This window comes from Haemaphysalis longicornis, unplaced genomic scaffold, assembly GCF_048455015.1.
Source record: "Haemaphysalis longicornis isolate Haplotype H1 unplaced genomic scaffold, Haemaphysalis longicornis Haplotype H1 scaffold_13, whole genome shotgun sequence".
NCBI lineage: Eukaryota > Metazoa > Arthropoda > Arachnida > Ixodida > Ixodidae > Haemaphysalis > Haemaphysalis longicornis.
Window position 1 is genome coordinate 70,259,345 of NW_027526233.1, and position 72,089 is coordinate 70,331,433.

The window sequence follows — 72,089 nt, forward strand, 5'->3', positions numbered from 1 at the left end:
ATTGAATAGATTAAAAAAATAGAACAGTCTTATAAATAAAAAAAACGCCATTACCGGACCCCCAATCAAAGCAATACCTCAGTAGCGTAATAAAAGTGCCTCTTGTGTATCAAAAAATATATTAAGAAACTACAAAACGCTAGACATAAATACTTTTCGGGCGACCTGCTACAAATCCTTCACTCAAACCCGAGTAAATTCTGGCGTATGCTCTCTCACAAATGTGAAAATGACAACATAGCACTTTTACACCCAGTTTGTGAAACAATACACACAATACCGGTTGCAACAGCCCCAAATTATTACTTTCTTCTGTTTTCTGTGTCTGCAACACCACCCACCCAGGCAACACTATTACTTACCCGTTTTCCCTCGGCTGTACCCTCCCAAATAAATTTTCTACCTGAAGGAACCGCAAAACCAATCCATGCTCTTAAAATACCTTCAGTGTCAGGATGGGATCACATAACCCTCAAACCGTTAAAAAACCTTACATCCGTGAGTGAGGCTCGTTGCCTCATTACAGCGCAATCCAGTGAAAGGGGGGAAGTGTCAGAGGACTGGAACATTGCTCGGATAGTTTCAATATTCAGAACAGGAAAACGAGAAAATCGAATAAAATACCACCCAATATTCTTGCCTAGCATTCCATCTAAATCACTGCAACACATTATTCCTTCCCATACTGTGACTCTCCTTGAATCAGTAGGGGTCTTTTATAACCTCCAGCACAGCTTCCTAGAGAATTTTAAGTGCGATACCCAAATAACCGAATTCACCAACGACCGACTATAAAAAATGGCTGACAGCCATCAGATAGATGCCATATTCCTACATTTTTTAAGGCTTTTCGTCGCGTACACCGTAACCATCTGACGTAATTCAGAGCGCATGCATATCACCTCTGATATTTTTATTAGTCTGAAAAGACCTGCCAACCAACACACAACAAAGCAGACTATTCGGAGATGACTGTGTCATATACCCCACCACTCAAAATTCTGAAAACAGTACTAACCTACAGCAAGGTTTCCACACAGTTGCACTATGGTGTAAAGAATCCTACCCAATGCAAATCGGTGTCATTTCACTCTGAACGCTCCGGTGTTTACAACTTTTGCTTATCTCTTCACTTTCTCTCGACACGGCTATGTCATAAGTATATCGTAATTTAAATGCACCCATTTGTTATTTGCGCCACACGTGCAGTCCATCTGCATGAACCCTCCGCGCACACTTAGATGCGTCTGTCGTAATCCAAAATCTTCCTCTTTCGACATTAAATCCTAGCATACCTAACACATGTACACCAAAATCTAGAATATGCACAGTTCCTCAGGAATCCGTCCCGCGCATATCAGTACAAAACGTTACAGCATGGTTTATAACCTCACATTTGTCTAGAGAAATCAACGCCGCAGCCCTAAAACAGCCGTCCAACAGCCATCTCTCGCGTCAGGCTACGCCATGTCGCGCCTATGCCTCCTGCAGCGTTTATTTTCTCGCCACAATAAAGTCGCAATATTTTAGAGCGTCGAAACAGAACTTTTCCGCAATAAGCATTCCTTTCCGCATTAACCATTCTCCATTGCACAAATCAATGGCTGCACATGCGTAATGAACGACTCGTTTCCACCCAAGCAGTCAAACTTGGAACTACCTTACTCACCACATTGCTGTTATACCTGACCGAACACCATCCCGGAAAAAGCAGGGAAACTACTTCCATTCCATTCAATTACACGATAACAGAAAGGTTCTATAACAACGTATATTATTTTCAGGAAATACTTCCTGTTCTACAATTACAATTCTCAGTTTACAAGTTCTTTCTATTTTTGTTGTTGATGAAACTACTACCGTGCGCGGTTTTATTACAGTACAATGTGTATCATTTGTCTAAATCGAGTTGTACATGGTCACAGGGTATTTGCTGCCTTCCTTATATAAGGGTCTCCTACCTTTAAGGACGGAATAAATGAAATAAATCTACCGTATCAGCGCGCACCTGATATCAATGAATGCCTTCACTCTCCGTCTTGGTTAGATTGTGAAGGTCCAATAACGCCCCACCCGCCGCGGTGGCTCAGTGGCTAAGGTGTTGCGCTGCTGAGCACGAGGTCGCGGGTTCGATTCCCTGCCGCGGCGGCCGCTTTTGTGATGGCGGCGAAAAGCAAAAACACCCGTGTGTACGAGATTCCCCAGGTGGTCAAAATTAATCCGGAGCCTTCCACTACGGCGCGCCTCATCGCCTGCATTGCGTCGGCGCGTTAAACCCTACAATCAATCAATCAACCAATAACGCCCCAATTCGTTTAAAAAAACAAATCAGTCCTTTCTCGCTTTCGCTAATGTTCTATGATTTCCACACTTAAGCCTGTTTGTTTTTCTGCAGTTCATATGAAATGCTTCCAATGTTTCAATTTTTGGATCAAACTTAGCTTCCTCTTTTGTTTTTATTTGTCCGACAAGGTTGCTTTGTGGTGAGTGATGAAGTACAGTCGCGGGCGATTTGAATGTCGCGCGCGTCGCCGTATCACCACGATAACCCCCCCCCCTTCCCCCGGTTTGTTTTACTACGCCTGGTTCCTAATTTGCACATAATTCTCTCCCTCGCTCGCGATTAATTCACTCTCACCATCCCTCTCGCGGCAAAACAAGTAACCCTTTCGTCTATTTTTGCCGCGTACGCAGCGACGACGTTCCACTGGTCATATCTGGTTGACTAGCCGGAGGAGGATTGACTGCTTGAAGGAACAGCGACCGCGGGAGAGAAGAATGCGCGAACTAGGCCCCAGGTGCACCGGAATTGCCGCGCGGGGGCGTTATCGTCTTTATTGGTGGAGGCTCTCGCGATTACCTTTAAATCGTGCGCGATTGTACCAGCTAATAAAACTCATCATGCTTCCTCGAAAGCATTTGAACTTTGTTTTCGATTGATTTTACACCTGCCTGCACTACGATGGAGGCAACAGCTTTTGCGTCGAGGCAAATCGCACTGCAATTTTTTCACTTACGTTATACCCCTGATGCAAGGGCATTTCAACTGACATTCCAGACGAATAAGCCATTGCATACTGTATTCACACTGGGTGATTCGCTAATCTACACGGCCATTCTCAAAGTCAGCTGAAAGCTTCCGCATTCAGCCGCCATGTTTTGGTGTCGGTACTGCTGTACTTTCGCTCTAGTAACTTGACACAAATAATTCCATAGTAAACTGAGACAGAAACATCACAGTGAGTGAAAAAAAAGAAGCTGGTTAGTACTCTGAATATAGGCGAGTATGTTTACCAAATGTTATTTAGCAAACATAATGTGCATTAATGATTGGTTCCTTATTGCTGATTTTCGCTTGTTCACGACGTTAGTGTCGAGACTACAAAGTTAGTTTCCAAACGTAGACTGAGCCATCAAAAAATAGGGAGCGAAAAGAAACAATTAAGCTTTGCTCTTTGAAGTGTAAGGTTATTTGTAATAATTATTTTTTCTAATTGCGAGATGCAGAAAACGCGCTCGAGGGACGAAGTTCTGCATTTCAAAGACCTCTGATAACTTCAGGGGTCGGTCATGCCCCATGACTTTGAAATTAAACTCGTGTAGCAGCTCAATAGTGGCATTTGAGTGGAAAGGCATTCTGTTCAAAGCCCTTCGATACGCCTGTTTATCTGGGATATTAGGCAATTTTGCCATTGTATGGCACCCCTTACTCTCGCTGTTTAAACCCGTGTTTCGCTTCTTTCCGAACTCACGCAGGCCGCTCACATTCACGAGTTCTTTCATCGCGAAATGTTTGCTTGAAGACCTTGACAGTCGCAGTCAACTGCTCCCGTCATAGCAAGAGTTAGGATCCGTAGTGTAGAAAGAACTGCTTTTTGTATGACAGGGGTTTCCTCTATACAGGCAAACTTTCATTATCCAACACCATTTTCAGTAGCAGACAAGAATAAAATAACTCACAATAATAAATAGATGCTAAAGGTATAATTCCTTCTTACAAAAATTTACGAAACGAAAACAGACCAAGCACCGACCTGCGATTAAGAGGACGCTGCTTGAAGGTGGGAGGCCGTTCAAGGTGGCAGCGTCCGCTTCCCAATTCGCAAGAGACTGGCCACCGTCCGCGCATTCCAGCTAGCCGGGATGCGCCGCACGCGACATGTAGAGCGAAGTTCGGCTGACAGTTTTCATGATGACTGAATTTTGGTAGATAAAATTAACGTGGCCGCAAAGACTCGAGCAGAGGGAATGGGTAAAATACTTTGGGGCGCGTGGGCCTTAGGTGTCAATAACTATTAAAATGTGCTGAAAAAGCCACAGTATCAACCTGTGAAAATCAAGGATGCTTTTCGTACAAAAATCATTCAAGCTGCTCAAACGTGCTGCCTAATTGCAGAACCAGGGGAAGCTTCCGTCTTCTGTGGTTATAATTGCGGAACCCCAACCACATCATTTCTGACACCCGACGGAAAGAAAAGACCAAATTTGATCTCGGACGAGTGAAACAAACAGCTTTGTAAAGCGATATAAACTAAAAATCTGCTATGTAATGTCCCCAATAGTGACACTCGTTGCAAAAAAAAAAAACAGATGCCTGCCCTGACTGTTCACCGGAGGCAGCGCGATAGCCACGTCAAGTACAAAGAAACTAAGAGGCACTCCTAGGACGTTCCCTGGCTTTCTATTCGTCAGGTAGATTGCTTTCATTCCTTAGTCTTTTGTGTTCACGTTTTTTTGAACTATTTCCCCTTCATAAGATGATCAGCGAGTTCTGCAACCCTATGAAGCTCAATTAATTTGCCTCTCAAGCACAATACCCAGCTTGGCTTCCGCTTCATGCTTCATGTGACGGCAACAGAGACATGTCACAGAGCTGTCATCCCGCTCGTGCTTTATGTGACGGAAACAGAGCTGTCACATACAGCTTCATGACTTCTCAAGTCATGAAGTGGCATGTTGCGACTACATAGCACTTCTCGGTTTTTGACATATACTACCAGCGTCGAAATATTCCATGAGAGGTGATACGAACTCTCTCACGGCTTCTGAATATTACAGTTTACCCCGCCAAACGTTTCCCGAAAGTACCCAACTGACCGCCTGGGTCGCCGACAACGCAGGTGGCATCCTAGCAACAAGAAAGCGTATCCCGAAGAAGTAGATTCAATGCAGGTGTCTATTCGCCGCGATAAAAACCGCAATCTGTGGGCAATGCAAATATGTAAAGGCGATGTAAATATACTTCCAAAGAGTCTCTCTTTAGGTCAAAAGCCGTCATGAGTTTTCACTGGGAAGTTTACAATAAGTATGATGGTTAACTTCCCCTAGTGGACGAGTCGCGCTCTCCAACATCACTTTGCTCACCAATATCTGGTAAGCCCAGATTACGTTCCAGGAAACTTTCTACACTACACCAATTATTTTGTGTAGCTCCTCCGGACGTTTCTCCTTCTTGCTTCCATGCGCCAACTCCCGTAACCTCTGATTTCAACCCTCGTAAAATCCACAAGTTGCCTCCATTCTCTTCATAAGCACTGCCTATTCTGTGGTCCAGACGACAAAATAACGCTCGGCTTTATTCTTAGGTCACGACCACAGGGTTATGTTCTGTTTTGAAATATATACTGATCAAAGGGGCCCCGCTCGTCGGGTGCGTATTGCGTTTTGTAGCTAAAACCCCGGGTTCGAGTCCCAGCAGTTACGTAGTTTTTTTTATGCTGTAACCTTTTCTCCTAAGTCAATCCTACGTATTATTTATGTAAATAAGTGTGGATTGGAATCCATTAGGTTGCTTCAGACGGATAAAGATCAACTACCCCATGGTATGGTCCAAATAATAAACCTGAACATTACCCTGTGGCGTGGTCCACAGAACAATGCTGAACATTATCCAGTATTCATGATCATCATCATCCACTGGTCCACAGAATAGGCACTGCCGTCTTTATACCTAGCGCGTTAACCAACGTAAGCACCTTTTGCAGCGTGAGCTACACTGGCCAAAGTTGAGCAGTTTCGCGTGGCTCCTGGAGAGCCGTGCTGCGCATGCGCGAGGAGATGTGACGTCACACGGCGCACAGAAAGTTGCTCGCTGCCCAGCGTCTCTAACACACCCCACGTGCCCAACGTCTTCGCTGACGTCCGTTCCGCACGTGGCGGCCCGGTCCACTTGATGATCATGCGAGGCGTGGCCGGGTGTGAAACCGATGCCTCGTGCGTCGTAGCAACACCGCCGCGCGCCTGTGGAACCAGCTTTGCCAGAGCCGCTGGATAAATACGCATGTATCACATAATGCGTATACCGTGTGTGGGTCATTGAAGCAGCAGTAAGCATGATAATCAAGCTAATCCTAGACAATGAGTAAAGCTAAGAATAACCAGCTGAACCTTATCTCACCCTACGTATATCCTGGCGTAGCCGATCTAAGCCACTGCTAATATTTTTTTCAAAGCCTTTGGGCTCAGCTGGACGGCACCCGCGAGAAGTACTAAATATTATCGCGAATCATAGCAGGATGGGCGCATACTGTTAGAAGTCATGTCATAGCATTGCTACACGTCGGCGAAAGGATGGAGGCGCATGCCGACACATCAGCTAACTGACTGAGGAAGACACGGCGCGTCTACGCTTGGGTGACACGATACGTGAGCGCTAGAGCACGTGGCTAAGGGGAATGCTGAATTAGTGCGACAATGCGGCAGTATCAGTTTTGCGTAGCGCCACGTGACGAAGTGCTGCTCTTGGCCACATGGCGCTATCTATGGTGGACACATGGAGCTGGTGGTGGCGACGGTGCCGGAGGTGATTGAAGAATTCGTGGTATGGGAAGGTATTTCCTGTGGATAATTTCTCGTAAAACAGTTTATTTTGTTTCTCTCCATATTCTGGTGCTTTGATGAGCTTGTGAGAGCATACTTTGAGCCACTTTTAAATGCAGAGCATTTCAGTAACTCACGATGTCACCCGCGTTGTCCCGTCGTTGTCCGCACCGTCGTTGTCCGCACCCCTCCCCCTACACTATATAAAAGAAAATACTATCCGGCGCCAGGTTTCGATCCCTCGACACTGCAGGCGGAACGCAATGTACATGGTGCTCTACCCACTGCGCCACAAAGCCGACACAGAATGGGACGCTAGGAACGCGCCTTATATTGTTGACTCATTCAAATTACTGCTGATGAGCGCTCTCTCGTCAGCAGTCGCCACAAGTGCAACAACATTAACGTAACGCAAACTACTTAACGTCGTGCGCCCCCGAAAATGCTCTGCATTTGATGGTGCCCCTCGCGAGGGGGATGTTTCACTGCGTCTTCTCTCGGTCGCGGGACCCATGGCGCCATCTGGCGGAGGCGCGGCAAAACTCGTAGCACTTTCTTTGAAAAAGCGCCTCGAAAGCGCGGCAAATATGAAATAGGGATGACGCGCTTTTTGTACATAACTTGTAGCACAGCGTTGGCGCCGGCGTCAATTCCGGTGGGCGCAGAGCATTGGTGTGATTACGTCAGTTGCGGGCGCGTATGGCAGACATGTCTGCCGAGGACAGTACTACCCTCGACTCGAGGGGGAAAGGACGCGCTTGCTCAAATTGGCGTATTCTTTCACTTCGGCCGTCGTGTCCTTGTCCCTCTTCACTGCTTTCCTGTGCGGCTGATAGCAGCCCCAGGCGAGAGCGCGCGGCTGCTGCCGGTGTCGTAATTCACGGTTGGCGGCGATGTCGCCTTTCCGTGAACGGTTGATGAGCACGGCTGATAGCGGTCGGCTAGCCTCAAGGTAAACTTGCCGCAGGAGCGTAGTAACGCTGTCGCATATAGCATTTAAAATTTATGCAGCGCAATTGAGCGTACGCTCTAAATAATCGCCGCAGGTAGGCTTCACCACAACGCTACACAGTGACCAATCACCGTCACCAAACGTGTGAATTTGCCGAATAACGAGGTCGAATACGGGATATCAGTGATAAAATAAAATCTGCGCTGGGACAACATCGCTGAACAGCCTTGCACTATTGTGCCAGCGCAGATTCTAGAGGGGCCTCCAAGGCACCTATCCAGGGGGCTGGGGACTGGTCCCGGGGGCGGCTGCAAACTCCAACCGGTGGTTAACCAGCAGATCAACGGAAGCACCAAAAATTATATACCCTTCGCATGCTAAGAACGCTCTAAGTATCCCCCGTAATTTTGTTGGCATAGTGGCCGGTGATCATTGGAGTTGGCATTGGAGAGTGGCCGGTGATCGTTCTACAAGTAGATATGACAAAGTAAGCTAACAGAAGACATAAACCCTTTTTAAGATCCACTTTAAATTCGGCCATTTTTGCGTAGTAAGAGAAAAACATTTTTGGGAACGCTGTAAAAACGCAAATAAGTGTAAAGCATTCATAAACAATTTTTTATGACATGGGTACGAAAGCATTCCTTTTGGCTTGGTGTGTCGAAAAGTCTTCCACTGATATACAGTTAGGTACTAGAACATTTTATTGGACTTACAATGCATAGGTATTGCAAGCAATAAGCATAGTCACGAAATTTTCTCTCCTGAGCTGCCTAGCCTAAGGACGCGGCACGGTATTGCCACAGTGGCCGCTTTTCTGATGGAGACGAAAAGCGAAAACGCACAAGTGTTCGAGAGTTCGGCGCATGTAAACGATTACTACAGTCAAAACCGGCTATAACCAACCCGGATAAAGCGAATTATGCTATATATCGAACAAAAATATTTCAGTTACGCAGTTACGCCTCCTTATAACGAAGTTCACATCCGATATATTGCCGCGAACCATACATTGGGTTTGTTTATTTGTGTTTCGCTTTTACCGCCGGGCTGCGCCGGTCTGTGTTATCTCTGCGCCAAGGGAAGCGCGTGTTCCATTCTTTCTTTCTGTGCCGCATGTGTTATCTGTTGTGATAGGGAGAGCATTCCAATCTAACGTGAACAGCCCAGAATAATCTTCTTGGATCTACTATGTTCTCGATGCGAATCGACGTTTCGAGAACCACGCGCGCCAAAAGATAAAAAGCCTGCAGTGCGGACGCCGGGGCATTCGATTCGACGACACTCGCCTGTGCAAGTCACTTTGTTGACCGCTGCTTCGCCGCCTCTGTATTCTTTTCAGTTGTTAGGGGAGCACAAGTTCGCTCCAATAAACGTGTTTCTCATTCAACACAACTGCATCGTCCTTGTCTTCGTGACATCTGGTGAAGGTGCTGGGTACGCACCCTTCATGCCCACTACAACCTCGAAAAGCCGCCAAGCCAGTCCAACAAGAGCCAGCCCCCGCCAGCAAGATTTACCGCCCGAGTTCGGTTTGATGCCAGAAGGGCCCAAGAAAAGGAACGCTGCAACCAACACCATGGTGCAAGAAACAACGTCGCCAATCGTCCTGCAGCAGCCCCGGGAACCGCCATCGTTCCAAGGAGCCCCCGCAGAAGACCCAGAAGAATGGTTGGAGAAACTGGAGCGCGTCCGGAAATTCAACAGGTGGGACGACGCAGAAACGTTCCGGCACGTTTTCTTTTACTTGGAAGATTCGGCTCGCACTTGGTTCGAGAACCACGAGAGCTCCTTGACAAACTGGGCTCAGTTCAAAAGCGAGTTTACTAAGACCTTCACTACCGTCGTGCGGAAAGAAAGAGCCGCCCTTTTGTTGGAAACGCGCACGCAACACCCCAACGAAGGTGTCGTGATCTTCGTTGAGGAGATGAAGCAGCTATTTCGCCGCGCGGACCCCGAAATGACGGAAGAAAAGAAGTTGCGCTTCTTAATGCGCGGAGTGAAGGAGGAACTGTTTGCTGGACTTGTCCGAAATCCGCCCAAAACCGTCGCCGAATTCGTGACCGAAGCCAGCACCATTGAGAAAGCCCTCGAAATGCGTGCTGAGCAGTATGACCGCAACTTTGTTGGCGCGGCCAATGCGAACGACTTTGGCAGCACGCGGATCCCGGCCGACAGCCTACGCGAGACTATCCGCGCAATAGTGAGAGAGGAGCTGCGGAAACTTCTCCCAACGCCGCCGCAGCCCCAAGTCGCTTCCCTCACCGACGTGATTAGAGAAGAAGTGCAACAAGCGTTGGGAACTTCTACGCCATCCGAGGTACCCCGAGAGCCACAAGCTATGACATACTCCGCGGCTGTTCGTCGACCCCGCCCTGCTCCAACACGCCGTCAAAAGGCCCCGCCGTACCGCCGCCCACTGTCACCCGCCCGACCCCCGGTAGCCCGAAACCAGACGCCGAGGAAGACGGACGTATGGCGAACTCCCGATAACCGTCCTCTGTGCTACCACTGCGGAAAGGCCGATCACATTTACCGTCGCTGCCCATACCAGAGACTCGGACTGCGTGGTTTCTCCGTCGACGCACCTCGCCCTCTCCCTGGCCAACGACCACGTGAGATCGACGAGTATCTATCTGAAACCAGCCGTGGCCCAGCGCGTTTCAACCATTCGCCGTCGTCCTACCCCTACCAAACGCCGAACCGCCGTAGCAACGCTGACTTCGCCCGTGGAAGGGCGAAGTCAGCGGGCGAAGCCTACGCGGGGGAAACTAAAGGCGGTAACTTCTGGAGGTGAAGTTGCTCTACGGCGAAAAACTAGAAACCCTCCAACGACGCAAGGACGCGCTGAAGACAGTGATTCACGACATGCCCTCATCCCGACGACCCGACCTAACCCTGACGAGACTCCCGAACACGACGACAGCTACACGGCGCGACGCGTACCCGACCTGACCGAGACGTCCGTTGAGAAGACGACGACAACGACGATGCACAGTGCCCGACCATCAACACGTACAAGCAGAGATACGACGCCCCGACGAACCCGGAACTCGAGGACGACTGCATCTGACGTAAAGGTGTCCATCGACGGCTTTGACGTAGTCGCCCTCGTAGACACGGGAGCTGACTATTCGGTAATGAGCGGACCATTTGCGTCTAAACTGAAGAACGTTATGACCAGATGGGACGGTCCGCACATACGAACAGCAGGAGGCCACCTCGTGACGCCAAGTGGAACGTGCACATCGCGCGTCACCATAGACGGCACAACGTACCCTGCGGCGTTCGTCGTTCTGCCTAACTGCTCCCGCGACGTGATTCTCGGAATGGACTTTTTGACGGACAACGGCGCAATAATTGATCTGCAGACCAAGTCGATAACATTTTCCTCCAATCACTCCACGACGCCGCAGCCGAACCCCGATCACCGTGCTGCTGTCAGGATCGCCGACGATCATATCACCCTGCCACCCCGCGCAAGCTTGATGATCGCCGTCTACTGTGAGGATGCTGCTTCTGACATCGACGCTATCGTAGAGAGTGATCGAAGGTTGCTTCTCGACCGCGGTGTCTCCGTCGCAAGAGGCATTGCGTACTTTAAGCAACGCCAATCTCACGTTTTGGTCACTAATTTCACCGAAGAGTACCAGCATTTAAACAAGGGAGCTGCAATTGCGTTCCTCGAAGAAACGCAAGAAGAAAGTGATGTGATCGCAGTCGCCGACTTTGAACGCACACCCGTAGAAACATTCAAGCTCCCGCAGCCATTCGACGTGAATCCGGCGCTACCGCAAGAACAACGGAAAAAATTATTGGCTTTGCTGCGTCGCTATAGCGAATGTTTTTCGTCGAGCGCAAAACTACGTCAGACCCCTCTAGCGAAGCACCGAATAATAACCGAAGATGGAACCCGACCTACCCGACAGTCACCGTACCGCGTCTCTTCACCCGAACGGGAAGCCATCCGGACTCAAGTCGACGACATGCTGAGCGATGACATTATACAGCCATCGAAAAGCCCCTGGGCTGCCCCCGTCGTACTCGTAAAGAAAAAAGACGGCACATTAAGGTTTTGCGTTGACTACCGGCGACTGAACAAAATCACGAAAAAGGACGTGTACCCCCTCCCCCGAATCGACGACGCCCTCGACCACCTCTGCCACGCGAAGTACTTCTCATCGATGGACCTGAAGACCGGCTACTGGCAAATTGAAGTGGACGAGAGAGACCGAGAGAAGTCTCCATTTATAACCCCAGACGGCCTATACGAGTTCAAGGTGATGCCGTTTGGGCTGTGCACAGCAACAGCGACGTTTCAAAGAGTCATGGACACTGTGCTAGCTGGCCTTAAGTGGCACACCTGCCTCGTATACCTCGACGACGTAGTGGTATTCGCCTGGACTTTCGACGAACACCTTGCAAGGTTGGAGTCTGTACTCGAGGCCATTCGTACGTCGGGGTTGATGCTGAAGCCTGAAAAGTGCCGTTTCGCATACGGGGAACTCAAGTTCTTGGGCCACGTCGTCAACGCCGCGGGAGTCCTAACTGACCCCGCAAAAACTTCAGCCATTGCGAACTTCCCAAGGCCGAAAGACAAGAAGGGCGTGCGGAGATTTCTCGGGCTGTGCGCATACTACCGGCGCTTCGTCGCAAACTTCGCACGCATTGCAGAGCCACTCACGCGCTTTACAAAAGATAGCACCCCTTTCAGCTGGGAAAACGACCAAGAAAAAGCATTCGGCGAGCTGCAAAAACGCCTGCAAAGCCCGCCCGTGCTCGCTCATTTCGACGGAAATGCCGAAACGGAAATGCATACGGACGCCAGTGATATATAGGCTTGGGTGCCGTCCTTGTCTAAAAGCAAAGCGGCTGCGAAAGGGTAATCGCCTATGCTAGCCGTGGTCTGTCGAAGGAGGAGAAAAACTATTCTGCCTCTGAGAAAGAGTGCCTGGCTATTATATGGGCGATTTCAAAATTTCGCCCATACGTGTATGGAAGGCCATTCAAGGTTGTAACAGACCACCATGCGCTGTGTTGGCTCGCCAATTTGAAGGACCCCTCTGGCCGTCTTGGGCGGTGGAGCTTGCGCCTGCAGGAGTTCGACGTTACAGTCGTTTATAAATCCGGCGGGAAACACTCTGACGCCGACTGCCTGTCCCGCGCCCCCGTCGACCCACCACCACAAGACTCTGATGAAGACAGCGCGTTCTTCGGGATCGTGACGGAGAGCGACCTAGCCGCCCAGCAGCGTGCCGACCCCGACTTACGCGTCATAATCGACTACCTAGAGGGATGCAACGTTGCCGTTCCTAGGACCTTCAAACGCAGCTTACCAGCATTCAGCCTGAGAAACTCCGTCCTTGTGAAGAAGAATTTCAGCCCCGGAACAAGAGCGAAATACCTTCTCGTCATCCCCGCGGACCTTCGTGACGAAATTTTGGAAGCGTGCCACGACGACCCGTCTTCCGGACATCTGGGCACAGCCCGCACTATTGGAAAAATCAAGGCGAGGTACTACTGGCCCGGCCTTACCTCTGACGTCACCCACTACGTCCGGAGCTGCCGTGACTGCCAGCGACGAAAAACGCCGCCGACAAGACCCGCCGGACTTCTGCAAGCGATCGCCGTCCCATCGAGACCATTTGAACAGATTGGAATGGACCTTTTAGGCCCGTTCCCTACGTCACGATCACAGAACAAGTGGATTGTCGTAGCGACAGACTACATGACGCGCTACGCAGAGACCGCCGCTCTTCCGAGGGGGACTGCACAGGAAGTGGCGAAGTTCTTTATAAGCCAAGTTGTGCTGCGACATGGAGCCCCGGAAGTCCTAATCACAGACCGCGGAACGGCATTTACTGCGGAGCTGATGCAAGGAGTATTACGCTACAGCAACACGGATCACCGAAGAATGACGGCGTACCACCCCCAAACGAACGGACTAACAGAACGTCTGAACAAGGCAATCGCAGATATGCTGTCAATGTACGTTGACGTTGAACATAAGACTTGGGACGAAGTGCTCCCGTATGTCACGTTTGCGTACAACACGGCTATCCAGGAGACGACACAGCTGACGCCGTTCGAGCTTGTCTACGGTAGAAGGCCGACTACGATGCTCGACGCCATGCTTTCGCACGTAGAAGACGACGACCTCAACGCCGACGTCCACGGATATCTTCAACGTGCGGAGGAGGCCCGCCAGCTCGCTCGAGTTCGTATAACGGACCAGCAGCTGCTGGACGCGGGCCGCTACAACCTCCGACGCCGAGACGCCGAGTACCAACCAGGGGATCGTGTGTGGGTTTGGACTCCCATCCGACGACGCGGACTCAGTGAGAAGCTCCTGCGACGGTATTTCGGACCCTACCAGATTCTACGACGTGTTGGCCAACTTACCTACGAAGTGATCCCCGATGGTGACTCCGGCACATCACGACGACGCACGCGGCCTGAAGTCGTCCACGTGGTTCGCTTAAAACCTTTCTACGGACGATGACGAACTTTTATTTTCATTTGTTCGGACTGTCGCTTATGTTAGCATCGGGTCGAGGAGGAGGAGGATAAACTTTATTGGGAGCATCGCAATGTGGTGTGGGGCCCTCATTCCAGGTGCACTCTTAGAGGGGGGGGGGTAATGCCGCGAACCATACATTGGGTTTGTTTATTTGTGTTTTGCTTTTACCGCCCGGCTGCGCCGGTCTGTGTTATCTCTGCGCCAAGGGAAGCGCGTGTTCCATTCTTTCTTTCTGTGCCGCATGTGTTATCTGTTGTGATAGGGAGAGCATTCCGATCTAACGTGAACAGCCCAGAATAATCTTCTTGGATCTACTATGTTCTCGATGCGAATCGACGTTTCGAGAACCACGCGCGCCAAAAGATAAAAAGCCTGCAGTGCGGACGCCGGGGCATTCGATTCGACGACACTCGCCTGTGCAAGTCACTTTGTTGACCGCTGCTTCGCCGCCTCTGTATTCTTTTCAGTTGTTAGGGGAGCACAAGTTCGCTCCAATAAACGTGTTTCTCATTCAACACAACTGCATCGTCCTTGTCTTCGTGACAATATCGACCTCCGCGCGCCTAGAATGGCCGCCGAAGTGCATGGTCTCGGAGCGTCGATTGAGATATGGATTGGCCGCGACCATGGAGCTGTGACAGGGACCTTGCGCCTTTCACAGGGCGACGTGACGGCCGACACTCTCCGTAACTATCTCCGACGCGTGGGACTTACGACGGGACCCGCCCAGTCAGCGAGTCCGGACTAAGACAGCAGCATCGGTGAACTGTGGGAAGAGCTCGCCAATGTTGCCGATGATGTCGCGAGTAAAAGCCGTCGGATGGTTATAGTGAAGCGCTTTCGGCTTCGATTTTGGAGAACGCAGACTCGCAAACAATGTTTCGTGTAGAGAATGCTATGCTAGTTGTAGCCGCCAAAACGAAAGTGAAAACAAAAATCACCGCTTTTTTTTTTTTGCAAAGTAGGCAGTTTAGGCGGAAAGAAGCTTTATTAATGGCAATAAATGGATTCTTTTTGGTATGGTTAATGCCTACTTTAGTGTGTTCGTTTCGGCGTGCGGGGATGGTGGAATTGAGGAGGGGGGGGGGGGCTACCGCGCAAAGCGTACTCGCAACAATAAGCTCGTTATAGGCGGGTTCGGCTATATCGAACTATTGGATATATCGAACAATTCGCGGTGCATATTGGAGGTCGCTATAAACGGGTTTGACTGTAGGTGGTCAAAATTAATCCGGACCTCTATACTACTGCGCGCCTCATCGCCTGTGTAGCGTCGGCGCATTAAATCTGCTGTCCATCAGACTTTCACTCCACAGAATCCGAATGCTACAGGTGTTGCGGGCAGGATTGCTGATGCACTCGTGTTTTAACAGCAAAACTCTTTAGAAAGTCGTTATTTTGCGTGTCCGCAGTAAGAAATACCAAGAAAATGCCGAGCGCACGTGAGCGCGTGCCTCCAGGCAACCGCCCGGCAGGAAAAAAAACCAAAAAGATGCTGAGCGATCGTGTGTGCGTGCCTCGCGGGGAACGCCCAGCGTCAATCCAAACATACCCTCTTAGGGCGATTGGCCTAGATGGATCAAAATGAAATCTTAAGCGTTTGCGGTAATCGTGGCCACTCCTTCTCGGAACGAGGAAGACACATCGTGACGTAAGCTTCTTTAAGGTGATGTAACCCACCTCGGTGGCTCAGTGGCTCTGGCTTTGGGCTGCTGAGCCAAAGGACGCGGGTTCGATTCCCGACCGTGGCGGCCGATTTTCTGATGGCGGCAAAAATTAAAAAAAAACGTCCATGTGTTCGACATTTCAGTGCAAGATAAAGTTCAAGAGGGGTAAACATTGATCCGGAGCGCTCCTCTACGGCGCGCCTCATCGCCTATGTATCGTCGACGCAATAAAACCCCACAGTCAGATCATAGCTAGGATAATGTCCCATAAATATCAATTCGAAATACTGAAGGAAGCTAAGAGTTGTAGCAGCAATGATGAAGTAAAGGTCGTTGCTTCAGCGAAGAAGCAGCAAATCGGCTGCAGTCATGGACTTCAACCATCGTGATGGTTGTGAAGGTTTTGTACAGCTTTGCTACCTTCATGTCTTACACGTTAGTGTGAGCGTCCTTCATCGTTTTTTTTTTATGCCGGATGATGATCATGATGGGTGTGCTATGATATCGTTCCAGTCAGTGGAAATTAAGAACGTGTCGTCTTTCGGATTTACTTTCTGCTTTACGGTTTGTCTTCGTGCTTTATTTTCTTTCTAGTACTTTTAACTACCTTTTACTACTCTCAGAAGCTTGTCACAAGACGCTTGACGTAGGTTATTACATTCTTTTGTATCTTGTCTTTTGGGCAGTGCGACCCCATGAACCCGTACCAACTTTCCCAAGAAGCCACTTTACTGGACTTCGAAAGTCGTAGAAAAAAAAAAGGTATTTGAATTACCTTGCAATACGTGTGACCTTTCTTTTCTATTGTGCCGTGGGCGTGTGCCGAAGTAAAGCGATGCCTCGCAGGCACTTTGGCGGAGCCATTGACCTCATCATAAGCTGGGTCCGAGTTTGTAATAGTGCATATTACAAACTCTTACTGTTGTGGGGTCACCTGACACGGATGAAGCACGCAGAAACGGTCTTTTAAACACAGGGCAAACCAACTCACCAAGCCGACAGAGAAAACAGAAATAAATGGTAAGAATGAAATGACCCTGCCCACATATAAAAAAATGACGTCTTTCGATTACAAGGGTGCCCTGTTCAGAACGAAAATAATTAGAAATCAAAATTTTTACGTTCGTTAACACGTGACGTGAACTTTGTACAGATAAAGATGGGAGGGTTCCGTCAGTGCGAAATAGTTTTTGCCAAGGGGTTAGGAATAACAACTACTCAAGATGCCATCTCGACGGCGGATTCTCATGCTCTTGAAGAAATAACGAAGACGTCAACCGCAACAGAAAAATAATCTACTGATGTTTCAAATATTGCAAGTGTGATAAGGCTCCCGTTCCCGCTAGGGACATAAATGTCATTACATCACTCTTCTCGTGAGGTCGGCGTCTTTGTTATTTGTTCGATGATCATTGCCGACCTAACGGACATCCGTCGAAGCCTTGATTTTCAGTTCCTATGCATTTCAGGGGTGCATGATCCGCCTCAGTCAATGTCATGTGCCGTTGACTAGGAACGCTGCAAAAATACGTTTTTGGTCACTATGTGTTTGGTCCCCGACAGCCGTGTTGCTTCATTCGGTGCCCAATGTAGATATTGTCGGCGTCCACGCATAGCATACGACCCGGGCATTATTTGGTCTTCTCGTACTTCGTCCTTGCACAAATCCGAACGTGAAGCGATGTTTTTTTTGCTGGCACGCGTTCAACGCGCTAATCATATTAAGAAAACGTACTAACTGTTCCTCGATCCCGGAGACCTTCGACATTTGGCTTCGCTGCGTGCTAGGACGTTGGATGGGCTCCACCTCTGACTGAACGGACGCCACAAGAAGATTACGTGTCCACTTCTTGAAATTTCCTGGTGAGCATTTCAATGCCCATTAAGGCCTGTGCACATTCTCTCGCCGCGCATAACGAGGCTCGCCAGAACGAATAGACCACGGTGTGCATGAAAACCAATTAGAAATGCAAGACGCGCCCAGTAATCTTTCTTATCTTGTGAACGGCGAAAGGAAGTCGCGGTTATTCGCGCCATAGGAGCACGTCCAAGAAGTCAGGATGGATATTCATCTGCACTTCCGCATTGAACGGCATCAAGGTCTCTAGGCTCATTAGAATTCACGCCAGACTAGCCAGTGCCTTCCTGTGTCTCACAGAAAACACGTCGTCCCCATACCGGAGAAAAACCTTCGAGGCAAAATAAAGCTGCAGAGAGCAGGGTGCTCAAGCGATTACGTGGTTAGGTTCGACGCGGTAACCGGTAGCGAGGCTCGCGGGCCCATTCCTTGTACTTGTTTGTAGCAGGTTCCATTTCAAGTGAAGTAAGTGTCTGACCTGAGAAATGCAGCAGTTATGTCACACCTATATCGTAGGCGACATTGCCTACCCATGTGAGTCAAAGTCCAGAACGACTGGGACGATCAAGAAATACAAATAAACGTATCTACGCGCGCCACCTACACCGACCTAAATGGCGCCATACACCCGTAATCGGCGCAAATAACGCGTAAAACTAATAAAAAATAAAAATTCTTTGTTAAAAATTGTTCGACTTGTCAAAAAGAAAACAAACGTAGCTTAAACGGATGATGGTCCAACCTCTGCCACGATAATGATGTTCCAAAACTGCCACTGTGCCACGAACCTGAACAAGTTGTTTTTATTTCTTGGCGGTTGCTTGAAGGAATAACGGGACTGTTCATGCGGAGCCCGTAGATGGCGCTATATGTAACAGGAAGCTCCGGACGTATACCTAAATGGTAACGAAATTCGATGAACGCATTTGCAAATAGACTCACAACGTCAAACGACACCGTAAGATTCCAATCGCCCTCCGCCACATCTCGTATCTTATGAATGAAGTTGTAGAAATGTTTTATAGGGGTGGGACTGTTCCCCACAGGCAAGAATATAATGCTGTGGAAGTATCCAGATGAATTTTAGAGATGCAATACGTATGGCAGCAGGGATTCAACTATGCTCGTTAGTACACTTTACACACTCGTACAGTACCTAGTCAACAAGCAAACAATAGGCTTTCAACTGCAGCACCTTGTGGATTGGGGTACAACGGAAACTCGGCTGACCATTCGTAACCGAAACTAAATAGAAATTTTGAGTAAAATTCATATAAATTTCGATAGAGGGTGCTTAGTAAGGTCAATGAAGTGTCAAGGTATTGTAATTAATATTGTAATCGAGATTATGTCTCAAAAGTCGTCTGGTGTTGTTTCTTGTTTCTGTTACCATCGCGCATATTCCTAGACTGCTCCACTGAGTCTTGCCATAAAAAAGTGAACTCCTTACTAATGAACACAAGTTTCAAAAATGTTTATTAACAAGGTGCAATGATTGCTTCACATAGCAAACACAAGATGTACATATAAAAATGCTCGACACAGATAAGTAAACTAGAACACTGCTTACGGATCAGTGAAGAGAAAATTCACAAATAAAAAACCGCCCTAAGTACTTATTCTAATACCGTTTATGGTCAGGAACAATAAAATGAGGTATTTTTCAACCCAAAAATAAACAATAGCCCAACCACAGTGTCTTTCTCTCATAAATCCCGTTTTCTGGAATGAACCGTTCATGAATGTGTCATTTATATAAAAAGAAGGTATTTTCCAGCACAGGAAACCTACGCAGTCGGCTAACCGCAGTGTTTCTCGCTCATAAATCTCATTCACCCATAAATAGAAAGCCTGCTAGGATATCTGTGGCCTTACCATCCGTCATGAAGCCGCTCAGGTTGCACGATGACATGCGCCTAGTCCCTACCCACGCCCGCGTTAGTGGAGCGTGCCTGAGGAGTGTTTATGAGCGGTGGCTTGTAAGCTATAATTGCAAACCAGCACTTCTTCAAGCAGAAATTGTAAGTAAGCGCCCACAAAAAAAATGAGCAAGCGCATGTTTGCGTGTCACGAGGGCCTTCGTTGATGCCAAGATAGGGCTGGAAACCGGCTCCTCTCGTCGTAATACGCAACCTAATGGTTTCTATACATGGGTTGTCTATTAGCCACTTCGTGAAGTCACGATCATTTCCCGTTTCTGCTTGAATCTGGAGGTCGGATCGTTATGAGCGCATTATAATTTTTTAGTTCTCGTGGAAGGCAACCTTCCCACAACACCGACCAATTTATAATTACGATCACTGACTAATCATATCCAGGATGCGCCTATTATTTCTGACTAGTTTCGGACACAAATCTTCTAATGCAGAAGCCAGAACTACAGCAAGCAAACACGCTAGTGTAATTCCAAGGACAGTTTACAAACTGTTTTTGTGCCAGCTTGGTCCGCTACCATATCCGTTTTTTCTATGATACGCTGAAAAGTACTTGTTTATAAAGACCTCGCGCGCGCACTCGGCCACCCAAATATGAGGCCACCGTGGGCTGTATGTTCTTGTCGCTGGAATGACCTTGTTTATTTCAGATGCAGAAATTAAAATAGGCCCCTTCAAAGGGGTACCTTTCTTCAGTGTTCAGTCACTATTTATTTCGCAGGTTAACAATTAACTGCATTCAGTAACTATTACCACTATTTGTTCTTTTTGTGTCGTGCCCTGCAACCGAACTGTCAACAAAGAAGGACTAGCAGGACCTGCGGTTATAAGTTCTGCTTTGCCCGTTCTTCGGGCCTTTCATTATCAAAGAAATCTGTAAAGTTCATAGTTTAACCCCAGGTAACAAGATGAAATGAGCAATATCAATAACACCCAAACATTCTGTATGAAAGCAAAGTAACCTGACAAGTAACAAATAGTTATGAACCAATGAAACGTGAATATGGTATTATGAAGCAGAACAGGAGAAACAAAGAATAAGATTCATGCAGATCACATAATCACGCATGTGTGGTGTATTTGGAAGGTTACATTTCCAAACATTTCCAAGGTTTGTTCCTCTTATGAAGCCAATGCAAGAATTGGACTTGCATGTACACTCGGTTTGTTGAACGAATAACATGAACTACAGGTAAACGAGGGACAATGGTGGACGTTCAGTGCTCACTAGGATCATGAAAATCCCCTCGTGTGAAATTCCACAAATATTTAATGTAAAATCGCAGCACTTGTGGGTAAAATGTTCTATTTTTTTAGATGGTGCATAATGGAAAATGCGGAATATCCCTGGATCGCATTGATGTAATGTCATCCCTCATAGATATGCGGTTACAGAAGTGTTGCTGTTTATAGAGACCAGAAATCTGTTTTCCCAGCTGCGAAACAAAAGTAGACGAGATGAAAAGGATCCCCAACCAACGGAACTTAATGCACGAAGGAGATTGACAACAAAAAATTCCCCGCATTTTTCCGAGGGGAAGAATGTGAAAGTGCGAATGCATGAGTTGAATTTGCGCGGTTCGGTAATGTTCGCGAAAGAGAGATCGCGCACACACACACAATTACAAAGAAAGAAAGATGCATTTATTCACAGACACCTATTTGTGTTGTCGTTGTACTTGATTGCGAGAGCGGATCTCAGCTTTGAAATTTCGTGTCAGTACTCCTTTAAGCGGGTGCATTAGCCCTTCTCACGCCCGATTCCTGGCCAATCCCCCACGTGGGTATGTGCCATGTCAGCGGCCAGGCAGCGCGCGCCCATCTCCCCCCGTTGCCAAGGAAGACGAGGAGATTCCTGGCCAATCCCCCCCGTGGGTATGCTATGCGGACATCGCCGGTGGACGCAGGTTCAGGGTCGCTTAAGAAGTGCATCGCACTTAAAAATATATAATGCTTTCCAGATAGCTTTTGTTTCCGTAATGCCATTTTTTAATGTTTTTTAATAATGGTTTTGAATACCTGGGTTATTATATTTTCTTGAAGCACAACGATACAAAATAATTAAAACTCCGAGTTTTCGTCATTGTAAGCTATCATCTGTGATTTACTTTGGCTACAGGACGGCTGGAGGAAGCATTTTAGTATTTCATTCTTTAGAATCCGCAATTCGTTAATCTGCATCTGCAGGTGTGGAAAAAAATATTGTCTCGTGGTTCATACTTGTCTCTTTCTCCACTCTACCCTAGCGAGTGAATTCCTTCTTTATCGCCGGTATGATATGTAAACGTCGTGCACTTTACAGACACTAATACTCTCAAACGAAGTGGCAGCTCGATGCGTTTAAGTTCTCTTTGAGACTAGTGAGCAAAGCTTTCTCTGAGAGATAAAACTCACTGTAGCGGTGTTTGCAAGCGGGCTAGTTTGTTGTCGTTTATTCTGATAGCGCAGAGCAGACAGGTAGAGCGCTGACGTTGACGTCGGCTAGCTTCAAATTCTGCTTCCACAAGAATGCGGCCAGTTTTGGCTATTAAGTCTGCTATGGTAATTCTTGAGCAGCGTGTCATTAGGCTCAGCAACGAATGACAGGATTCCTCCTTCATACAGAAAATAAGAAATAAAAACAATCGTAACCTGCCTAATGCCATGTTTTAAAGGGCATAGAAAACTAAATCGGGCATAACTTGCCGCTAGCGCAAATTAGAGTTTCAGCAGAAACAGGCGGAGCAGGGGCACTTTCATCGGAGGAAATTGTGCAATACGATCCAGTTCTTTTAAAATATTTGGCGGGTGTAGCGTATCATTCATGGGCGGTCCCCCACACTTCTGGCAAGTCGGATGTTACGTAATTGTCGCCACTTGGTGAGGCTTAAAGGCAGCCAAAGAGAATGCCCTTCAGCCATCTGTCCATGATCTGCGCGCAGTGAAACTGCGCTTCATCGTGATAAGAAACGAGGGCAGTCGTGGAAGCTTTCCGCATACCAAAGCAGGCGAAAACGCGCGTTCTCGCCTTCCATTCCGCGACGCAACACAGATATTGCGATCTGGGTTATTAGATTATTCTGCACATTTTTGCGCCTGCGTAGTTTGTATAGCTGAGATTTCTATGTCTCACTTATTCGTCCGGGAGCGCCGAAAACGCACGGCAGGAAACGTAGTTCAGCAACGTTTCAAGGGGCTTAGTGCTTGTGCCTCTCACGTATTTCCGTATCTTGTGCGTTTTTTGCGCTTCATGAATTTATGTAGCACGAAGACGAACTAGCCTTACCGCCTGTGCACGTCACGTTTTTCTGTGTGATAAAGATCGTGGAAGCTCCAAAAGCAATAAAAAACCCTTTCCGTGGTTGGTATCGAACCCTGGGTCCCTGAAATGATGAAGCGATGTCAATCCGATGGCGCCAATCCGATATGGTCGATGCAGTTGGGATTTAGAGAGTGGTGCATGGACGTGCAGAAACATACACAAATATCATGCGTCTCTCCGAATAACGACAACTATGTATAGTTGAACGCGAAGTGGTATTTGTACAAAATGAAACGTTGAAGGGTCCAAGTCAAAGTCGGTGCGACCAAAAGCGCAAACTGCGTGCCAGTCAAACTCAAAGCTCAACGAGTCAAATTCCGAACCGTCTGCTAGTAACATTTCAAACTCAGACGACAACCAAGGAATCCCTTACGAGAAAGCTTCGCGTTAAACTATCGTAGTCGTTAGGCGTAGAGGTGCGTGATTAAACATGATGTATTGATTTTGTGTGTGTATTAACGGAGCGTGGGTCGTTCCCTAGATATTTTAGATGAAGTTCAACGCTCATTGCACTGTTTTCTTTTGCGGCGTCTTGTCTGCCGTGCACCATAAATAAAAGATCTAGTCATGACTTGTCCCGGTGGGTGCATGCGATGGCTGAGAACCGAACAAAAATCAATCCCAAAATCCTTTCGGAGTTTTCTAAGTAATGACACCGTTAAAGTCTTGTTAGATGAACTTCTTCCACTCCGCGCATCTTCCTTCGGACAGATCTTCGACGGTGGTGTAGTTACCGGGCTGTATCCACTGGAAAACTCGGTTCTCCTTGGAAAAGGGCGGCCATGGAAGTCCTCCAGGGTGCTTCGGCTTCCTGCGAGTCGAATATTTGAATTTTGGCTTACACTTCAAGCTGCGCGTTACGCTCACTTTGAAGCGCAAGCGAGAGCTACGCTTGCTCATCCTTACAAAAGCAGTCCTGAATCAGTGTATATAACCGTAGGATCAACAAGGCAGCACAGTGCTACTTTTTAAATGCAAGGATTTGCGCTCGTGCCATATCTTAGGCCATCGGGAGGTCCAAAAGGGTCATCGTTTTGGGCCTGTTGGTGATGCATAATGAGAACTGAAAGCGCAAACTAGACACGGACAAAGAAAAGGGACAACAGAAAAACCGTCCAAAGGTTATACCTTACCTGCACAATAATTCCCACAACTTGAAGAAAATTGCCGGACGTGCCAATATTAGAGTGGTTTTTTCTGCCCCAGAAAAACTGGACAAGTTATGCATAATGAGCAATCCGTGGGGTCAGCTAGTGTCACTAGATAAGGTTATACCTTATCTAGTGACACTAGGGTTAGCGCTCTAGCCGTTGCGGTATAAAACATAAATGTAAGCGTACAACATGCACAGAAAGCGCGGTATATGAAATTTCTCTTTCTTGCGGCAAACGTTACATTGGGCAGGCTGGTCGCTGTGTTAATGACCGGCTTCGCGAGCATTCTGGCAATATCGAAAACGGGAGTGGCGGATGGTTAGCGCATCACTGTTCCACGTGTCACCACAAACCGCACTGCGAACCTTTCTTCAACAAATACATCATAATAGGCAAGAATAAAGATAGAAAAACAAGAGAAATTATAGAAGCAGAAAAAATAGATAGGTTACAGTCTCAATGCGTGAGCACACAATCTGTATCCCTTTCTCAAAAAGAACTCTGTTATCTCTGGCGATTATAAGTGTTTCTCCGCATGTGTGGTGGTATGCAAGTGGAAAGAGCAGTATTTATATATTGTGTTTTTTTCCAAATACATTTTGTTTGTAGTTAGCGCTCGTCCTGTTGTCCCTTTTCTTGTCCGTGTCTAATTTGCGCTTTCAGTTCTCGTTAAGCCATCGTGAGAGGGTGCAAACGAATGCAATGCGAATAAACCGAGGTACGCTGCTTTCACACACATTGAAAAGTATGAAATTTTGTAGCTGCCAACCTACGACGGCCGGGCACATAAACATTGTCTTGTTGAGCAATCTTGTAGTTTTGCAAATTTTATAAGTGCTATCAAAGGAAACCAATAGGGCATTGTTGAAGATGTGGACTGCCGAGATGGCATTTTTGTGTTCCCATGCTGCAACTGTGTCCGCCAGCCCCGGCCACCTGTATTTTCACAAGCATTTAACATTCGGTGTAACTGAAATAACGTACACCATATTGTATATAAAACGTCGAAGCTTGTTCTTTACCCCAATAAGAAGAGGCCTACGGCCACACCATTACGGAGCAGTACCCACCAGAGAGTTTTTAGTGAACCTGATCGGAATCACCGGGTGACCTTTCGATGATGACGCCTGTTTTGCTTTTCGTGTAGGTTGTCACTATATTGCTTTGCCGCAGTTCACAGGCAATGCTGTCATAGGCCAGTGCGAAATATTCGCGTAAGGCGGCGATATGAGGAAATTGTTCAGGAATTCCAAGCATCTCCGACCTTACTTGGAATTGCCGATTCTTGCAGCGACGTATGCGATGTTTACAATTCGTAATTAGTAATTCTGAATGTCAGTTGCATTTCCGGGGGTAACTTTGGTGTTCTTCCAGATTCCTCCTTATCTGTTCCGTCATTGGACACATCGAGTTTCTTTACGCTGACAAATAATATCCGCGCAAATACACAACAAACCACTTTAGTAACTCCGCCCTAACACACCGCTGCGAGATAAGAGGAGGTTTTCGCAATGACATCGCTAACAAAGTGAAAAGGCCAAACAGGGGGTATCAGCGCCCCAACAAGCTACTCTAACCCAATATCCTAGAGGCTTAAAATTACGTAAGTGCATCACCATCATGCCTAGAAGCTCAGTGAACTGGAATAATGTGTCGATACAGGCTAGTTGATATACCACCGTATGATTTAGGTTTAAGGCCAAGTACGGCTTCAGCAAAATGACAGAGCTAGGGGTGAGGTGCACCACCAACAACAACTCATTTCACGTTGAGAGCGACTATAAAGATTCAAAAACACGTCATTTCACGGTGCTACAAAGGCGTGGGTAAACGCACGACAGCGCCTGCGCCCACTAAGCGTCAAGATAGTCGATATCGCACATAATAGTTCCACCTAAGGCTTGACAACGCATCAATATCCCATTTTGTTTATTACGTAGGCCTCAAAAATTTCTCTTGCTGTTTGCTGCACGACTTCAAAACGTTATAATCACTGTCCATGATAAATAAACCGCGGTTATTGGGGAACCTCTGTCCTATCCCTCTCATTTTACTGATGATTGATTATGAGGTTTAACGCGCCGACGCTACACAGGCGATGAGGCGCGCCGCAGTGGAGGACTCCGGATTAATTTTAACCACCTGGGGGTCTTTAACGTGCGCCGAAATCTCGAACACGCGGACGTTTTCTTTTTTCGCCTCCATAGAAAAGGGGCCTCCGGGGTCTCCCCTTTTCCTGAACTCGTGCTTAGTGCATAATCCTAATTTCTACGGTAGAAACTTAATATAGTTGGATCTCTCAAAGATATATCCCTGAGCGAGTGATAAGAGCTAGAATGTTTTTTCGTGAATTTCTCATATCATTCGCCGGTTGAAATTTCCAACTGAATTTTTTTTCTGACGTAGGTAACTCTCACTAATGTCTAAAATCGGCTTTACTAGGTCCTCCCTAACTCTTTCCGAATATGGCGAATCAGAACTTGGGATAATTACGTTTCTTTGCGGCTTTCACAGTAAACATTGAGCCCTTCGATATATCCGGTTGGATTTTGCCTAAAATGCTACCCATACCAATGTCCAAACATAAACCTAAAGATTTCACCGAAACAAACCTGTAAAAAGTGGAAGAAGGTTCTCGGCATTACATGCATACTGAAGTAAACATGGCTAAGAATTGCGATGAACCTTTTCTCGAAATGATGCACCTAGAGAGCTGAAATTTCGAGAGTACATTGCTACTGTAGAGGAGCAGGTCGTTTCAGTTCTATGTTTTGTTACAAACATACGCGAGTTTAATAAACGGCTGCGTATGTGCATGCTTCGCTGAACATTTCGTCGAATGAATAGACTTATTTGCCCCTCTCTGGCCCGCTGCTAGCCTTTCTATCTCCCTCTTCTCCTTCTCACACGCTTGCCCATTACTATCAAAACCCACATTATGAATGCAGCGGAGCACTCTTCCGTTGAATTCCGTCTGCCCTAGTTGGCATAGTTAACGCGCATTCTGCTCGGCAGGCGTGTCTCTTCTGCGCGGTTTTTTGCCGTTTTCGTTTTTCTATAACAAAAAACCAATCCACTATGTATTGCTAATTAAAAGAAAGCTTGTACTTTTTTGAGCTTAGGTAGACTAAACAAGCCGATCCTTTATTTTGACGGTGTGTACACACTTGAACTACGAGCCAATAGAGTGCAAAAAGAAAACTAGATGGTCCGGTATAAAGTCCAAGAGGTTGCAAAAAAACACAACTCAATTCTTGGACATTTGTGATTCTCCAATATTCTGAAATAATCAGGCTAAAGAACGTTTAAATGATAACAGCAGTAACCTAGCAGGAAGACGTGGGCCTGCCTGATTCCACGAGCACTCCATGACGTCGCAGGAATGACTGAGAACCGGCGGCTAAATGTCATTTGTTATAAACCTGGGATTGAGAGATATTCACAACACCTGCTTCGATGTACATTTCCATTGGTATGCTCCAGTAGACCAGCTTCGTACTATTTGTTTCAAGTTTGTTCCGTTAAAACATGCGTTGCAGCCATTTTTTAAACTACACTCCTCCCGTAGGAGCCTCTGTATGGAGGGCAGAATATAATTCTTAATTAAGAGAGGTAACAAATAGGAACATGTGTTCTGTCTATTGCCATGTTGGCACACCACGGCATCGCGGTGTAATACGACTGGTATATCTATAACACCCTCAGCCAAACAGCCTAATTCGTGTACGCTCTCTTCTGGACGATGCACCGTAGCTTTCACAATCTTCGTTTTGGGCTTCCACAAAATATAAACTTTGTTAGCAAAAAGTGAGTTGTTATTGCAGAATTCTATGACTTATGACGATGTTGTGACATCACGTTATCTTTTACGCCCCTATAGAGAGTAATCTAAGAAATCACATCTTGCTGAATGCCTACTGAACGCCTAAATCCTGGTCTAAGCTAAGCATTGACAAGTGAAGACGAGCCAGCCGTAGTAATTGTCATTATAATTGTAATAAATCGCTGAGGTAAGGCTATGAAATAGTAATTGTAATACTGCATTAGAGGTAGCTTGAAAAGAAATTGGCGGGATCGGATAAACGTTCCCAAATGCACCGCAGTTATCCTAGAGTGAATTCTTGGATCAGTTAGAATGTCAAAAAATGTATAGATTAGATTCCCACGCAAATTTTAGCTGACAATATCAAATGAACATCAACCCAGACCCGTTTTTCCATACAATGACACTTTTAGTACCCCGTTTGAAGGTTTCGGCAAAATCTTCGTTGGTTATTAGGTGCCTAAGCGATGTCATTTCTTACAGGCCTTCTACTTTCCGTACTTTCTAATTATTTAAATATTTCTCTGTGTGAGAAAATGAAATGTTTAGTGAAATACGACATTTAAGAAAGTGGGCGCAGGATAAGCAATCGCTGAAAAAATTGCATGGGCTCTCCTGCCTGTCGCATCCGTCCGCATTCGGCGTAGAGATAGGGATATAAAATCAGGGTGAAGAGGCTGGCAGCACACGTCAGTGCGTCTTACAGGCACAGAGCCAGCTTAAGCGCCCACGACTTCGATAGAAGTATGCAAAAAGCGACTATCAGACAGTACCTTACCCTGTTTTCGCGAAGGACACGAACATGTCCATTGCTTTCCTGCTGAACTTCCGGTCTTCGTCCGTGTACGCTTCAGTGTCCAGGAATGGTGCTCCGAAGTAATACGGGATGTCGCTGGTGTGCGGCACTCCGAAGAACTCGGGGAAGGGATACTTAGCCGACCGGTAGCCAAAGACGAAGGCGTAAGATTTGCCGCCGACGTCCGAGTGCTGCTCGTTGAAGACCATGGTTGGGCACTTGAAGTAAATGTCTCCAACAAAATCGATAACGGCCTTCCGCACAGCCTGCTTACCTCCTGAAGACGCTGTTTCGACGTAACTTCGGGCAATATGGGCAACCCGATTTGGACACCACGAGTTCGCGAGGTACTGGGCACTCGTTTGGAAACCAGCGTCATCGAAGTCGGCCAAGTCCTCGACCAGCCATCTCTGGTCTGGCTGAAAGATGGCCCCGAATGCACCTTCGTCGGCTGTCGCACTAATCAACGTGTCTAGTCGTCGGTACTCTTTCTTAGCCGTCGCCTGCGAGGGAAGCGTTGGAAGGAACTCGTTCTTGAACGAGGGCAAAAAATTGGTGGCCTTGTGGCCAGCAGCTTCTTCGGATGCCCTGTGAATCGCGTCGGGATCTTTGGTACGTAGGCAGCCCACCACCTCTCGCGGGTGGGTTGTGAGGTCCCTGTACGCGTCAGCGCACCCGAGTTGCTTCGCCACATCGTTTCCCTTGTCGACACTGTCGAACAAGCTGTCTACCGGCGTGTTCGTGCTTAGCGTTCCGCTGAGTAAGAACGCCCTGGTGAAAAGGCCCTCGCTGTGCGGGGAGAGCATGTGGGCATGGATGCTCATTGCGCCCGCACTTTCCCCGAAAACGGTCACCGCGTCTGGGTCACCTCCGAAGTTCTCGATGTTCTGCCGGACCCACCTGAGCGCGAGGTTCTGGTCCCAAAGGCCCACGTTTCCAGGCGCAGTTTCATCGCCAGAGTCGAAGAATCCGAGCATGCCCAGCCTGTAGTTGAATGACACGACTACGACGTCATTTAAGGCGGCCAGCGCGGCGCCATTGTACCACCGCTCGTGCGAAGATCCGAACTTGAAGGCTCCGCCATGGATCCAGACGAGCACGGGCTTCAGGGGCCGCTTCGGGCCGGTTGTCCAGACATTCAGGTAGAGGCAGTCCTCGGACAAGTCTGTGGGGACAATGAAGATGACCGAGAAACGAGGCTGAATGCAAGAGTGCTTGGGGTGGGTAGCGTCGTACGTGCCGTTCCATGACTCGGACGGGACCGGCTTCCGGAAGCGAAGGTGGCCGACGGGCGGGTGGGCGTAGGGGATACCTTGGTACGCTTCTACAGTCTTTCCTTCAACAGTTTCAATTTTTCCTTTTAGCAAACCTTGTGATGTGCTCGTTACCACATAGCAGTTTCCTCTCGAAGCGAAGGAGGACAATAAAGTGAATAGCAACACCGCACAAACCATGTCTGCGTTGAGGAATCTTCAGACACCTGGAAGAGTATAGATGGTAGTTGAGTTAGTTGCACTTTGTATTGGGCGATTCTAGCAACGACTCCGGCATTATTTTTTCACGAAATAGAAAACGCGAAGCTTCGAACTTCCCCTCAAAAAGGCCGCTTTGATGAACCTTCTGCGTAGTAAATCAATCATCATGCCCTGTGTTGATCTCCTCTTTAAAGAAATCAGGCAAACGCATTATTGCAAGTGCTTTCGATATATTTGTTGAAACACGGACATCAAGTAGGACGGGGTGTGTAGAGTTCGTTTATTGTATTTAAAGGGCCATATTAAGGAATGATCGCCCATGGTCTTCACCGCAGTGTTTCAGAACAACAAATTAGCTTGCCCGAATGGGCCTATTGCGCGAATGACGATGTACAGAACGGGCGTGCCAGGGGGGCTGTTTCGGTGTCAGAACACCCCCCGAAATGTCGGACGGCTGAATTATTTCCCGCCCTTACGGTTTTTTTATCCCATGCCATGAGGACACCGCGTAGATAAATTACTACGGTAAACAAAATAATAAGAAGACCTATTTATATTACTGCATCGTGTTTCTGACTGACTTCTTTGGAAATAATGGTTCGGAGGACCCTTGTACGCACACGTATTTTTAGTAGATGTTAAAAGGAACAACAGATCTAGCCCTCTGGTTTTGTTAAATTAAAAAAGTGGGCAATGTATTGTTTGGGTACATGGTTTCTTTTCAGTATTTCTTTTTCACCGGTGGCATATGACACCCCCGAACAAACTTTTTGGCTACGGCACTGGTGTCCAGCATAGAATTTGAGTGAGAAATAGAATTTAAGGAGAGACGAGGGCGCTGCATGTCCTGCGTTGATTTACATAGCTACATAGCTGCGTTGATTTACATAGCTACATTTACATAGGATTTACACAGCTACCCTCAAGACATTTGTGAAAAATAAAATAATACTATAAATATAAAAATTTTACACTCACTAATTGTGCTAAAATTGCCTTTCTATTGCACCAGCTTTGACCAGTACGACACGATAATACCAAAACAACAGATGCCCACAAAAGACTGTAGCCAAGAATAAACAGTATAACGACTTGTATATGTTAAGAAATGCATTATTGGCAAAGACATATTATCAGTACGATACTCTTAAGGGGCTCGAATTTTTGAATTTAAGGATATAAAATATAAATTCAATGAAAAATCACAAAGTATTCTGAAAAACAATAACAAAAACCGCGTAATGCGGTGTTGATGGAAAAAAAATACATGGTTGGCAAAAATATTTATTTGTGGTGCCAGTGCATGGTCGATTGTTATTTGAAGAGGTTCTGTAACAAGGGCTGTAAGAAAGTTGCAGTAACTATTAACACTATTCCTGAAAACCGCATCTGGATAGATTGTCTTTGGTGTACGTAGTGACCTCGGATTTTTCAGCCTGGGCTGAATATTTTCTAATTGACGGCATGTGCAACACTTCATAACTTACAATACTACCGACACATATTCTTTTTTACTAAATGCCAAGAGGTGTTTCTTTTTGTTTAATCACACTTGAGAGTGTTCTGGAGGCATTTATTTAGACATCCGTGATCAGATTTCGGCACTATAAAACCATTTTCCCTCGCGTTTCCTAATTTCATTGCTTGAAAAATCAGCTAGAGAAAATAAAAAAAAATTCACGAGAATGTCCCCTAAAGTTTTGTTTCTTGTGCTAGCAGGATAAGACCACAACACACTGACTAACAAACGTGGCCCAATTACATTGATTTGTGTACTGCCGACATACCACCGATATTCTCGTCACGCGTATGCCCCATACAGCAGCTGAGGCGCTGCCTTTGGTTTTCCTTACGCTCTAGCAACCGACTAAAGCCTCTTAGGGGGTCGCAGGTTCGCTTTTTTTAAAGAAAAATATTGACCAAGCTTCTGTCACGTAACTTCGATAGGTTTCAAATATAGTAGGCTTCTAAGGTGGCTAATTTTGTCTACAAATCTTCAAATTTGATTGTATCGATACGTGTAAGTTTTCCCGAGAATTAAAAGCTTGCTTAATTCAGACAATTGAAGTTCGTTACAAAAAATGTATCAGTACATTAAGGAACGAAAGTTCTCTAAAGATGAAACTCAACGGTAGGGCGAGTTACTGCGAAAAAAAAAAGTACAATGTAAGGAATGGCATGTGCGGACAATATTGAAGCAAAACATTGCACAAAGTCATGCCTACTCGAACGCTGCAGACAGAAAATACACATTTCTCACAGCGGTGTATAGTGCGCCATTATTCTGGCCATAACTTAAATAAGAAAACGATGCGCGGATATCTTCATGCTACAGTTCGGTGTGAATAAAAGGCAGGAGCGAAATTGCGGTCGGAAATCGCGGCAGTGCGTACGATCATAGTGGTTAAAACAACAATGCATACTAATAAACAATGCAGTACAATTGTAAGGACATAGGGTGTGTAGGTAAAAATGGCGAAAGTCCGTAATATTAAAGAAAGTCTCACCTGCACAAACGGCCCCAACACGAACTGAGCAGGGCTCAGCGACTTCGCCGTCACACTTTTTTAATCAGACGCCTCCTCGGCAGGAAGGAGTCCTGTCGGTTGGCTCTGCTCTTGCTCAAGCGACAAGGTTTTCCTCGAGGCACTGCCTGATCTGGGGCTTTTTACTACCCTTGAAAGCCTTGTCTCACCAAGGACGCGATCGCGTCGTCTTGCTTCATCGCCAACTGGTTTTTCTCTGCACAGCGTTCGGCCGGTGTTTGTATTTACGGCGCGGGACTTTAGCCAATGCCACCACGTATCTTCTAAATCACCTCAGCGCGTTGTACGTATGGCGGAAAATTGCACTTATTTCTCTGGAGGGATGGAAGGGCAAGAGGTAGAACTGCTCAGTCAGGGGTAGCCAGTTCTATTCCCAGTTTCGGAGGCTCAGTTTTTAAAGTTGGAGACAACATTTAGACATTTCGCAAAGGTGGGATAGAGCTTTGGCGCAGCTTCATTTCTACACACAATGCGAATTATCTCGCGACGCACTATTCCGATGATCAATCAGTTTATTTGCTTGTATTTCTGCTGAGTGAAAATCTGGTCAATGACTTTGCTGCAGCGCTCTATTCGGGTTCTGTTCCTCACAGTGCTTGCAATTCACTTACAATAGACCAAGTGAGCGCACTGCCCGTCCTTTGTCGCTTTATATGGGGCCACAAAGGCAATTATTGTCGGCACATGTGCAAGGCACCAACCTCAGGAAGAAACGTGGAAGTCAATTTTGGGGTGTTTTAAATAATAACACCACCAGCTGAGCGGAATTTATACTTTTTGCCTTCTTGTCGACTTTTTCGCAACGCCCTTCCTCCCACCTGAGTACTCTGGACAAGAATTTCATCAGCGTTTTCTTGCTCATGGAATCGGCAGAGAACCATGGAAGAAATGATTTGGGGACTACAGTTAGAAAGCTTGAACGTGGGGTTACAAAATATGGGAATAAATCTAAAGTTCAGATAAATAAGCTTTCTAAATGCTCCCTCTTCAGCTCACTTAACGTGACGCTAGGACAAGTATAAGAGTATAACGTTGTCAGGGCTGATTCCAACCACGAGAAACAGATGCGGAGAAGAATAGTCATGGGCTAGGGTGCGCTCGGGAAACACTTCCAAACAATAAAAAGTAACCTTCGTCGGTCACTGCGAACGATAGTACAGAACTAATTCGTGCTGCCGGTGATGACTAGTGAAGAGGGTGCTTCCCACCTTACTAAACAACTGCATAGAAAACTAGTCGGCTGAACGCTCCACGGAAGGAAGAATGATAGAAGTAACACCTAGGGACAGGAAACGAGCTTTCTGGATCAGGGAGAAAACTCGAGTAGATGAAATCATACGCCTAATTAGGAAGAAGTAATGGAATTGGGAGGGACACCTAATTAGGCGAAATGACAATCGCTCGTCTGCCAGGGTGACAGAGTGGACAAAGAGAGATATGTCTGGAAAAAAAGGAAAACCAATTACTTGATGGAGGGGCGAAATAAATTCTGAAGCTGGAATGTATCCAGGTAGCGCAAGACTGAATCCGATGAAGGCGGAGGCCAAACCAGTGGCATAAATTAGCCTATTTAGGTCCTGCATTGGACAAAAATACGCTAACAATGGTGATGATGCGTAAGTGTGGTGGCTACTGGCCCTTTGGAGCTGATAGTTTCTATTTTTTTCTCCAGTGCACTGAGACTTTACGTTGGAAATGCTGAGCGGGCTTGCCACGTCGGCCATCCGCAACTCAATTTAAATTGTCCAATCGCAGAGAAATTCCTCAACGTGAACTCTCGAATTGAAGCTGTGGATAATGCACTTTGACTTAGAGATGTGCGATCTAAAGTTTATATGTAGCAGGACTTGTCCGAAAGCTCAAATCTGCTAAAAAAGACATTGCGAGCTTGCTCAAAAGAAGTGCAAAAAACTAATGTGATACTGTTTGTTACACCACGCTTAATTTAAGTGTCCTCGCCAACCAATTGAATCCAGCCACTTGGCCTCGCCGCGCAGACAGCCAACAGTTGCCGATTCGAGCCCGCTGCGGTATAAAGTCGAGTTTCTAGAAAAAGAGACGAATTGCCGTATTCTCCGTCTGTCCTCCAATGCATGTGTTTCCTCGACTCGACTCAACTGAGTAGAGAATACCGCAATTCTTTTACATGTGAAAATTGATCTCAAAGATTTACTCTAATGGATTATCGAGTGGAGGAGGGATACAGAGTACGCGGGAAAGTCTCCCGCCTTATAGTGAACTTTTGCAGCACATTGTAAATGCTTGGTCGTGTTCAAGCTTTGCCGTCTGCATGCTCAGCAGAAGTAAAAATCTGAGTGGAATCTTGGCCCTAAATTGTATTGTACACAACCAACGGAGATTCCCTGGTGATTTTAGAATATTCCCCTTTCTCGCTGTGGCAAATGCTTTAGATCCGTCAATCGATCTTTTTACTCGCAGTCTGAGGTCATCTGGAACAGAACAAGTTTTTGTGCTTGTACCTGCCTCTTTGGTGCATGTTATCGGTTACCAAATAGTTCCAGTGAGCATGTGAACTGAGCATTGACTACACATCACTTAAACACAAACGCGCCCACAACTGAAATACGCAGGTAATTTTACGCAGTAAAACTTGAAAACAATATTTTGAGGCCGATTCCACTGCGCAGAGGTAAAGACATGACACCACGTAACTGGCAAACGGCTTTTTATTTCGCGCACGCAATCCCTGCAGAAAAAATCTCTTGTGCTTCATAAACTTGCTTTTCCAACCCCTGCTGAAACTGGAGTGGGGAACATCGAAAGTGTTTCGATATTTAGTGGCTTCACCTTCATAATTTTCCAAACAGTTTCGTTCGCTGGTAAGCTATAAATTTCAAAAGAGAGTCTATTTTTTTCGAAAATATCTGAGCTCGGTACCGGTGTAACCTTCCTTGGAAAATGTCTGTGCTTTGTTTGCGACAATCGCGCTGTCTTTTCTCCGGGATGCCCACCGCGCATGATGCTGCTTGGTTTCCTCAGTGGAGGAGGGAGAAAGACTACGCGGGGAAGTCTCCCGCCTTATAGTGAACTTTTGCAGCACATTATAAAAGGTTGGTCGTGTTCAAGCTTTGCCGTCTGCATGCTCAGCGAAAGTACAAATCTGAGTGGAATCTTGGCTCCGAATTGTATTGTACACAACCAATTGAGATTCCCTGATGATTTAGGAATATTACCCTTTCTCGCTGTGGCAAATGCTTTAGTTCCGTCAATCGATCTTTTTACTCGCAGTCTGAGGTCATCTGGAACAGAACAAGTTTTTGTGCTTGTACCTGCCTCTTTGGTGCATGTTATCGGTTACCAAAGTGTATTGCGCTTGATGGACGCTTCATAATGGTACCTTTTCCGAGCCGTACCGTCTGCAATGAAAAGCCAATCGACGGAGCCAAATTTCGTTCAACAGCTTCACGCATTGAGGAATAGGTGCATCATAACTAACTCACCTCTTTTTGGTTTTCAGCCCCATTGTAAAACGCTCATAAGTTTCAAGGCAACTGTAATCAATGTCCCCGGGCCTTTAAGAATAGTAAAATAAAATAAATGCAAAGGTGCACGTGGAAGAGGGCAAATATGGTACTATGTGACCCTCAACAAACGGTACGTATCGTGTTACAGCTCCCCAACATTTATTGATATTTTAGAGCTTCTTATCGCGGTTTCCCAATAGGCTAATATTTAAAGTTCACCAGTTAAATTTAAACCAGCGAACTCGTCGCTGACTGGAATAATTTTTGACTAACCAGTCTCAACCCATCGTCATTACCCAGAGTGCTTCTAGCAGCTGCCGTGTCAAAGCGGAAGACCCATAGGGCTGTTCTCGGGCCCGTGCTCTTTTCTAATATAAATCACTCACATAGCTTACCTCCTCTTTGCGAACTCTTTGTGCACGGCTGTGTTATTTGGAAGCAGATAACTGGTATTGAGCATGTAATTAGTCTGATGCCAAGTACCCCAAAGGGAGATGAAGACAAAATGCAAGGTCCATTGAATGAAGTATTCCTTTGTTTAAATAGAAGCGGTACTCATTTAACGCTGAATCATGATGCAGGCATCATTGGTATTGCAAGAGAAACAGATCAAGCGGTGACTACTCAACGGGAATGTTCTTGCCATAATTTTATGACACCACGGAACCTCTTTGTGCGATGGGCGGCGATTCTTGCGTGATGGCAGTTGTGTCTGTGGTTTTATTTGGTCGCACCACTTACTTTCTGATGTTTAGTTAACGCATCAAGACTAGGGAATCGTTGAAGGGATGAACTAAGAAACTGAGACAGGCTTTCATTCTGCAATGCACCAAACCGAGCTGATTATAACGATATTTGGGCGAATAATGATGACGGTAAGTTAAAAAGTTGATAATTGTCGTTTTGGTAATCTTGAGGTTATAGTACATGTAGAGGGTAGGAAGCCAACGGCCTTCTCTGGTAGGGTAGGAGGACTCATGCCACAAAGCGAGTAGCCAAGAATGCGTTTTTTAAACAGGCGCTTACGAAATCGACAAGGTCGCTTTGCCATTTTAAAAAATTGAGACTTCCATCTCATTACAGTCTTTGGTAGGCTAAAATACTGGCATGACGCCGGGGTCGGGCTTCACTATTGTTCTATAGAATGGCTGCCCCGAGATAGTGTTACAATAGAAGTTACTTCATGTATACATGGGTGACATTGAGCAAGCGGCCCTTTCAAGAATTCTTAGACTAGTATGGTAACTGAATTCCAACGGCAGATTTGCTAGAGCCTGCGATAAAGGAATCAGGTAATATGAAGGGGACTGCACGACGGATAGGTTCTGGATGTTCCAACTCGTCGGACACATCTCTGCTACGCCCCACACCGTAACGTGTTATCTGAAACCTTATCGGCTACGACGCTTCGCGTACTTTCAAACGAATTATTACTGTATCAGGAGCCGTCTTTCCAAACAAATACCTAGAACAAATAAAAATCTAAATTACGCCCTCCTTCAGTTTCCAATACATATGCCTTTCCACGATCGAAATTATAAAGTCGACGGTTGAACTGCCTAGCATGTGGTCATGAAGTACAGTCAAACCTACTTAAAGCAATCCCAGATATAACGATCTATTCGTTATAGCGACCATATTTCGGTGACTTACGACTTTCCTATGCGACCCATTGAAACTCGTCCGAATATACCAACCGTTTTTCAGAGCGTCCTGCTTTTACAAGAAACACGCAAAATACGGCGTGTGTAAAGTAAAAACAACAATCAAAACAGTCCTTGAAGCATAAGAGAGGCGGCGTGCTTGTGCCTTCACCGCTTCAGTTTTCTCGCGTAGAAGATATCCCAGATTGGCGAGCACTGCCCGCTGATTTCGGACGCCGCGAACGAGGTCAGTCACTTCGCAGGCATTTCTCCTGAGGCAGAATGGCATTGAGGAAGAAAAAACAAATGAGAAGGGAGCTTTAAGTGTGGCGTTCAATTCGCGGTCAACCACCGAAACCTTGTGGTCAGAGAAAATGCCGCCTTTAATATCCGCACATGAAATTTGAATTTCGGCGCACATTGCACCTCATGTGTTTAATGAAAAAAATGAAGCTATTTCGTCCTGCAGTCTTTGCTTTTTCTTTACATGTCATTAAATTTGTTTTTATTGCTTTAATTAGCTGCCCGATATTCCACACCGCGGTAAAGGTAAGAAAATGTGAACAATTTAGAAATTTAAGGATATGAAAGATGCTACAAATGAACATTATACGCTACTCCGTATAGCCGGCCGCTCAAGCGTTGCTATCGCCAGTGTCGATCTTCACGCCGCCCGAGTTGAGTGGCACGCGGCTCCGCGCGCTGGAAAAGTGCCGGTGGTTACTTAGCTCCCATCTAGAGATCGCGGTTGGCCGACACTTCGTTTGCACAGTTACTGATAAGCAATCGCGAAGCCATTATGGCTAGTGGGAAATTTAAGACGTCCGAAAGAACTTCTTCGTGGGCATTTGTTGTGCCGGTAGCGGCAGGTTCGACGCAAAGACAGTTCGGTTCGTTCCTAAGCAACCGCGGGCGTTCCTTCATGACGCGAAAAGGCTTCACTTGTCACCGAAGGGGTTATTGAACAGGTTCCAGAATTCGCGCGCTTTTTAAAGGGCTAGTTCGTATTCAGTGAACTGATATAACGACCACTTTTTGCGGCACTTTCGCTTTCGTTATAAGTGGGTTTGACTGTACACATGACAAAGATTAAACGTGGGTCACGCGCCACATCGAAAATAAAGATCACCGTTTCGGGAGTGCTATACAAGTAGGCGCAGGGCCAAAATACGTCGATGTCTGTTTTGGACGTGATCAGTGAGCTATGTTTCGTCTTTTTCATTATGCCACCTGGCGAGGCAATATGCCGTCCAACCATCGACACAATTAACTTACGCCATCAGTATGGTCAAAGCGCCGTCACTGCAACCTGCCGGTTCACAGGTCCAGCTGGCTGGCCACATTTCAAGGCACGTGCGTGTCAACACGGCCTGCAAAAACAACTGGTTCATTCCTCGATCTCTTCGGCTCTACAGGCGCGTTAAAACAAGGTTTGGGCACCTTGGGACAAATGATACTCGGTGCCAGAAAACTTAAAGGGGCACTGACACAAAAATTTTGCATCTTGTCTTTTTTGTTGTTGTTGTTGCGATAAGTAGGTAGTGACCTACTTATCACCTGTAGAAACCTTATTTACTTCAGCATGCGACGGTTGTTTAATCAGAGGCATTTTCAATTCGGCCAGTCGCAGTTTCGGTTTCAGCGGGTGCCGCGAAATGATGGATTTTATGTGAACAAAGCTGACCACGTGACAGTCGCAGGAATATCACAGAGCAGAGCCGCTGTAGCACTGTCGAATCCGCATCCCCGGCAGTTTCTGCGAATGCCCCCACGTACTGATCTCGTGAGCCGCTTAATTACAAAGCGACTGTGGATGTGACGCAGGCGCTGCGAGTGCAAATTCTACCACGGCTAAAGAACGACGCGCGACGCTAGAGACAGTGTGTGGCAAGACGCTCGCTGGGAGCAGCCGGCCGGTCTGCCTACAGGTCCGCATACAGATGTGTTCGGCTTAGCACTGCGGCGGATATTCGATTTCCGCTCTCGTAAGCGGTGCAGATGAGAATTTTTAATGCAACCCGCCATCGCATCATTAACACCTCACTCAAATAAGCTGCATGGTTGGTATTTGGGTACAATTTTGTGCAGCGGTAAGAAGCTATCATTCGAGCTACCTGCGGCGGCCCCCTGCACAGCGACCGTGCAGCTCGCTAAGCGGGCTTTTCGCGTCTCCGGCGCGTTTTTGCGTTCAATGTAAATAAAAAGTAATTGAAACAGAGTGCCTGGAATCGGTGTAGAGATTTGGTCGCGGAAAGCTGCCCGATGAGTTGACGAGATCACAGCGCCTCCGCCACCGTGATCTGTTCTTCAAAAACGGTTGCTCGAGAGCAGAAGCTCCGCCCTCCGGCCCTCCGATCGGAGCGGCGAGCCGGCCGAGCCGGCGAAAAACGCCGGCAGTGCAGAAGCAGCAAACAAACTCGTGACGTGTTCGGATGTTGTTTATTTACAAAATATCCGCGGGATGTCGGTTGCGCGTGGTCCTGTGCTGGCTGCTCAGTTGCGTTTCCAACACTTTAAAATTTATTTTAAATGTGTTCTATGCTGTATTTGCAGCTGATATTTTGCAGATGATGTATATGTGTTCACACCAATCTATCTCCAGAGTTATCTCGCCTTTAACATTTTGTGTCAGTACCCCTTTAAGGTGCGTTCAGGTTCTCCGGCGGTCTCGCCTATTTGGCTTCCTGGGTCGTTTTTGGTGCCTACTTTCAGAGCGCAGCCAATCACTCTAGACCGCACGAGAAATAGAGCGGACCTGAAGTTTTCCGGCACCCAGAAGCATTTTCCCTCATTTCAGTGCGATGGCAGAGTGTCAGTCTCTTAAAGCACGTATCGAAGACGGCAATGTAACCAAGATATTGTAAAAAAAGAAGCAGCAGCTATCCCAAACCGTTCATTGTTATTTTTGACTTGTTAAGTGACCCTCCACTTATTCCTGTTCAATTGTGGCATCATGAAGATCTTTCTTGAGGACATGAATGCATTAGAATACCTTAGAAGGCATTAGAATTAGCATTCGCTGCAGGCCGATTCCCTGTGCACGTATAACATCGTCGGTGGTACGCAGCAACACGGATACATGGTAGTATCAGGGACCCTTGCATGGAGCTGCGGGAGTGCTTTTGAGACAGTAGGTGCGGGAATTGTAGGGAGTGGTGACACACACGTGCATAGTGTGGGAAAGATTCGAACTACAACTTGTCTCATTCCCATTCACATTTTACCCACCGGGAGAGTGCACTTATCACTGCTTCCCGTTGCGGCTGTTGTTTTTCCCGTGCTTGATTTGTGAAAGGACCCAATGCTGTGAACGTATTCATCGCGATCGTACTCTTCCCTAGGCTACACAGTTCGAGCTACGTAGCTATATGACTGCGGGATCATTCTGAAGAGGGTGGCGCAGACAGAACAGTCGTTTAAAAATATATGTTGCTCCCCAAAAACGTCTTTACCTGCTTTAAATGGTAGCTGATTTTTTTAATCTTTGGTGTTCCATTTGTTTTTCCTCCTGTCTTGTTTTTCTTTTGTTTCTACGAACATGTATACGCTGTCATGTTTTTCGCTTACCCCCATTTGTGCAATCTTCTTGTTATTGCTGTTTTCATGTTCATGTAATCTTCTTGTTCTTGCTGTTGTCGTGTTTACGTAGTCTTGTTATTGCTGTAGTGTTTTCCTTTTAGTTATTATGACCATTGCAAGCCCTGATTTCTGACCCTCCCCCTTATGTAATGCCAAAGACAGGGCCTTTGAGTGTAAACAAATGATGATGATAAAAGGTCTGATTTGTCATGATAACTATCGTACCAGTTTGGTCACAGATTTTGACGAAGTAACGGAGGTATTAGGAAAAACATGAATCAGCGGCTACTGCACAGGGGCTTTCCGACCATATCTCTATGTCGTCACGGAATCTTCATTTTGCTATTCGTGACCGCTGACCGAAGTCAAGGCCAGGCAACCTGACTGGGCGATTGTTGTTGGACCTTTACTTCTCTGTGATGCTAACGTTATGGTCACTAGACAGATTTGCTAGTCTGCCGTCTGCCGGCCGGGAAGGGGCCTCCTCCGCGATGCATGCAGCGGCGGCGCTACAGGCAATCGGGGCGCGTCCACCGGCGGTTCCGCCAGTGCCGGCGCGGGGCGCAGTGTGGCGGGCGGCGCTCCGCCGTGCTGTCTTCAGAGGTCTTGGCGCTTTCAGCCAATTTTAACTACTTGTTTCCGTCCTCTCTTCGTTTCGGTCTGCACAACAGATTAGCGAAATAAGATGGTTCCTACGAATACGAAGAGTTTATTTTTTACCGAAGCATGAATTGATGGGAGTAAGTTTGGCGTATTATGAACGATCGAGTCAAACCACGGAATCGTGTCGCTGCGCTCTAACCTCTACAACCTCTTCCAGGCAAAAGGTTTCCACACATGTTCGGGGGCATCGGAAACACTGTCGGCACGGCATCATTTGCTAGCTGGGGCACATAACGCAGAATCTCTACTACGTCGCCTAACAAAGAAGCGTTTTTGTGTATACCTCCGCCGTACACTGCGATGAATATGTAAACGCGTGAAAATATTTGTGGGGTGTGTGGGCGCTCCGCAGATTCTTTTGCGGCCCTTTGGAACCATCCTGACTTATGTCTGCTTGCGAGCCAAATATATGCTTGAAGGGTATCTGACCAATTCGCCTCGTTTATTAATTAGGCCCTATCGCACGTATTCCTCCTCAGTTGGCAACATCTGTTAAACATAAATGCCAAATAACAATATTGAGACGGGGTACAAGCGGTTACGATTAGCTGTAGTTACGCAGTTTATAAAAGGGGAAAATGAGAGGCGCAGCAGGTGACCGTTTTAGCTCCTGCCGGGCGCCCCAGCGATCGTCGTCTCTCTCGTCTTCCACGATTGGCCTAATGCCGTGCAGGGGGATTTGTCTTCATAGTAGTGGCTTCACCACTTCGCCAAGCAAGGCTGCACCGTAACAATATTACGTGCGTACGCATTCATAGGATTTTTTGGCGCTTTCTTTCAACAGGCAGAAATTGTGGTACTACGAAACCTTTTATTTTCTGCACTTGTCATTTTTTAAATAACACCATTTGGAAAATTCGCTAACTTGAGGGGTACGCGAAACTTATTTTTAATAAAATCACGCTGCCAAACAGTAACTGCGCTTGCATTCTTCACTGCACAGGGCTTCTCTTTTATTTTTTGATCGCCCGCACATTCAGAGTGAATCGCGAGATGCACGCGGGGAAAGCAACACGGGAGAAGATGCGTTACCGCGAATCATTTTCTTTGCAGCTGATTGAAATTATGAACAAAAGTTCTTGGGGCTCATTTAGTCCGATGACCATATACCTTGCTTTATCCTCCCCGCCCCCTTGCCTGCCGTAATATTTAGGAAACAGGTTTTTGTTTTGGTAAAGCATTTGACTACAGCTTTTCTTCCCTTTTTCTCGAGCTAGCCTGGCAGGCTATTTGCCGACCATCATCAGTGCATGACGTTCGGTGAAAACCCAGTAGTTTTCATATTAATTGGAACAAACACTGAGTGTGGCTCCGTTGGGCTCTTTTTAAACATGATCTCACGGTGTCAGCATTGCGCGAAATAATGAACCCAGCGCCGGTGGCGAAACGGCTACTGTCGTTGCTGCGGTTTCATCCTTCGGTCTCACTCGCAAAGGTCAGCGGCCGCAAATAGGCTCCGCAGCCCGATTCGCGACGAAGTCGGGCCGCGAAATGAAAGGGTCTTTTAGTAGTTCTATCGCAGCTTCAATTGTGAGTTGATGTACCTTGAGCCGTTGGATTTCACCGCTCTAACTGGCCGACAAACACCGATGCACGCCCGCTCTTCGCGCAGTAGCGCGCGGCACAGGCCGGGCGGCCGCCGCTCTCTCTCCGACCGCTCCGGTGCTCCATTAGCTCGCAGCGCTGTGCGTGCATCAGCGGCGCTGACACGGCTCCCCATAGAAAAGGAGCGAGAGTGGCAAACTAGCAAATATTTCTAGGGACCATACTAACGTGTAGTGAACGAACTTGTCACTGCGTTTTTAGTGGTTGCCCATATAATGTCTGTCCTGCCCAGAACACGTCATTGTAGCGCGAAATCGGAAAGGTTTCGTTTTGTTTCACCGTTTCTTCCGTTTTTCGGTTAAAAACTGGGTCTTTCGTCTTGGGAATAAGGCTAAGGGAGCAACCAAAAGCTAGATATTTTGAAGTGAGCAAAGTTGTAATTGGTCTTCATGTCCCCTTTAACCGGTCTGTGTGGTTTTATGTTATGACGTAATTTGTGTGAATTTACTCCCGCAATGCCCTGTCGTTTTGTGCAGCCACTGGTGAGTTAAAAGTGCGGTAAAATGCCTTCGTAACTGGATGCGCAGGACTTTCGTTACGCTAATCTCATTGCCGAGAAGTTCATTGCCGAGCGCCAGTCATGGCGAGGTTTTGGGAGAAAAAATGTTTCCAACAGTGCAAAGTGCCACCCGATAATACTAGAAAACTGTTGGTTCGATGACTACCACCTTGCTACTATACTTACGCAAACAGAGAATGTAGTAAATCCTAAGCCGTTAACATCGCTCTCCTTAGATACTACAGAATTGGCGGTACTTACCCCTTGGCTCTTTCTAACACGCAGAAAACCAACTCCACTGCTGAACTCAAATACTGATGAAGCCCTGATACGTTCCACCGCCAATGTAGAGATCTGAAAGTACAAGTAGCAAATGCGGAAGGACGTTTAGAGAGGTTTGTGTAAGTGCTGCTTTCTGTCGGTGAAATGCCCACATTTCACAGGGGTAAGTTTATAACCGGAGTATTGTTAATGATGTAGCTATGAAAAAGAAAGCAAAGTGTAAATAACATTTCGGAAAGTGCGCGGAGTAACCGCGGTGTACTTATAAAAGTATAGTCATGTTCAGGCATGTAGAAGTTAAAAAAATACGAATGTCAGTATAATTATTAGTCCCGTAGGTAGAGGGTGAGTGAGCATTGCCGAGCATAGAGATGGTTGTAAACTGTGTTTGAAGTCCCCTGAGAAAAGTTACTTCAGTTTGATTATTCTTTCAATGACGAAGACGAAGTGCTAATGAGTCTACAGCACGCAGTTTGTACGAGGCTTTTGGGTTCTTGTGAGCTTGTCCGAACAGAACAATCACAGACATTGATGCACACTTTTCCGCCATGTTTCTTGGCGCTAAAAGAAGCCGAACGGCGATTTTTCAACATCACAATATGCCCTTACGTGGGTGATGGGTAATTTAAAGTTTTAAAATATTTCATCTTTTTTAAACGAAAAGCTAGCTGAGCATTACACTTTTCCCTACTAAAACATTTCAGCGCAGCGCGAACTACAGTCTTCTCGGCGACAGCACCTAGCTGCTGCGTCTCAGGAAGTGATGGTGTCGTTAGCGAATTCATGACAGCATGCTCTACACTCTTGCGTTCTCTAGTAGCGCGCGCGGCCTGGCAGCTTGTCTCGCGCCGCCTCGGCATACCGCCCTCCCCGTCACACTTCCGGCACACTTTTCTGCTCGCGCTATCTCGCCTATCGGTGTCCTCTTCGTTCGCTCCGCGATGCCTAAGCACGACGCAAAACCCCAGAACCGGTGCTCAAGTGCTGCGCAATAAAACTTCTCCAGGACACCAAAGTCTGCTTGAGTGTGAGGATTCGAACGCATTATTTTGCGCCTAGGTGTTTGCGACATGATTTAGCCAGTTCCGATTATCGAACGTTGCTTGGGCAAGATTAACTCCCATTAGTGTTTGTCGACGCGTTTTTCAAGATCCCACAGGAGGTTGTTTGCGGCCTAACTTCGGTATGGCCGACAACATGAGATCATTGCCGACACAGTGGAAGATGATGTTAAAGATGCTGGAAGGGGGCGCCTACATTTAAATTGGTGACTTAGTCTGTGGTCTAAGTTTTCGCTACCGGGAGAGTATACAGGCGTGTCTATTCCAGATGACGAGTTGTGTGGTCGCCGCTCTTGGATGAGTCGAATGGTTGGCAACGTCCGCACCATCGTTGCCAAAAATGTCACGGGGACTGGCGAGCCACTGAAAGACAATCTCATTATCTTCGTTGGCCACACGGTCATACATTATTCTCATTTCCGTACGGAGTTGCTTCTGAAGTACACAGGTCAGAGGTGACTGAAGCAACTGAAGCCCATGCTTCGAATCACCGAAGATCATCCACCTTCGCCATAAATTTGGCTCAGTGGCTAAGCGAGCAGCAGATAGCTGTAAGTTCCTTTCCCGTGAGAGATGTCGGATGGGCAAACAGAGTAATCATGGTATGACAACAGCGCTGGCCGAAACAGTTGTTGCCGAGCCATCGGTGTATATACGGGTGTAGCCACCTCATGTCTCTATAAGGTAAATCAAAGTTATCTGCTGCAACGCCGGCGTTGGCAGACCACGTCTCTTCTCAATACGTGGAATTTAATGTCAGACTTGAGGCTGGTGCACCAAAGCGGAAGGAGCGGCCTCGTCGCTGGTATGTAGTTGGATGGAATGCCGGTGATGAGGGTACCTGGCAAACGAAAACGCCGGCCACTAATTGCTATACCGTCAATCTGATCACCTTGCAGGTGGAGGTGGTGCCAAATATGCACCCTGAGCGCGTCAGTCGTAATATAGGTTGAGAAAAGTGATATTCAGCACAAACAATGGCTCGTGCTGTTGACGTGTGGTGTGGGAGGCCACGAAAGGTTCGAGGGGCCCGAGCTTTTATTTCCTGAAATTAAACCTTCATGCGGCACGTCCCAAAAAGGACAGGCAAGCTGTACCTCGGACAACCCCGAGAAAAGTGCATTGTAAAGTTGCAACAATAATTTTACGGACAAAACCGCGCCCTTCCACGATTGAGGTTAATAAAATGGACCACTGCGGAGTGCTTCTACATTAAATAACCTATTCGTGCGGCACTATGTCGAAGAAGGGGACTTTTCACATAACAGTTATTGGTAAACTGTTTGAGAAGAGATATAAATGAGTTCAAAGATTCGGGCGAAATAATCATAGTTGGGGATATAAATGCCCATATCGAAGGTTTGGATGAATACAGAGACCACAACGGTTCTCTAGTGATAGATCTATGTCAGAAAAACCGGCTTGTAATAGTAAACACGGAAAGCAAGTGTGACGGACAAATAACGTGGGAAAGCGGTAACAGACAGTCCAGCATAGACTACAGTTTAGTATCCGAGACAGTATACGGAAGGCTGCGGGAAATGAGGATAGATGAAAATGGAACAGACAGCTTAGGAAGCGACCACAAGCGCTTTAGCTTGCACTTTTCAGGCGCAACCCGGACAAATGTAGAAATAGGTACAATGGGAGGAACTAATTTGAATAATGAGCACTTAAAGATCATCGCTGATGGATTGGAAGATGAAATCAATAAATACCCAGGCACAAATTGGGATTACGGCGAAATGATTGCGTTCATAAATGGTAAGATGAATGAAGCAAAGCAACGAAACCGATGGAAAGGGAAGAGAAAGCCGAGAAGCTGGTGGAATAAGGAAATAAAAGAGGCTATTGACCAGCGAAGAAAGACGTGGAGAACATAGAGAAGCCAAAAGAACTGGTATGGAACCGGAGGTAGTGAAGTGAGAAATGGGATATCTACCGTGTGAAAAAACTAGAAGTGCAGAAAATGGTGCACGCAAAGATCAAGCAGAAAAGTGAACAATGGATGGCAGAAATACGGAAGAAGGACAAAAGCGCATCCAGGAAGGTTTGGAACTATGTAAAATCACTAAGCTCAAAAAACGATAACCATCAAAAATTCCTGATTGATGACATTTAGAAGGAGAGCACGCGTTGGGGCATATTCATCGAGTGATTAGTGAGAATTTTAGGAAAATAGTGGTAGGGAAACCGGCACCGATAACATCAGCGCCACAGAATACTGCGGTAATGGAAATAAGTTTGAGCAACCTTGATTGGAAAAAAGCAGAGCAAAACGTTTTCCCCCCAGACAGCAGTGGGCCCGGACGGAATACCAATGCAACTGATAAACCTGCTTGGACCTAAAAGTAAGGAATTGTTTATGAGAGCAATAGATAACGTGATAGAAACCAAACAAATACCCGAGGTCTGGTTAGAAAGTAGGATGAATTTATTATATAAAGGCAGAGGAGACAAAGCCAGTATTCATTCATACAGACCACTCACAGTAACGTCAGTGGTGTATAGATTCGTAATGCAGGCGATAAAATCAGAAATTCAAGTATGGATGGAAGAAAATGAAATACTTGGCGAACTGCAGAATGGATTTAGACAAGACAGGCGACTGGATGACAATTTGTTCGTGATAACGCAATGCATTGAAATTGCGAAAACACAGAATAGACTACTATGGATTACGTTCTTGGACATTAAAGGGGCATATGACAACGTAAACAGAGAACGGCTGTGGAGAACGCTGAAACTCCAGGGATTAGATGACGAGTTAGTACAGTTCCTTATAGATATCTATAAAGACAATAGAGTGCACCTTACTTGGGAAGGACAGAAATGCGCCCAGCAGGTCAACATCCATCGGGGACTGAAACAGGTATGCCCTTTGAGCCCAATACTGTTCATGCTTTACATGACAGGGTTAGAAAAGAAACTGGAGGAAAGCCAAGTAGGGTTTAGCCTAACCCATATTCTGCAAGGCGAAGTGGTACAACAGCATATTCCGGGAATGTTATACGCAGACGACATTGTTCTTTTAGCTGATAACCAATCCGATATGCAGCGGCTAATAAATATTAGCGGCCAGGAAGCCACCGACCTCGGGTTAGATTTCAGTGCAGAAAAATCAGGAATAATGGTTTTCAATGACGCTACCACTGATGTAGTGTCTATCCAGCAAGGCGAATTACCTAGACAGAAGGAATATAAATATTTGGGAGTGTGGATAAACGAAGGGGATAACTACTTAGAAACTCACGAGGAGCAACTTAAGGTTAAGGGAAAGCGAAACGCAGCTATAATGAAGCATAGAGCTCTGTGGGGCTATAACAGATATGAAGTAGTAAGAGGAATGTGGAAAGGAGTAATGGTTCCGGGTCTCACGTTTGCGAATGCTGTACTCTGCTTAAAATCAGACGTTCTATCAGGCCTGGAAGCAAACCAGATAACGGTAGGACGCTTGGCTTTAGGCGCGAATGGAAAAACAACTAACGAAGCAGTTCAGGGAGATATGGGCTGGGCGTCGTTTGAAGTTAGAGAAGCACAGAGTAAAATATGCTTTGAGATGAGGTTGAGGGCAATGAATCAACGAAGGTGGGCAGCTAAGGTATTTAGGTACCTATACTTGAAAAGCGTGGACACGCAGTGGTTAAGAAAGACCAGAAGGCTAACGATGAAATACGGAAAGAACAGTGGAGAATCCAAAACAGCCAAGATAACCAAAAAAGAGGCAAGGAAGATTGAAACGAATAAATGGAGGGAAAAAATGGAAGCTAAAACGTCGTTAGAGGTGTACAGGGCTGAGAAATTGAACATCAGAAGGGAAAATTTCTACGATAATTCCGAGGGCAGTCCTTTGCTTTTTGACGCTAGAGCAGGTTGCCTGCGAACTAAGAGTTTTGTGGGGAAGTATTCACAAAATGATGGGGTATGCGTGGTCTGCGGAAAAGAAACAAACTGTGCGGCACATAGTGTTAGAATGTGAGGGTTTCCATCCAAATCTACATGAAGGGAATATTGGGCTTCCAGAAGCCCTAGGATTTAAGGGTATCAGAGAGGAAGTTAACTTCAAAGCTGTCGAGGGGACGAAAAGAAGATTACAATGCTGGTGGACGAAAAGCAGAGAGGGAATATTGCGTAGGACAGTTACAACCTGTAACAAAAAAAAAAACTATTTCGGGCCTAATAAGCTTTAGTGCCTGCCCTAAGCAGCGCTAGTATTAAACCAACAGTGTAAAACATGGTTGTATTAGTCCTTTTTGGTAAGATGATATGTCATCACCCCGCTTCAAAGGGGAAACCAATAGCAATCATAATCATCATCATCATCATCAGTATATTCTGCCATTAATTAACAGAGGACGCGTGCATGGGCTTTCCGGTAAATGCAAGTGCGACGCATTGGCTGCTCGATACTTCAAGCTCCGATCTATGAAGCCAGGAATCGATAAATTCTGCGTGCAGCGTTTCGCAGTCAGGCGCGCTCATGCCATGGAGCGATGCAATTTGCCGAAAAGCAGACATCATCCGCCTATATCGACACGTCAACCGTTTTTCGAAGGGTGGAACAGCGTGGGGCTCAGAATGCCTCCTTGAGGTATATCTGGTTGAGTATGTTTTAATAATGTTAGGACAACTTCAGCCACTACAAGGAATGACCTCCCCGAAAGGTAGGTGCTCACCCACTGTGTTGGACGACAAGGGCTACAGCCTGAAGTACTTTCAGAATAACATCCTATTTTATGTTGTCTTGTGCTTTTTAATGAACAGTGAGAAGGCAGCACGTTTGCGCTTCATGGTTTTCTGCTTCTGCTGCTGCTGCAGAGCGGTTAGCAGGTTGGTGGCGAAACCATGGAGGATTGGCTGCGATGGAGATGCGCTGATACATAAGGATAGCGCTCCAGGTACCATCCCAAATATCCAAGTACAATTCATTTTCTAAGTTTCCAAAGCAGTGAAATGCAACGGGCCAATATTGCAGCAAACCAGCCTTTCTGTTTTGCTTAAGTATGTGTTTTATTGCAAGCGTCCGGCCGTCCCAGCTCTTTATCCGTGTTGAAAGCGAAACGTGTGTTTCCTTAATAGCACTGGCTACCGTGTGTTTTCTTAGTACCACTGGCTACCTTAATAACAGTGATGCTGTTTAGCAAATCGTTATTTTTCATGTACGCAGTTATAAACAGCAAGAAATTGGTGATTTCGCGTGAGCGAGTTCTTTGATGCTCCCGCCTGACAGTAAAAACCAAGAAAATGCCGAGCGTTCGTGTGTGCGTGCGTCGCGGCAACCGCCCAGGGTCCCCGGCGCACGTTTTTCAAAGCCAAGCATTCCCACTTAGAGAGATCGGCCAAGATTGACACAAAATAAAACTCCTGCGTTCGCCGTAGTGTTGGCAACAATTGCTCGGAAGAAGAAAGACTCCAGCTTGCGCCGCAATCGCGGCAACAATTACTCGGAACGAGAAAGACACGTCATAGCGTACACCCCTACAAGGTGATGACCAATGATTATCACTTCCAAAACTACGAAGGAAGCTCACACTTATGGCAACAATCGTGGAGGGAAAATCGTTGCAGCAGCGAAGAAGAAGCAAATCGTCTGCAATCGTTGACTTAAACCACCATGATGGTGGTGAAGGTTGTGTACAGCTTCCTTATTTATCTTTAGGTGCTACGCGTCAGTGTGAGCTTCCTAAATTTAATGGGCTTCTTTCATTTGTGAGCTTCCTTCATTTGCTTCCTTCTTGATACAGAGAGTGCTTCACTTCGCCTTCTTGTCAGTAACCTGCAAGGTTGTTCTTTGATCTCCAGCATTCGCGATTTAATTCGATTCTAAAGAAAACGTGGAGAGATAAATACTCGCATGCCAAGTGCCGCGGCTTTCGAGTTGCCGACAACAATCTGCGCTCATCACTTCGTTGACTGCTTCTAGGCCGCTTGTCTTTTCTTTGAGCTATCGGATAGCACAAGTTGGCCCTATAGACGTTATTCCTTCAAGAATCCTGCATCGTACTTGGTTGCGTGACAATATGCCGCCGGGTCCAGCATGCATTTTCAGAGGTGCGGGAAAAGAGCAAGATGGATAACTGGGCAAGTTGAAGGATGTTCATGCTGAAAATAACGGATAACCGACGAAGACAGAGAAGGAAGAACAAACAAAGCCGTGTTTGTGCTTCCACTTCTCTGTCTTCGTCTTTTATGCGCTGTCTTCACCAGGAAGGTCGCTAGATTTACATTTTTACGCTACCATTAGGCCGAAGATTATATATATTTGAACAGATCATGCCGGGTGTCGACAAGTTGGCAGGAGATTTCAAGTGCTTGAGCGCAGCCAATGCATCTGCAGTTCCAAAACGTGACGTTCATACGTGCATCCCACGGTGAAAGAATGCCACTCGCCAGCGATGAGGCAGAAAGGCAGTATTTACCGACGTCGCGAACGCGGAAGTTAACATTATGGGTGTTAACGCACCGAAGGTGCCCTTGAACATTGGTTCACGCCATTGTGGAGGGATCGAAAACAATTTTCAAGATGTGGGATCTCTAACGTGCGCCGAAATCTCAAAACCCAAGCGTTTCGCTTTTTCTTTTCTCTTAAAAGCAGCGACCGCGGCCGGTATCGAACTCGGGTCCTTGGGCTGAGCAGCATAATGTCTCAACAACTGACCTACCACGACGGATTGAATGAACAAGTTCTCTGCTGCATCGAACCCTCGGTGGTTATGGTGAAGAGGCAAATCCTTGAATGGGGAGCGCTACTGCAAGGAGTCATTAGCACTCACCTAGTTCCCATATTCCGTAAAGGCTTGCGTGCGACGACCGAGCGCGTTAGAAAGGGACTTCAAACTTCTAGACTGCACTTGTACAACTTGGCTCTGAATATTTCTCTACATTTGTCAAAATGTTCTCAGCCATAAAAAAAGTTTCGTTCACCTGTATCTGAGTTCAACGCGTAGACGAACCACCCTGAAGCGTCCTGAATCCACGTGGAAGTCGGTTACATTTGGAGTCACACGACCGGAATGGTGGCATTCCTCCAGCACCGTTCTAATGGCAGACTAAAAAATTTCAGACACATCGCCCTTGCAATTTTCCTGTATCCAGATTCACATTTTGAACATAAATCGCTTGAGTAATATTGTGATGTTACCAGGTTTTGTATACTCAAGAAGAAGTAGTGATGCCGGTCAAATACTGCAAGACAGGGTTTTGAAATTATGAATGGATAAAATATTTATGCGAGACAACGTAGACGGTTAGCGGGACAACGAACAATGAGGTATAGAACGGTATAATGGTCAAGTAGCGGAGAAGATGTTAAGGGAGATGCTTTAGGTTCAAATAGTCCAAATCGGTTTCAATGTCAGTCGGAGGGGTACAGTTCTGCGAATTGAACCTGTGGCTGTGGTTACAGAAGGAGGTGATGGTAGGCTGTTGGAGGCGCGATGAAGGTATCGGTATTGTCAGGTCAAGCGACGACACCCGCAGGACATCGCGGTTCCGTCCATCGTACGACAGGCCTCAGAACCCGAACACTTGCCCGCCAACCGGGAGTGCGCTCGGCAGTCGTATTGTAAACATCTGCATCCTCTTGTACCTCCTCCTTTGCGCCATGCTCTACCTCCGTTGCGGATCGGGAATTTGCGTTTGATTTTGCCGCACATTAGGGCTTTCAACACAGCTGGTGTATTCATGGTGGCGAGCAATGTGCGGGCGGCGTTCGTGAGAGACCTCAGGATCGCAACAGTTTGTCAATGTTGACATGAGACGGTGCGAAAGATATCGTGATAGGCTCGGGCAATGAGCGTTGCGGCTCAGTCGGGGGAAAATCGGTGACGGCGAACGGTAACAGCGCGTCATCCCATTAGGGTTGATGAACCTCCGTACGCTTTTGGCTCGGCGACTCAAGTGGTGTCGGTTGTGATGGCAGTGGCGGCAGTAGCGGGCGAGCAAATGGCGGTAGCACTGATTTAATAACCGCCTGCGAAAAGTGCAGAGTTGCGAAACGGCTTATGAGTTCTAACGAGGACAGCGATGGCGCCACCACTGCCACCACTGCCGTGTCGTTGCGACTGCGTCATTGTGCGCGGAGTGTTTCCTCACAATCTGTTTACAAACAATTATCTCCCTCCATGTGAACAGATCTTTTATGAGGCGGCATGAGGGCCTTGGCAGTTTGCGTGCTTGTGGGCACTTCTATGGCATTCCCCAGCTTCGTGGAGGCCAGGAAAATTTGGACGTTTAGTCACGACCCCGCAGACATCAGCATCGGGGCAAATCTTTCGGCGCTTGAGAAATTGCGAGGGATTTGGCAAGCAAGGACTGGCAGTCTTGGGGAAGTGATCCGCTTTCACATGAGCGGCAAGAGTCTTCGTTAAATTCACCTTAACGTACTTATGCGGCTTACTTGTCTGATGACACCTCTGAATTCAGAAGGTACGTGCTTCGCAGAGACAGACAAGTCGACGTCCGAAACGATGCCTACCGTGGTGTCTTCATCATGGGGGCGAACTTTCTCTGTCTTGCAATGGCGTACGTTCTTGCAAATTCCCGAAGGCTTTCCCATGATCCACATCGATGGCCAAGATAATTCGTGGGGAGTCTTTTGTTCGTTCTCGACTTCTCTAGACGCCATGACTTACAGGGATACCGAAACTGCTTGCCTGTGGAACAGCCTCACATTGTCCGTCGTAGCTTCCGGTATCGTATACATATGAAGTTTACCCTATGGTATACACAGGCGTTTGCGCCCAGAGTTCATGTCAAGGTGCTAGATCGCGAATACTCCGTGAGCCTTTTTTGATACCGAGTACACGCCCTTAAAACGTAACAGAAAGGCATTTACTGCATTTTACCGGGAGTGTCAGCTCGAGAAAAAAAATTATGTTGTAAAGGTTAGGGAACCTAGCAGCAGCAACCACTGACTTTAGTCGCGAATTCCCATCCGCAGTGTTGCGCGAAGAAAATGAATTTGCAATAAACTAGTTCTTGAAAAATAACATATCCTTAAAGTTGGTGTGGCGCGTTGCTTGCGTGATTATTAGTTTAAGAAACTCTGTTACAGGTAAAGAAAAATTTCTACCTACCGTAAAGTTCCGAGAGAACGGCCTCCCCGAAACAACGCCCACACCCCTTTGGGATGGAATAGCCAATTAAATTGAATACTCCAAAGATAGCCCGCCCCAGCGAAATCAACTATTCATGTGTTGGTCAGGTCACTTATTCGTCATTTTTGCACTCCACCCGAACGTTGGACCACGTCGTTATTTTTCTTTATACCTGTGCAGTTCTGCTGCAGTTCTGCAGTTCTGCTGCTGCATAAAAATGAACCTTAAGCTGCTCCCATGGCGGCCATGAGGGAACACTAACCAGATCATTCCAGGGATCGGGCCGTCAAAAATCGATCGGCTGAAACTTTTTTTATCAGAGACTCAAACGTGTTTTGCTGGCCTAACGCTGTTTGCTAATGAACACCAAAGCTTAACCAACATTGCAAGTAAGATTGCCCTTACCCAGCTGTGACTGCATCAATGAAAGACCCGCCCCTTCTTTTTAATAAACCATACTACAATAATTGTCAAACTAGGGGTGTGTTAAGGGGTTGTCATTTCCATTGTAAATGTCACGAAACGTGAGGTTACGGCGTCCGCCTTAAAAGTGTTCTCCGTTCAAGCTCACGAAAACGCCTTTTTTTTAATCAAAAAGCTTTTGTATGGCGCATAATAGATGAAGTCGTCGCCGACAAGGCAGTATTCACTTTTAGGAATTTGGTGAGTTTCCCTACTCAAAAGTTAGTTTCGGTGCTACCCAATGAAGGGGAGCATTCATTAAAAGTAATAGTTGCGTCGTGGTAAATCTTTTTAATATTGTTTTAATTGCGAAAACTGGTTTATAAATATTTAAAGCGGAATTACGCTTTTATGAACGTGCTTTTTAAACTTCTTGGCAATCTTACCAAGTAATTTATCTTTAAGAAAACTGATTTTAGTATTTAAGGTTAAACCAAAGCATTAGTTATTTTCAAAGTTTTCTTAATTTTAAGTAAAAAATTGTTTTATAAAGCGAAACGAAATAGCAACCGCTCAACTTTCTTGCGGTTACAGATGCAGCAGCTCGTGGAGCATATTTTGTGTTAAAGTTAAGTGTGGGTTGGCTTGTCTGTACCATTCAACTATTACTTAGCCCCTCGTTGGTAAAAAGTTTCGCTATTGTTTCCCTAAATTGTTATGACCAGCAGTGCAAATTATGCAGCATTCATGACCGAGTGTAAAACGTGTACGTTTGAGCTGGTGTCTTTCTTATCAACGTATCACCCTTGCAATAACGATTCTCACACCTTTCATTGCTGTTTACAAAATGTCCATGTTTTCCTAGTGGCACTGTTCCTGATAAAGAATTAATGCAATGAAGTTAATGTTAACGAAATTCAATGTGATAGTGCTTATGGAAGTGCCAAAATGTAGCAGCTCATGCAGCTGTAATATTTCGCAAGGGTGGGACAGTTTGTAAATGTAGTCATGGGTAATTGGCTGCCTTTCTTGTAATCCTTACCTGCAGCACCGAATCGTGTTTTGAGGTGTGTATATATTGAAAGAGCACCCAACTCAATTGTATACACTTCTGTGTGTTGTAGAATGAGCTTTCAATGAGGGTGTTTGCTTTCCGGAACGTGTATAATTGCCACATGCGCGTGAAAGCGTCCATCCGCGTGCGCGCACTTCGAGCACAGAGCCGAGCGTTTATCTAAAACACGATCTGAGGTCAGCGTCAACTTGCAGGCGCGCAAGAACAGCCGGGAGAGATCAGGGGCTCAGGTTCAAAAGGTTAACTTCTACCACATGTGCGTCAGCTTCCCCAGATTCGCAGGCCAGCCCCGCCCACGTAGCGAAACCATCGGCCGCCCGCAAAGCAGCCGAAACGAGGGAAGGAGAAAAAAAAACTCCACCTCGCAAGAAACGCCCACATAGAGGAAGTGACGTCACGGCGCTGCGTAAAAAGTAGTTTAAAAAGATTGCAATTTTTTAACCTCATTGGCTGCGTCGCTGCTTAGGGGGTGTGGTGGGCCTGGGCCCCTACGGGATATGGTTTGGGAATACGCGGGACAGCGCGGGCGGGCGGCGCGTTAATGTCACTTTCTGGAGAAGAGGAAATGCAGCTTGCGGAGCAGCACAACAGATGGCGCGTCAAGCGCGTTGCCATAGTTCACACGTTCTTCTACGGACGCGACACACAAAAATCGTAATATCATCGAATATATTGTGAAAATTGCCAGGTTTCTTTCTGTAAGATAAATAACAAGAAGTGCTGGACATTTTAGGAGCAGTTATGAATAAATACTGCCCCAGTTACAAGCCGTACCACGCTTGAAACGAAGAACTAGGAGGAATCCCGGAGCAGACGAAGTCTGCGGACGCCGCCTTCCCGCCACGAGTGGTTCACTCTAGCCGTTCTCGCCTCTCAAGGCAGCTTCTCAGATTTGTGCGCGGTTTTCATGTGCCACAGGCAGGGCAGCGAAGTTACGACAGTCTAAATACGACCTAATGGTATGGAGGATAAGAACCATAATTCACTGTAACTCATCATAACTAGATTCTCAAGCATGTTTTTTTTATTGTAGGTTTCTTGTTCTAAACAAATCACAGCCCCTTCGTACTACGACAACGATGTTTGAAACGCGAAGATCATTCCGCCGCAAACCGACTCCAATAAAAGTCCAGTCGCGCAAGGGTTCGTCGGCGTCGACTACCCACGACGGCTGCCATGACTGACCTTGAACCGGCGAGAATTTTCCCTTTGGCGCCTCGCGACAGAGGGCACGGCACTGACGTGCCCGGTGCTCTGACTTTATCGCGCCGCCGCAGCAAGCCTTGTTGCGCCTCCTCAATAATTCTTGCTCCGTGTCCGTGAGAAAGGCAAATTTCCATTACTGCCTGTCCGTAAGTAGCGCTGCGCGGTGGTGTCTGAATGAATTATTTGTCTACACTCAGATCGCCATCATCTGCCCGAAAATTTGTTGTGTTTCGTTTGTTATGTTTGCCTCTGCCGCTGAAGGGCACTGAACGGTCATAAAAGCACCCTTTGTGGAAAGTGGAAAGTTGTAATTGCGCAGAAATATATGGAATCAACAATGCTCAAAGGAGCCAGGAAGTAGCGATGTCGCCACACCGAAATTACTGTCGCCGCGACTCTCGATAAGTCGCCAGTTTGGCAACAAATCGCCAGACCCGGCAACCATGGCCACCACGATGAAATTCAAAAGACAGTGCTTATCATCCGCATTTCGTGGCTCCTGACCTTCCCGGTGGCGCACAAGGCTTTCTTAGTTGAGCGTATTCTGGATACGTCCTAATTCTAGTCTGCACAGCACGTTATAGATTGAAATGAAAAAAATTAAGGTACAATTCTCTTACATCCTACACAGCATCACCTTTGATGACCAGGTTTTTGGCAACGTCGCGCGCTTTATTGGGCCCCAAGTTGTTATGATGAAATTTTTGGCGTTGCGTTTGAATCCGCGAGTATGTACGTGCTTTGAAATTGTTGATGATAATGATTGGATTTTTATGGCGCAAGGTTTACTTAGAGCAAAGAACGCCAAAAATTACACCATCTTCCCGTGGGGAACCCTGATGAGGATGCGAAGCATTGTGGTGGTTCCGTGTGGTTCTATTGTGTTGCCGTTAAGTTGAGTGATCTGGTTTTTACTAGCGCCAGAGGGAATTCCGCGTCCGGGTCCACACCGGTGGCAAAGGCACGCAAGTGCTGTTGTGTTTCGGTGAGTAGGCGGTGGTTCTCGAGGCGCCCAAACTCGTCCATCATGTTCTTGTCGATGGTGTCTCTGTGGTAGAATCGGTAGTCTCCGTCACCTTTGGTGAGGTAAAGGTTGTTGACATTGGTGCACCGGCTGAGAGCAATGTACACGCCCTCCTCTTCGCAGCTTTGTCTTCTCGTTCTTCTTCTTCTTCGGTGGTTCCCCTACGGGAAGATGACGACGGTGGTTGAACGCGAACCTATCTCGTGATGGATTCTTTGGTTGGCCAATCCCTAGGGGCATCCTGTTACAATCAGCATCAGAGGCGCTGCGGACGGGGCTGGCTGAGCTGCAAGGTGCGTGGCGCTTCCCGCCACAGCTTTCCCACGGGAAATTCAGCATCCTCCTCTAAAGTTTTCAGTTCGTCGTTTCCGTTGACGTTCAGCTTCGCGTGCCTTCGTTGTATCAGTAGCTTCTTGACGTAGTTTGGATGAGTCAAAGAGATAAGACGACTTCGTAGCACTTGCTCCTGTCCCGGATTTGTAGCGTAGTGGGAAGAGCACCGCGTACCTCCCGTTGCGGCCAGAGAGTCATGGGATCGAAACCGGGCGCCGCTAACTATTTCTTTTTTAAATGAAGAACATTTCTTTAACTGACGATGTCACCCGTTCTTGGCGTCCGTAGTTGTCCGCATCGCTCGCCTCGACATGCCCGGCTCAGACGTTTCGCTATCGGCGCGATCAACATTCGATAGTGAGCCCAGGCACTTTTCAAGGACACTCTCTCCCCTCTCTCGGACTCAACGTGCGCCGAGGCTAACAATTTTACTGCTGACGAGCGCTCTCTCGTCAGCAGTTGCCAGAAGTGCAACAACATTAACGTAACGCAAACTACTTAACGTCGTGCGCCCCCGGAAATGCTCTGCATTTGATCGTGCCCCTCGCGTGGGGGATGTTTCACTGCGTCGCCATGCGAACAGTTTGCCATGCTTTAGTTTCAGTTCCTTATCTCCCCGCCGCGGCCGTGGAGAGAAGGCGGCCGGCCGCGACTCTCGCCACCGCGGCGCTGCGGTTGCGAGTTGCGCTAGGACAGCGAGCGTCATCTGCTAGCGGGGAGCGGAACGCATTCCGCTCGGCATCTCCGGTCTTCGCCACTTGTGGCTGCGCACTGCAAAATAACTTTTTTTTTATATAGTGTAGTATTGCGGAGCTGTGGGTGTAAGGAGGAGAGTTGCACATGCGCAGTGTGAGTGTGGACGGCGCCGCCATCGACGACGGAGGACCAGGCGAGCCTAAGAAATGCTCCGCATTTAAAAAAAAAGTTATGTCATGAGAGTGATGCGACAGTTCATATAAATATTTGTGTAAAAATAAACGTGATATGGAACAAAATGCAATGATTATGACTAGTGTAAAATGCCAGGTTGACACAGATGCGTGATAAGAAATGAGACGAAAAGTGCGCTTGTGGAGAATCATGCTGTCGTGACCTAAAAGCGCAATGGGTGCAGTGGAATGTGTTGACTGTATAGTTGTGGGAAATGTTTGCGTCGTCCTGTGAGGAAATGAACTCAGAAAATTCTTTTTAGTGCTCTTTTCTACACTTCACGTTGCAAATAATTACGGCCCAGACCGATTAATTCAAAGCCAAGCTCGGCCTGGTCCCAGAGGCTTCGAGCACAGGACTCCCGACCGAGTCCGGGCTTTCGGCCGCTGTCCTGCTGTCACAAGCTGCAGGCCAGGACCTCCATTTTTTATATTCGGACGGCCGACATGACGGCCTCCCGGACGGAGTCGGCCATTTTGCGCCTCGCTGAGGAATTCGGGGTCCCCCCTTCGGCTTTGTGCTCACCTCCTTTGTTTCGCCCTGCCTGCTACAAGGACTAAAGATGGCTGCAGCATTCCAGCGGACGTGCAGGTGCAAGGGGTGACGTCGCGATCGCTGGCTCGGACGTGCGCTTGCGATCGTGGTGAGTTGCCGAGGTTCCCGAGAGGGGGAAAAGAGGAACAATGGGAAGACGTCAGAGCAGGGCTTCAGCGGCCGGCGAAAGTTATTTAAGGGAGCGCACGCGGTCACTTTGAGTAGTCGGCTGGAGATCCGTGAACGTGCTACGCGGGGAAGGGTCCGGGGGTGCGCGCTTTAGTGGAAGTACATCGGTAGGCTCGCGACGGATCGGTCCACGCCTCGGCTCAGCGCTCGAGTTCGCCCGCGGCCGCGAGTCCCATGGCCGACCAGCTTCTGCACCCCGGAGCCCCGAAACACGTAAGCGCGGCTGCCCGGCGAGGCCGGCTCTACCCCGTCGTGACTTTCCGCCGTTGAACTTTGCGGGTTCTCCTTCCTCGTAGAAACTTTCTTTCGCCGCGCCTCGCCTTCGTAATTTGTATGTTTCCTCGGATTGAGATAGCTGCCTCCTCCGGGTTTGTTTCTTCCAGCGTCGCTTGTAGTTAACGGGTTGAGAGTTTTTCTGTGGGTATGTATCTTGTTTGTAGTAGTGTGTTTTGAGGGTGACGATGTTGGAGGGCATCATGCTCGCCGTGTGCAGCTTGCAGAGCTTCTAGATTTCTTTTATAGTAAGTGCTGTGTCGAGGCTTAAACAGAGTGTTATGCGGGTTGTGTACTTGTTAGTATTTTTTTTTGGTAGTTGCGTTGTCGAGGTTTAAACATGTGTTTGCCTCTAGAGTGTTTCGCGTGTCGCGTGCGGCTGTCTGAGTTATAAGTTCAAGGTCGAAGGTTAAGGAGTAGACAACGGTGGATCGGGTGTCGTCATAGTGGCCACCCTGTGTATTTGGGTTTCTTTTGTTCTTTCACTACGTAGTTAGCGCGGTGCGCTAGCCTCCCGGGGCGCGTGCGCTTAGTGTACGGCCGATTAGTGCCTGCGCGCACGAGGCCGATGGCAGTGTGAAGGTTTTTTTTTCTCTTCTTGTGTCGGGCGTTGCCCTGTAGTCTTTTTGTTTGTGCAGGAAAGCTATATAGTTCTAAACGTAGTCGAGCATCTCCGTTATGAATTTATTCACCCCAGCAATCTCGGCAAACGTGAAAACTCACGGGCCGGCCACGCGGCTAAAATATAAATAACTATTGTCTCGCGCCCTTCTTTGGTTTTTGCTAGCGGACGCAGTTATCCGGGGGAGGGGTCTGTGACACCTGGCCCGTGCAGTGCTTTAATTTGAAGTACAGCTGCGTATCACTGGTTGCCTGTTGCAGCCAGCGCTTGGTTTGCAAAGGGCCTGTCTACTGCGTTTTCGAGGATCGCGTAACGCGACAGCCTTCATTTATTACCGCCGATTTTTTCGCGTCCAATTACACGTTTTTGACGGAACGCACTGTAAAAGAGTATTATGTTGAGCTATTTTGTTTAGCATAATTTGTTTACGGCAGACATAGAGATAGACGCTGTAGTGTCCACCGCTCTTAACGTGAATATAGTCTTGCGCGCTTGACGATCTGTCCGCATACAAGAACGCGCGCGTGCATTTTCAATATTTTGGATGTAGTGAGCAGACATCAGTAAACGCCAGTAGTAAAAATGTCTTCTGGTTTCTTAAAGAGAGAGAAAACTAGTGTCGCACGTTTCTTTTTTTTTCGCTTTGTATGATTCGTGCTCAGTGGGTCGGAGCGAGATGTTTTTTTGTGGTCCGATTTCTGTTTCGCTCCATAAGGAAAAGTTCTTTCCGATTCAGCTCTGGAACAGACAGGCAGACAAGGAACTTTATTGGTGGTCCTGAGAGACTCCGATGCTCCCCTTTTCAGGGGGGTGATGAAGCCGCGGGCCGCTCCCACGTTGGGACGGGAACGGCCCGGAACGGAAAAAAAATAATGGTTCGTAACGGTACGCAACGGTACGTGGTAGCCCACACCAAAAATTGAGGATTGAGTTTCCGGTGCTCTCTGGCACAACTTTCGTACGAGCGCGGCATGACTTGTATCTGCTTTCGTCTAGTGCGCCGCTTTGACCTATGGTGCTAATCACGCCAAACATTGTATTTTCTTTTTCTTCTTTATTATTATATCGTTATTCGAAATATTTGTGCTTATTCATGTGGAGCACACCATTACAACAATGCTTTAGGATAATGTAGGGTAAATAAATAAGCAAATAAATAAAGGAATTATTTAATAAATAAATAAATATATAAATAAATAAACAAACAAACAAATAAATAAATAAATAAATAAATAAATAAATAAATAAATAAATAAATAAATAAATAAATAAATAAATAAATAAATAATTAAATAAATAAATAAATAAGGGAACTAGAAAATAGACAAATACATAGTTAAATAAACTAACAAATAGCCACGGCCGTGACGTCTCCTTCGCAGCCAACTGCGACCGGTGATCAGCGTGAAGTATTCTATAGTGTTCTAGAAGATGGTGACAGACGGATAAAGTCGGGAACCACGCAGCAAGCCTGCCGGAGGAAAGCTGTCACCAGCGAAATAAAAGGCCATTTTATATTCCAGCCAACCGGTGGCAATAGCCCTCTCCGCTGGCTCGAAATAGCGGTAGATGCTGAAATACCTGATTTTTATACTCTAACAAAGAACCGAAACGAAATGCCTGCGGTTTTGCTTAAGAACAAAATAATGAACAACCTTTGGGTTAGGGTTTTGTTCCGGCCAAGAAATGTCGTTTTTTTATGTTGTTTTTGGGTTCCGGTTTCCGTTTCCTTCCGACACACTGCTCGTGTGTTCTACAATGTTTTATACACAGGAGTATGGATAAACGTGGAGATTCACACAAGGCAATGATGGGTCTTCTCATTAACAGCCAAGGTTGCAACGGTGACCAAGCAGAAGGCGAAAGCGCTGCTGCGTTGTGTTTGCTAATGCGTTGCTGGAATATAATAGTGGGTTCCAAGTTTCTGTACGTTGATAAGCTTTTCTCCTTTTGTGCAACTATAATAACTACTGGATTACTTCGAGCCACCAAGACATTGCTTTGCCAGCTACACGTATGTTCGGGGCCATTTATATTAAACTAACGTTTGGATTTAGGTTAGTTGGCTCATCATTAAACAGTGATACAGCGAAATGAAACGAAGACAGTAACAGAAGACACAGACACGAGCGCTGACTATCAACTGAGCAATATTTATTGCTTGCGAAAATGTAGAAAAAATACGATGATGTCACACCCGTCCATGAAAAAAAAAAGCGGAAACAAATTTACAAACGACAGGCGCATCTGCTATAGCTTGCTCAGTAAAATCACTTGTGGGGCAGACGTGGCCTTTCTTGAACTGGCGCCTAAAGGAGTATGCGTACTCCGTCAAATTCGGCACAGGAAGCAACTTGACAACGCACTGCACGGCCGGATCCTCACAACCGCGCAATTAGTCGTCGCCAAAATAGAAAAGTGACACGAAGTTGTGTCCAGAGTTTTTAGCACTACCTAGAAGCTCCGTTAAACAAATTCAGGAACGTTAGCACTCATGATCAAGAGTTGAATGGCGAACCTGTTTTAGGTGAGCACAGCAGGACACATAGTTCGGTTTAAGTATCATTGTTTGTAAGCATAGTTGCGTTGCTAGTAATCGTTGTCTAATGCATCGAAGAGGTCGTCGTCTCTTTCGCGGCCAGTGGTGGATACCAATTCATCCTCAGCATTGCAGACTTCCACCAGTTCTTCGTCGTCGCCTCGAGCAGCGGTGGCAGGATCTACATATTGTCTCCGTTAGGAGTGGCACACTCGTAGCCATGTCTCCAATTATGCATAATGACTTCTAGAGAATGCGGGGGCCGCGGTGACCTCTTCGAGGTCTTTTCATCTGTAGCATTAGTGCTGGAGTTTGTTTTTTTACATGTGTGGTAGTGCTTGATGACAGCGCTGGAGTGTGAGTGAACAACTTTTTATTTGCCCAGATTTGTCGCTTAACCGTCGGTCAGGATTCCTTGGTCCCTGGCGGTGGTCGTGGCCATCTGGACGAGCCGGGTCTGGACACCCGGGTCTGAGCTGAGTACACACTAAACTTTTTTATACCCTTTTGGCCAAAAAGGGTGTAAAATAATTGTAAAAAGGGTGTTGGGAGGCCCTTACACCCTTTTTCTTGAATCTCAACACCCTTTTTCATTGCTTTACACCCTGTCTTCGTGAAAAAAAGGGTGTTGACCAACCTCAACACCCTTTTTTTAGGAAGAGTGTTGAAAGGGTGTGGAAAAGGTGTTCAGGTGTTCATTGATTGAGGCCATGCATGCAATATAATTTCAAAAAGACATCCCATTGCACCATCCTCCCAACCTCGTCAAAAATGTTCAAAAGCAAAAAAAAAAAGCTGCCAAATTCAATAAAAAGCAGCGGCAGCACCGACGTTGAAACAGGAAAAAATACCAGCCCTTGCTTATTACGACATCGCCAGAATTACACTCCCCCTCCCACTTTTTGTTTTTTACAGCCTTGAACTGTGACATCTGCATCATCATTCCGTCGTTCCCTGTTCCTCTCCTGCCTCACCAGCACAATCATAGCCCTCTCTGACAACAGTCATTCTCGTCACTCAGTGGAGTTATAACGTACTATCAATCACAATTTTATTCAATTCTTATTGTTAGCGAGCGTAAATATTGTGTACAAATGCAATAAACAGACCACCTAATTTCTCCTGCAGAAACAACGTTGGAGGACAAGGCAGATATCAAAAGAAAACAAAAGTTGGGGAGGGAGGGGCATGAAATCGGGCGCTAAATAAACAGACGCCAAATAATAATACGATTACTTCCACTAGAACACTGCCAAATTTCATTGCGCAGTGTTATGTTACTATCTGCTGCTTTTTTTAACGTTCAAATCGAGCGCCAACAGCTTCAGTTCGCGTTTTGTGTTTGTAAACTTTAAATATCTAAGCTTCTTTATTATAATACACACAATAAATAACAAACGTAAAAATTATGTTATATTCAGTAAAAGAAGCAATTATTTATTGTTGTCGTTTCAATTTGTTTACGCAACTCCCCGCGAACGGCCGATACCCTGAGTACGGCGCGCGGCGGCGTAGCCGGATTCCGGAACAGATACCCCGTGACCCGTCTGTCATCGATTGTTTACTGTGGTGTGCGGTTAAACAAGCGCAGTTATTATGATTAATTGGGCACCTCGTCGTCTTCGGTTGTGTCTGTCGTGTTCGACTTCGCGATGGAGTATTTGAGAATAACTTTACCACCTGAAGACGGCTAATTTCGTTTGGCGCTTGCCCCTGAACGTCGCTCGCTCTTCTGCGTCGGTTCTCTCAGGTAAGCTGTCTCGTCACATTTGCCGTCTTTCTTGTCACTGGATGTCGTTTGTAGCTGTCATCGCCGCTTTAAGGATTCGTTAACAGGAGTCTGTGAATTGTTTAACTGAACTGGCGAGGTTGAACCTAGAGGGCTCGTCTCTAGAAAGGCGATGTACGAAAGATTGTGGTGCTTGCATTGAGCGCTAAACGCACTGGCGCTCAGTAACGCAGTGGCGCTCAGTAACTCAGTAACGTTTCCCATTCCGCAGCACTATATTGAACAGCTTCAGAGTTCACCACTGCGAACCACGTCTTACACGTACTTTATCAGAACACGGGCGGCTACTCCTCTAAACTGTGCTGCGCAGCGTTTTCGGCTTCGTTGATCACCGCAGTCGTTTGTTCCGTGTCGGGAATGGCGAGGGAGAATCGTTTGCGAGCGAATGTGCGCGCCTCGCAAGCTTCGTTGCGTTTGAGGCGAGCCACCTCACCATGTGTACGGTGCCGCGGTACGCGGGCAGTGATTTTGGCTGAATGTTGTGTTGCCCGAGACGTAACATTCGTGCACCTAATCATTTCCATTCTTGCATGTGTGGTAATCATTTGTCATCCCGTTTTAGACCTCTGGACGGTCTGAGCGCATGACGTCCCTCCATTCAACCGGACAAGAGCCACAAGCATTGTCAACAGTGTTTGGCCGCCAGAACGTAAGTTTTCAAACACAGTTTTAGTAGCACAGTGGGCTATCATACTTGAATAATGCTCGATCACTTGAATGTACAAGTTCTCTCCCCCATAACAATTATTGGTGTTTCATGCATAACCTAACATGTAGGCGCTAAATGGCAACCTTTATTGTTAATTTCAGAAAACTCAAAGTTTCACCCAAAACCATAATGTGGGCGTAGCAGTTAATCACCATGTATACGAACTTCATGGTGTTAGTCATGTTTACGGTGAAGCCATATTTCTTAGGTGGTGACACAAAAATGTTATTACCTTTGTAGTTTAGTCTTCGATAAAGCCTTACCAGTTCTGTTTTCAGCTATTTTTTGGATGTTTATCATATGAATTGACAGTCCTTGCAGTCCACTTTTTCATTGTTATGTAACTGCCTGTACCATTTAAAGAGGCCTGATTGGGGTTCTGAAGAATGCAATTTATGCACGCTAGTGCTGTACCGCCAATAAACTTCCTTCCACAAAGAAAAAGATTTGAAAATGTAACGTATCAGCAGCATTATTCTTAACTGGAACATGCTAATTGCTAGGCCTGGGGATTTTCCTGAAAGCACTGTGGAAGTTATAAGAGAGGAAACCACTCAAACACATCTGCCAAGGCCGTTGCTGCTCCAAGATGCGTGCAAGCATTGATTCTTCTGAGCAATACATTACACCCTTTTTTTTAAATAACCGACGTGCATGCTGAACGTACTCCTGAGTGGGCGTGTGCCAGGCGCGTAGCCAGGAATTTTTTTCGGGGGGAGGGGCGGGGGTGGCGTGGGCATCTTGGGCGTTGTTTTGCAAACGAAGCTTGAAATAACTGACTTTAACATGCGATTTGTGTGTGCTCAACGCTAACTGTAAAGCCCACCTTAAGGAGCTTAGATCGTGATGATAATGATGATCACCTAAATTCCCGTTCGTTGGTCTATGGGCAGACGACGGGCGATTCATTCGTCCGCAGAGAAGGTGGTTAGGCGGACCCGCGCTCGTGAGCGTGATCATGAGTGCGCTCGTGAGTGGCGCGCAGTCCCCGAAGTTCGTCGGGCAAAAGTGGAGGCCAACACTGAATGTTTACTATCAAGATTCTCGTGTTTTAGATTTTTCTTTAGAAAAGGGACTATTAAGTTTTCTTGTCAGCTATGATGTACAGTCGAGCACGATTTGAAGGTTATCGCACCAGCATCGAGCGGCCAAGCGTGCCACCAGCCCGCGGTTTCGTTTCGGAACCATGAAAATCGAGATTTCGCACTCTTCACTCACTTGTTGGCAGTTCCATGATACAACAATGGTCCGCACGACTGACTTGCCACCCTTTGGGTTTCAAGCAGTACATTCGTTGTTATCACGCACAGACTTGGACTTGGTAGCCCTATATTTATGCCGACAATAACGAAACTTGCATGGAATATTTTCTAAAGCTGGCGTTCTTTCTGCTTCGTTTGAAAGAGTAGCTTTCCCGCGACAACCATCGAATCGCAGTGGACTGTACATGCGGCGCATTCGTATATTATGGCGGTGAAGCTAGCAAACGTGCGTCTTCGTCCTTAAGTAATCGCCTTTTGTTATTTTTTGCGCTAGTAACGTGAGTAGTAAACTTGCGCTAAGCGGAACACCTTATTGCACTGCTGTTGAATGTTGAGCTTGTTGCACTTTTCTTAAATTTCATTATATTGCTAGGTTAAATCGAAACAGACATGGCTTCAGTAAAATTCCGGTTAAGCAAATACAGAATTCTGATTCTAACCAAGAGGGAGGTCAAGGAAACAGTGGAATAGTGCCAAAAAAACAAAGCTCCGCAATAAGGAGAATTGTGTAGTTTTGTTGATGTGGAGGAAATACAACATGGGCAGAGCAATTCTTTTTATGCAGCAGAAATTATGGATCTGCAATAGTCAATGAAATGCCATGTCGGTAGAAAAACAGACATATCAAGGATTGATAGTTGACTGAACAAAATACAGCGACATGCTTTGTCATGTGATTATACTTTGTACCAGTGTAAAGACAAGGAATGACACGCTCCCGACCACATGTAAGCCCATACGAGGCGTTTCCTGCTGTTCTGCCATTCCCCGGCCGTGCTGTTCTGCCATTGAAACAGTGGGGCTGTTTTGATCGGCTCGCGGCAGGGGTTCCCGGCGCTTGTCGGTGTATCCGGCGCGAAATGCAGCCGGGCTGTATATATTGACAGGTACAGCATCTGGAGCAGCCGCAGGGATCAGACGTTGACATAGCCCTTGTTTTCAGCTTTATGTGAGCAAGAATGTCTATAAAACTGCAGGTTCCGAGCCTGCAGGTGACTTCAGGCGGTTTTTCAGGATGCTTAAACCGCACCCCAGCCTTGGCATAAAACATGAAGGGAGGGGGCGGGGGGGGGGGGGGCACCTGGACCCCCCCCCCTCCCCACTCCCGGCTACGCCCTTGGCGTGCGCTTATTCTTTCTTGCATCCACCCCATTCGAGTCGTCACGTTGAATTGGGAATGCTGGAATCCAGCATATGCTGGCAAGATACGAGAGCTTGAACACAGCCCACTTGCCCGCAATGAGTTTTCAAAGATCTCCACCACCTGAAGGTACTGAAGTGAGATGTAAGCATTGCCTGAAAACCATAACAGATAAGGGTACGAAATCATAGTCATGGGCCTTTCTCGCCCATTTACGTGTTTTGAACAAAAAAAGTGCCATTTAGAGGTAACACGTCGTTCCCTGCCGATTTCTGATGCCTGATTAAGTTTGTGGGCATAAATTTAGCAGCGTTCTCACATATCTAACGTGTATGTGGGCTTGTTAGGAGTGAAGTAGGTAAAAATTGAAAGGTTTGATTGTAATTGTGTATAGATTACCTACATTGTTTTCATTGCTAGAAAAGAAAAATTGAGGTAACCCTGCCATTTGTTCTGCATTACTGCATTTTATTATGCTTGTATGATTCGTAGAACCTGCAGGAGTTCAGCTGCTTGCTAAACGAAAAATGAACAACGGTACAAAAAGAAGAGCATCTACTAAATAAAAATCTTCACAATCGCAGGATGCCAACGGTCCACCTACCAACTTGCGTCCTGCATTGTTTCTGCTGGCTGGAGCGGCACATGGAGCATTTTTCAGCTTCTCGAAGTTTGTGATCAAGCGCTGCCCCAAGTGAAGGATACCGCAGAGGTATCTTCTGTTTTAATGCCACAATTTCATGTGCTGAGCACTTACTCGTAAGGCATTTGAAATATTCATCATCCCAGAGGGTATGTTACCTTCGTCTTGGGTGGAATGTGGCTGCAATCAGGTTATTTGTGACGGAAACAAGTGAACCACGTGGTGAGAGTCAATGAGGCCTTTTTGATTGCGCCTGCTTCTGAAATAACGTTTTCATTCAGCTGAATACTTTCTAATTATTACAATTTGTGAACAAAATATGATAAATGATTAGTTGTACTACAGTGCAGGAAAGAAATGCCAGCACATGTTTTAAGAGCCTCTTATATTTCAGGTAATTGGCTGGTGAGCAATAAAACAGAACTGAAAATTGTTTAAAGTGAAATCAAATATTTGTTGTCACCAGTGCATGACCCGTAGTAAAGGCTATCTGGTCTCCCAATTTCAATTGAGACTGGAAATGCCAAAAAAAATACGGAAATAAACAAGACACCTTGCTACAATAAACCAATTCAAAGAATTGCTCAATGTCTATTAAGTAGTGGTTCAGGCGGGTTAGTTCAATGTTGATAAAATACAAGCAGGCACTCGCCTGGTCAAAAACAAATAAACAAATAAAGACGTTTTCGGGCCCCTACTGGTCCCTTGATAACAGTGAAAGGGGGGTGAAAGGTCTCGATTATTTATAGGTTCGGTGGCGCAGAGTGCGCATGTATATCTCAGGGAGATTACCCCGCGACCGGTTAATCGTGTTTTTAGTTGGTTGAATATGCACTGATTCTAAAAGTAGTCGTGTCGACAGGCGCTTCTCTGATGCGATTATGCTTGCGGAATCCCAATCGATGACGTGGTCAGTAGCCAGGTGATGATCCGCCAAGGCATTTCAGCTTGCATTGCCTTTTTTGACATCGTTCTGGTGCTATTGAATTCTTTTAAAAAATTTCCAGTGAACTATGTAGGATGCGTCGCAATCCTTGTATGGAATTTTGTAGGCAACTCCGTGGAATCTTGATTTTTCTAAAGGGTCCTTCACGCGTACCAGCTCCTGCTTAAGCCTGTTCGTTGGCACGTGTCAGTTTTAACGCCATATGTGCCAAACACCCTTGCAAGAGCTTCACTGATGCCTTGCGTGTAGGGGGCGGCAGCGCGTTTTTGCCTGTCTTCTTCAGGAACCCTTTCGGAGGAGGCAACTGAAGCCCGCAATTGTTGCGTCCTCACAAGCTTTGAAGGGTAGCCGTTGCTGCGAAGGTCCTTCCTAACCACGGCTAGCTCTTGCTTGCGCAGACCAGGCTCAGAGCAGATTCGTGATGCGCGCGAGAAGAGTGCAGCGGCGACGGAGCGTTTTTGGCCTATAGGATGCGCAGAGTCGACCCGTGTGGGTCGGCTTTCGATACACACTGGTTGTGAATACTTTGGCCGACTGTTTCAGAAGTACGTCGAGGAAGGCGATCTGTCCATTATTTTTCTGTTCCATGGTGAACTGGATGCTTGGAACACAAGAGTTTAGATGCTTAATTAAAGGCGTTATGTCTCGGCGGTGGATCACACAAAAACAGTAGTCTACGTAGCAGACAAAAATCTTGGGGCCGTCTTGTACGAGCATAGCGCAGAATTTTCTAGAGCCTCTAAGGCAATATTCGCCCAGACTGCTGAAACGGAAGCTCCCATCGCTGTTCCAAACCGCTGCTTGTAACGTTGTACGTTGAAAACAAAACATGTTCTGCAGGCCAAATTCCAGGCAAAATTACGCGGTCCGGAGTTGCAAGGATCTACTCGAGAACGATGCATCTCTGCCTTCACGTTCGCCAATTGAGACGCAAGACTTATATCGTCTCCTGGAATTTGGCCTGCAGAACACATGTGTTTTGTTTTCAACGGACCAGCGGTTTCGAACAGGGATGGGAGCTTCCGTTTCAGTAGACTGTGCGAATATTGCCCTAGAGGATCTAGAAAATTCTGCGCTATACTCGCACAAGACGTCCCTAAGATCTTTATCTGCTACGTAGAAGACTGTTTTTGTGTGATCCACCGCCGAGACGTAATGCCTTTATTTGGGCATCTAACCTCTTGTGTTCCAAGCATCCAGTTCACCATGGAACAGGAAAATAATGGACAGATCGCCTTCCTGGACGTACTTGTGAGACGGTCGGCCAAAGGATTTACAACCAGTGTTTTTCGAAAGCCGACCCACACGGGTAGATATCTGGGGTTCGACTCTGCGCATCCTATAGGCCAAAAATGCTCCGTTGCCGCTGCACTCTTCTCACTCGCACCACGATTCTGCACTGAGCCTGGTCTGTGCAAGCAAGAGCTAGCCGTGGTAAGGAAGGACCTTCGCAGCAACGGCTACCCTTGAAAGCTTGTGAGGACGCAACAATTGCGGGCTTCAGTTGCCTCCCCCGAAAGGGTTCCTGAAGAATGCAGGCAAAACCGCGCTGCCGTCCCCTACACGCAAGGCATCAGTAAAGCTCTTGCAAGGGTGGTTGGCACATATGGCGTTGAAATTGCACACGCGCCAGCGAACAGACTTAATCAGAAGCTGGTACGCGTGAAAGGACCCCTTAGAAAAATCAAGATTCCCCGGAGTTGCCTACAAAA

At 46.7% G+C, this 72,089-nt stretch overlaps 1 protein-coding gene across 1 annotated transcript; it reads right to left on the reverse strand.

Moving 5' to 3' along the window:
• Nucleotides 1-23,681: 23,681 nt before the first annotated feature.
• LOC144164334 (cholinesterase-like) lies at nt 23,682-33,004 on the reverse strand. The gene is made up of 3 exons (XM_077694838.1): nt 32,807-33,004; nt 28,807-30,304; nt 23,682-23,862 (listed from the first exon to the last, which is right to left on the reverse strand). Exons 2-3 carry the CDS (start codon nt 30,276-30,278, stop codon nt 23,721-23,723), a joined length of 1,614 nt encoding a protein of 537 aa, XP_077550964.1. The 5' UTR covers nt 30,279-30,304; nt 32,807-33,004; the 3' UTR covers nt 23,682-23,720.
• Between the last annotated feature and the right edge of the window lie 39,085 nt (nt 33,005-72,089).

Excerpts from the sequence above, each read along its gene's own strand:
- LOC144164334 (XM_077694838.1), bottom strand. The coding sequence starts at position 30,278 with ATGGTTTGTGCGGTGTTGCTATTCACTTTATTGTCCTCCTTCGCTTCG. Across the intron at positions 23,863-28,806 it reads GTGTCCTTCGCGAAAACAGG|GAAGCCGAAGCACCCTGGAG; the intron begins GTAAGGTACTGT and ends TTCGACTCGCAG.